The 72,089-nt window shown below is 35.5% G+C and overlaps 1 protein-coding gene and 1 non-coding gene across 4 annotated transcripts; both read left to right on the top strand.

Annotated features, from left to right (window-relative positions):
* Positions 1-233: 233 nt before the first annotated feature.
* On the top strand, positions 234-45,419 carry LOC149775779 (uncharacterized). 3 transcript variants are annotated; one of them, XM_089943748.1, is made up of 7 exons: positions 234-976; positions 35,700-35,838; positions 37,607-37,719; positions 40,164-40,295; positions 42,591-43,393; positions 43,886-43,907; positions 44,449-44,589. In XM_089943748.1, exons 1-6 carry the CDS (start codon positions 842-844, stop codon positions 43,890-43,892), a joined length of 1,329 nt encoding a protein of 442 aa, XP_089799874.1. In that variant the 5' UTR covers positions 234-841; the 3' UTR covers positions 43,893-43,907; positions 44,449-44,589. The 3 variants fall into 3 exon arrangements, with proteins under 3 accessions (XP_089799874.1, XP_089799872.1, XP_089799873.1); XM_089943746.1 differs by lacking the exon at positions 43,886-43,907 and having other exon boundaries at positions 44,449-45,419; XM_089943747.1 differs by lacking the exon at positions 43,886-43,907 and having other exon boundaries at positions 42,591-43,403; positions 44,449-44,587.
* Positions 45,420-58,847: 13,428 nt separating this feature from the next.
* Positions 58,848-58,920, top strand: Trnas-cga (transfer RNA serine (anticodon CGA)). The gene has a single exon. It is a non-coding gene; the product is annotated as a tRNA-Ser (tRNA).
* The last annotated feature ends 13,169 nt before the right edge of the window (positions 58,921-72,089 follow it).

Here is a 72,089-nt window from a genome sequence, read left to right on the forward strand (position 1 = left end):
AAAACACAAAAAGCATAAAAATTAGACTGGTATGTGTCCTCACCTTTGTTAACAAATATTTATGACTTACTCCGACACGTCGTCTTTGGGTCTATAATAAAACCGGCGGTAGGTTACGGTAATTTGGTACAGCTCAGAATAGCGTTTGGGCTTTGTTTACCTACGAATCTTTCTAACTAATCAGCTATTGTTTGAACACGCAATGTTTATTACCGGCTGGTCTTTTGGCGACACTTAAGTAGAATACCTCTAGGGACAAAAGTATAGCTTACGGCCAAGTAATGTTGTACCCTAACTGTACGTAGTATTGGACTCTATGTTAATCGAAGAGGATGGATTTCTCAGTTGAACTGATACAATATATATATATTGCGAGGTGCCACTGAGGAGGAGTACAAGCTGTCATATTTCACAAAGGCAATAAATCTCAAAGCAAGTCGATCGAATCGGTTCGCCCATTAGTCTTCGCGCATTATCAGCGAATACATCAAGCACTTTTAGAAAAGAAAGTTTTGAACGGACAAAAACCCTTGTCAAAACAGCGTCGCCTTTTTGGACTAGCATGATTTCAAGACTGGACTACGCCCACCTCAAAGAAAGGTAGACGGATAAGTGAAGGACATGTAATTATTAATGACAACACATTCGAATTCCCAATAGAGAGGGTCTTTTCACAAATATTAAAAAGAAACAATGAAACAACGCTGCAATCAAACTGAAAATAACGCGTAGCATGAAAACTGAATCAAGTTAGAAAGATATCAATCAATCAAAATATTTTTATTTATGAAAAAAAAAACCATACCAAAAAGAAAATATTTCATGAGTTTAAGTTGTGACCATGGATCAGCACCAGAGACAGATTCTGGAAAGGAACCGCATTCTTATAATTAAGAACTTGATACTGACGGACGAGTTTTATGAGTTATTAAGGACGGAATCGGTTCTTCCAGATACCATGATCAGGGATGTTCAGGTAATAAACTTTTCTCTCTCTCTCTCTCTCTCTCTCTCTCTCTCTCTCTCTCGTCTTATGTAATTGATTGAAAGGAAATCTTTGTAAGAAAAACGTTTAATTGGATTACAGCTGGAACATCTGCATGTGCTTCTATTTTGAATATTCTGACACAGGCTCCACTGTATGTAATTTTATACAATATGTAATCGTTTGACAGAGGCATATGTAAAATCGGCATAAGAAGAAATTTTAGTTGAAAGCCTTTCTTTCCCTAGTGAATGTCAAGCGATTTAGTCAGTCGCATCATGAATGCAGCAACATTATACATTAGCTGCAGGGACTGTATGTGATCAGGGAAAATGCTGGTATAGGGATCGTATACTTTACCCAGCATTATCTTAAATTCAGACGAAAGGAATAAATGGACGATTCGTAAAATTAATCCCCCAATAAAAATACGCCATCAATCGACTCAGATATATACAATGATCACGACAATGCAGTTTGTTTTAACTACGTAGCCACGCGCCTATTAGAATTCAAAGCACACGCACGCACAATTAATATCATATTGATTTTCATTCTATTGATACATGCATTAACATCGGGGTACTCTAAGTTCTTAATTCTGAATTTTAAAACATTTATTTAGTTCTTTGTAAGCGCATCTACTGCCCTATCTCAATCTATTCATTGACCTCCTAAAGTATTTTATCCTATCATTAATTGCATAATACAGCTGCACTTTCCATGCTGAAAACTGAAAGGAATCACTATTTAAGTGGATATGATGAACTATGATTGAGAAATTACAAATATCACTCTTCAGACCAATGAGTTTGCTCAAAGATGGTAGCTCACTTTTTCCCAGGGTAAGTAAATCTGACAGACAAAAATTTTCTTTTCTTCATATACTTAAACCCTTACCAAAAAGAAAACAATAACGTGTGATGTGATTGAAAATAGTACTGAGAGTAAATTGTTGTCATTGCAATATTTCATACTGCAAACATTATGGGGACGTATGGTGGGAGACGTAAAAGGAATAACTATTTTGTAATTACCTCCCCTAAAATTATGTCCGTCATAACTATTTCCGCTGTAATAATGATACTTCTGGCGCCGATATTGGAGGAACTGCTTCAAACAGAAGAGTTGGACACTAGTGACGCATTTGACAAATATTTTATGACTGTATTAATGTTATGGAGTATGAATTTCTAGGACAGATCGATATTCTTACCATAAAAATGACACAAGAAAACATGAATATTTAATTTCACCCAAGTCGAGTTGTCTAGTGTACCTTACACAATGCTCTTCAATACCGTGTGATAAATCAGTTAGTAAATAAATAAATAAATAATAAATACTACATTATAAGTCGGATGTCAAGTATAACGTGAAAACAAACAAGATACAATGTTTTCAGCAGCTGCTCTCCATACGGTATATCGCCTTAACAAATAGCATTATTGTTCGATACGGCAATATATAAATTCAAATAAAGCAACCAAACCCAATGCATCTGGGCTTCGAGTCCAAATCAGGTGTTCTTTTCATCTAAGAAATAGTAATAGTATGCATTTTTCATGGCCAATCTTTATTATATAGTTGGAATGCTTTCTATGAACTATTTATAAAAACGTGCTATGGTACTTGAGCTAAAACGTTTGTCATTGGTAAATTTGCGTAAATTTATCCTTCCTGCCTTTCCCATTACCATAGGATTTAAAGGCTATACACTTTGCTGCATTGCTATCATGACTGATATCTCTCTCTCTCTCTCTCTCTGGGGCCCCGAGTGGCCGAGTGGTCTAAAGCGCTCACCGTTACGGATCACTGCCATCTCACCTCTGTCTGCGTGGGTTCGAGTCTAGGATTCGGCCGATGTGAGTATGTGAGAAAGCTTGCCAGTAGCTTCTCGTGGGTCGGTGGTTCTTCCAGGGTTTTCCCGACTTCATCCTCCACCATTAATACTGGCCGCCATGCATAGCCTATCGTGTGCTGCAAAATGGCGTTAAACCCCACAACAACAACAACAACAAATCTCTCTCTCTCTCTCTCTCTCTCTCTCTCTCTCTCTCTCTCTCTCGTGCAACAAACTCTCTCTCTCTCTCTCTCTCTCTCTCTCTCTCTCTCTCTTTTGCACACACGCGCGCGCATCAAAATAATTCCAGAACCATTTAATGATACGTAATGTTATTTGTCAAGAGACTTGAAGTCGTTGAGTACTTGTTCAGCAAATTTGGAAGTATTGCCATTAGGCAGGGCGTTCTCGCGTTTATGTTCGAGAAAACGGCGTGCCCCCCCCCCCCCGTGAAAATGTACGGCAAAGTTTTTATTACTTAACTGTATGAATACTAATGAGAATAATAACTAAACACAAGCATATTAATGATTAAGCTGTACGTTTTGTATAAGTAAAATTTAGAATAAAAGAAAATGATCTGCGAAATGGCGAATCACCTCCACCTCCGATTTAGGGCCATGGGCGGTCGCAGGTATCGCCCACCCCTTGCGATGGCACTACATAATAAATATTAGTAATGGTGTTTGATAATAACCATATCTAGCTGGAAATTCAAAAGGCCACAGGACAGAGGGTTGTGCCATTCCATGTGGATTTACAAATCGTAAAACACAAGATTTGATCAGAAAATATTACGTACATATCGCAACAAAAAAACAAAAACAAAAAAATTCAACCGACCGTAGCTCAACAGCCACGAGAAATACCAGTAAGTGGATAAAATGTAGACCGATGTGTGTAGATGACAAAACTGTCAGCAAATAATTGCAACTTTTAATCAATAGGTAATATCAACCCTTAAACCTTCAGCCAGTATCAATTCAGGTATGTGCTGATTTATCGACCTACTTCTGTGTCAGCCGGGACAAATATGCGATCGGTAGGATTATGGGATTGTCAAACCCTATAAAATCAAATACCTTATGCATACTGGATTATACAAAACGACCTAAAAGTATTGTAAGGAATTGAAACAAATTATCAACTCGGATATGCATCTGCAGATGCTTCTCAAATTGTTGTTGAATTAAGAGCCGAGTTAAGCGTTTAGGTACTTGGTGTGTGCGCCATTCTATTGCGTTTGGATTAGGCGATGCTGGAGTTTTACTGGCACCGATCTTATCTTGTGCACTCTCTGTAAGAAAATTGTGGGATATATATATATATATATATATATATATATATATATATATATATATATATATATATATATATATATATATATATATATATATATGTTCATTCTATCTGAATGCAATCATTTGTTTTACTTGTCTAGATGGGTATCATCATGGGTGTGGGGTGTGCCTATCAGTCATTGCTAAGACCTTCGATATAGAGATTTAATCCCGAAACAACAGGAAACAAAATCTTACCTCAATGACCGACGGTAACTCGCAATGTCTTGCCAATATTGTGTCTCACAGGGCTTAGCATGGACAAAGAGATGATGATTGCCTTGATAACATATGCCCTCAAATGCTGGAAATACGTGATTGTTTGTGTATGTCGAGAAACTGAACCCTTCTTTTTGAAAATAGTACAAAGTTGTCTTCCTTGCAATCATCAAAAATGAAGCCATCATTGAGATAATAATTAATATACAACATTAAAGCCTTTCTGATTTCTGTAAATTATTAACTGTCGGATAATCTCATTGGATGAAATGAACGTCTCTTAAGGATGATCGCTCGTAAAACACTGGAACATTCAACTTCTTAAAAAGGTAATATTTTTACATAGCATGGGCCGTAGAGAGCGATCGCGGTCCCTGGGGTAAGAAACACCTGGGCCTCTCCTGCTTTTTGTTCAAACAAAATTTTTCTTTTATAAAATTACAAAGTGTTGTTCGGCCAGGGACCCCTTATGGGCCCAGGCCCCGGGGATATATCACCGGTTGCCCCAACCCTTGTCGGCACTGTACATAATCAAGGGTCCAATCAGTTTATAATCACTATAAAACTTTAAAGCCCGGTGTGCATTTTCTTGCGGTACTCTTAGTTTAACATCAATCCCAAAGTAAGTGTCATTACCTAGAAACGCATGTGGTCAATTACTGTAAAATAATAGCTAATCGAGGATGTAATAAGTCCTCTAATCTGCACATGGTGAATATCATGGACTCTTTGCAAATCGGATGAATTTTTACATACATACATACATACATACATACATACATACATACATACATATATATATATATATATATATATATATATATATATATATATATATATATATATATATATATATATATATATATATATATATATATGGGGGCGTGTCTATTCTTCTCTCTTTTTCCTCCAATTCCTTCTCATCCTCCTTCCGATTTCTCCCAATGCCTTCTCCTCCTGGACTTCTTTATATTCATCCTCCTACTGCACTTCCTCCTTCTCGACTCCTTCCCTCTTCCTCCTCGACTCTCCGCCGACTAGACTGGTCGACTCTGGCTGCTCTGCTAGTCTCACTTCTCAGAGACTTGGGACTTAACTGAACCGGAAGTTCCGACCCCCAAAAAGCTTCCTGTGAAAACACAAGGACGGTACAATATTTTCCTTAGTCCTCTCATCGCACACTACACCCAACCTAGTATTATATATTAAATAACTGCTGTGACAAATTAGTTCTGACCGCAAGCTAACAATCTACACAATTCTCGACATAATACTTAAATACGCCTGTAAATGAACACTACAGAGGTAATTATACGTACTAAACGATCATAGTAATTAAGTATACATGCTACATATAATTACAATTACATTACCGTAATATTCTGCAAAAATCGAGCAAACAACTTACTGACTTTTAAGAAGTTTTGTCTTTCCTTAGAAACTCATCTCTATGTTTTTTTACCGCCAAATTACGAGTGGCTTCCTCGTAGTAACCCTATATTGCTCAGAAATCTTCCTAGGCGAGACTATATTTTCGCTCACTAGTTAGAAGTTATCATTCGGATCGAAATTGTTTTCGCTCCCTCTGTCTCAATTTTGATTAGTTGATGCTTTGACCATATCCAATCAAACGTAGCAGACAATGTGCTCTCGCTGTCTGTCCACGTGGGGACGGATTTAGAACACGCCCCGCTCCCTCGCGGGTTCATCTGATCTTAGAACTAAGCTGTAACAAATAGGTGGGAAGTCGCTCGATCTAACACCTGTGCCGATCCAAGATGCCGGGTCTTCTCTCTGGTCACGATAACCTTGCGTAATAGATTAACTCTAGCCTGCGGTAATGTTTAGACATCAAACCATGGCTTGTAATAATACCTTAGTTTATACACGACTTACTAACTGGGGCTGAGAAAACGTCACACACGTATATATACGAGTAATGCGAAACGTTGAATCTCTTTAATCCTTAGTTATGTAAAGATATTAAATTTAGAAGAAAAAGAAAATATCTCAGTATTCCAACATAACTCGGACGATCATTGTTAAGTCTGACTAATCGAATGTCTTCAGTCTAGACCCAAACTCCCAAGGTATGTGTTTGAAAATGTTGTACCTGGCGGAGTCAGAGACTCGGGTTATCTTGTTATAAATGAATCAATATTTTTTAACAAGTTTTTTGCACGTATTCTTTCTGGAAGGTCATCTCCATAGTTAATGCTAGGTCTTTAGGTAATAATGAACTTGGGTAATTGTGATAAAGGGTCTGCACTAGTTGCCGCACGGAACCAGTTACATCACATTAGTTATTTATTCTTGACGCTGTACAGTGCATGTGGAACATGCATCACGCAGTTCGACTTATAGTTTGTAAATGCGACTAACAAAATACTGCATTGAATAAAGAACAATTAACAACTGTTGCAGACCCTCTTCTGAACTCGTAACATTTACTTACTATTTGCTCTCTAATGCGTGGACTTTCTTGCCATACCACCGAAGAAAAGTAGTTGTTCGTGTCTGTAAAGGGAACCAACGCTCTCTCTTTGTTTGTTTGTTACTGTTTCTTTAAGCGAACAAATAATTAGGCGTATTCCTAAACTGACTTGAATGAAACATTGATTTTTGGAATATCACTTTGCAATATTATTATTATAACGCATTCAGGTTTTTGAGCTTGCGTGCACGCGTGTTAGCAATTGCATTCTTTAACACAGTCAAAGATATGAACATGCACAGTTTAAATTCATTATCTTTATTTGTAAGTATACGATATAAGCGATTGCCACCCACGAAAGTATAATTTACACTAATGATTCCGATTGTTCAAAGATATGACAAAACTTACCAAGCAAACCCTAGATAGCGAGTACTTTAATTCACACAAGTTTAACAAATTAAACCATCGTTCTATTCCTTCAGATGGAGAGTAGCAAAGGATCAATGTCAACTCCAAAATGATCTCGCCACGCTCGTTTGTAGCGTATTTGATTTCAGAGACAACATGATTCACGATGCCCCTGTTTGACCCTGGTTAAATCTATATTAGTTGTAGCTACTTATAACAATAACATGCAGCCCGTGTGTGAACTGTTGTTACTGAAGGCAAGCGATGTTTTCTATAGGAAACGTGGAGACAAACGTTACGCCCAGTCAGAAACGATAATAAGCAATAGCCTTTGAAAACATGTCATCTTGCAGTGTTCAAAAGTGAACGAAATAGTTCTAACACTAAATAATTTACTGACTGACTATCTAACAAACTCACTTATTAGTTAAGTAACTGACAGTTTATATATCTAAATAACGTACTATCTAACTTGCTAACACGTTAGTTAAATAATTGACAACCTAACAAGCATTTAAGGTGGATAATAAGTTGTTGTTCTTTTGGGTTTAACGCCATTTTTCAGCGCGTGACAGGCTATACATGGTGGCCAGTACGCATGGTGAAGAAAGAACTCAGGAAAGCCCGGTATAGAACCACCGACCCACCGGAAACTACTTGCAAGCTTTCTCACATACGCCCATTGGCTCAAGACTCGAACCCAGAAATGAGAAGGCAACTTGATCGGCAAAGTCGGTCGCTTTAGACGACTCGGCCACCAAGGGCCCCAGATAAGTAACTAACTGACAATATACACTAGCTAACTAGGTAATTAACTCACTGATTGAATATATAACTAGCTAACTTGCTAGTTAATTGATTGACTATTTAACTAGCCATCTAGATTGTTAATAAATTAAATAAGAAATTAAAAAACGAATAGCGATCAAACAAAAGAAATTGAGAATTGTGCATGTAACTGAGAATCATACACACTGATATTTTAAGAACAGTATATGATGGTATACTGACTTAGAAAATTTAAAGACACACACCACATTTTTTATTTGTATCAAACTCAGGACCTCAGTGGCGCAGTACCATAATTTTAACATGACGATATCCTTAAGCAAATAACATTTCATGATTGTAACCGTCAGAGATTCGAAGTAAACTTGGAAACTACTGGAAATCAGCGTCTTTTCATTTTCTCATGAATGCATTAAGTTAGATATTTCGCGATTTGAAAATGTCTCGAATATTACTCGCTTTGTTTCATACATTTATAAATTTTTTTAAATGGCATTGCTAAACTCTTCTATTTTACGGTATATAAATTAGGTATTTTACGGTATATAAATTAGGTATTTTATGGTATATAAATTAGGTATTTTACGGTATGTAAATAAAGCATTTTACGGTATATAAATTAGATATTTTACAGTATGTAAATAAGGTTATGCATGCATTGGTAATATCACTTACGATTCTCCTACACTACTTCACTGAGTGACTTTAAATACTTGTAAATTTTGGTTTAAAGGTATTTTATTGCCATACGTGTTTACAAAGGAGTTCGAGCTTAAAATGTCTCATAACTTAGAATATGCCCTTCCCCTACAATCAATATAAAATGTTGCATGGATAGCGGCAGTAAATTAATCTGATTTCATACAATTATAATAAAGGTAAGATAGCTGAGAGAGAGAGAGAGAGAGAGAGAGAGAGAGATATTAATATACTTATGATCAATGAACGGTCGTGGCAGAAGCTGAAATTGGATTTGCGCAACAATTTAATAATTTGATACGTTTCTTGGGAGCAGAACTTTATGGTACGTTTGGAACGATGTTTGGATTTTTTAAAAAAAAGAATAACTAGGGAAAACACTCAACAATAATGAAAAATTCTAGTTTGATTCTGTTTTTAAAAATAATGATATCGTTAATGACCATAGTTGGTAGGAACGGCAAATACTGTTTACTTAATGACTTGGATATGATGATTAATAATGTTCTGTATAAAATATATGCTACTAAAATGTTTCTTGAGTTTTATTATTTTCTTCAAGGATTCTTTCTAGAGTGACTCATTGTTTTCTTCAAGTATTCTTTCTAGAGTGACTCATTGTTTTCTTCAAGTATTCTTTCTAGAGTGACTCATTGTTTCGAGCGCTTAATGCCCTACGCAATGAACTGTGATACACTTAATGTAATCATCTAAAAGCAATGAGAATAGATTTTAGATTATAAAAATAATTAAATATCACACGTTCTGTGTAGCACCCGCATCCGCACAGGGGATGTCAGACAGGGGGTGTGGTTGGCGAGAAGTGTTACCTTAAAAAGACAGGGTATTAAGAAAAATTTAAGGAACCTTTGAACCGACACATAGAACAGAATACCAAGAGGCAGACGCTCTAGACCAGGGTTGGGCAAAATACGGCCCGTGGCCAGATCCGGCCCGTGACCTAGTTTTATCCGTTTATTTACATCATAGGGTGTGGCATTAAAAATCACTTATCCGGACAAGCACTGGAGGAAGCTGTCTATGCTTGCTCAAGACCTGTTGGCCATGGACCCACAAACTTACCACACTGCACATAATAAGTGCAGTAAAGAACGATTTTTGGATGGAACAAAATCATGTCGTGTAATTGAAAACTATGAGGAACAGAACGCTATTAAGTTCCAATAGACCTGTGTGATCATATGTGAAAATGAAAACGCCAAAGAAAATTTTAAATGTTTCTATCACTTGACAAATAAAAAAGTAATCACGAAGGCTCTCGGATAAAGTGTATGCCTGCTATTAAATAACAAGCCGTAAATTGCCGTCTTATCATCGGCAAAAATCCTTAAAAAGAAATATTATATGTAGACCTACATGAATTGATATTTAATCATCTGTATGCTTTGTTGACGCGTATTGGAAGGCCTTAAGTATTTTGATTAAGGGAACGTTCGTGTCCTTTTTATTTGAAAAGAAAGATAATCCTGAGCTTGATTTTAAGATTGTACTGAACAATTACTTCTAATACTGGAGCAGTACAGTAACTGTTACCTATCACTTTTGTCCTTGACTATTTATATAGCATGAATGGAAGTGAGAATATAGCTCTGTAATGCCATTATTATTATTATTTAAGTCTTTGATTGCTTAATTAGGTGGAAGAATAAAATGAATTCTTATCAGGAAAAAAAAGTTTGGCTGAAATTGTGCCCCCCAGGTACTGGTACTTGTAAAATGCGGACAAGTGTGGTTTATTAACAATGAAGCGTTTGCCGTCATGAAATGAACATATCATTGGAATGAAACGGAACGATGAATATTGAGATAATACGTAGGTGTCGTGTAAATGTTAAGATTGCAGTCTACAGTCGAAATTTTGTTTATGGTTTACATAAATTTGATGCTAAGTGTCAGCATTGGGATTGGACTCAAGTTTAGCAACTTATGTAGCCATGTCCCTATTAATAACAAACTTATTAAACGACAGCAATGCATAGTAAATTACACATTCGTCTCAAATTATAAACCCGAACCACTGACATGGCTTGCCATAGTAAATCCCGGGGGTATTTATATAACATATCCAGCTTCCGTCCCCCCCCCCCCCACGAACGACTGCACCCCACCATCTCGTGGACAGTGACTATAGGGATTGCGACCCAAAATCCGTTACATATAGTATGTGTTCTTCTACTATTATTGTCTATATAAAGTTTTGTCAAACTATTTTGCGATTTTTGGATAATTTTTAACTTTCACCCCCACCCCTGAGGATAGGTGGTGGTGGAGTGGGAATGTGAGGTACCAATCATATACGATTCTCGCAAATGTTTGCCGCATGGTCAGCTCACGTATCAAGTGTCACTAATTTCCATCCAGCAGTTTAGCAAGAGACCAAGTCCCAGCTAAAATGTGGAAATAATAAAGGCATACATGGAGAGAGAGAGAGAGAGAGAGAGAGAGAGAGAGAGAGAGAGAGAGAGATCTGTTAGGATTTAAATTTCTTAGTTATATTAATTATATTTTCTTTGCTATCGGCAGTCTTGTTGTGAGATAATCCGTGTAGAGTCTACTTGTTCTACTAATAGGGACATAAACGCTATAAACGTATCATGTAAGTTGAGTTCTGAACAAAATGTGAGCAAGTTTAAAATACATTGTAACAAACAAAACAAAACTTCATTTATCCGGACAATCAGAGAACATAAATACAAACAATAACGTATCGCAAAAATGCGTAACGCCCAATGAAAGGAAAAACAAGACACAGAAGCAATTATATATTGAACTAGTTTTAGTTTTTAAAAGAACAGCTACATGGAACTATTCGAAAAAGCTACACTGTGCGAATCTGCTTTCATTAGACATAAAATTTCAGACACAACAACAAAAACGGCTCGATTTTATGGTTCGTGAACTATACCCTGCTTATTTTGTATTTCGTGTTACTGTCTTCAGCAATACTGGTAGTGACACTGCTTCGTTTCGGTATTACATGAAAACATCAAAGATTCTGAGTCCAGTTTAAAGTCAATTTGCACAGTCTTCGAACAAAACTGTGTGCGTCCTAAACAGTCGGGTTAACTATACATTTTCTCGTGCGTCATCAAAAAATAAGATTAGACTGGCACAAGCCTATTTTTTATATTATTCATTACTACTTCAAAACTGATAAATACTTGCAAACGAAGTCTATCCGTGTTGTACAATATTTATTCTGGTAATGGCCACATATCATGTTGCGTGAATCAATCCAATAATAGCGCTTACTTTGTTTTACTTTCTTCCAGCAAAGATATATTGCATGTTAAAGGTTTCATGGAATTTTCCGCTCATAGAACGTTTCATTCTAATCAGTGCCATGACAAGGTTTATGGTAACTGACCAAACTCCAAATATAATAATGTAATCAACAGTTTAAAACAAAAGATAATGTGTATTGTACAGATGAAACCAAAATGTAATGTGTATTGTACATTCTAGAAATAGTATTTCAGTGTAATAGTGTACGATCAGTGCTGATACAATTCGATAAATTATGAATAATGCAATCTAATTAAAATCAGATATCCACTGTTCGGATTATACTTAGAGTACCACGATCAGAGCACACCTCCCCGCTGCTCTGTACCCTACACTGGCTATCCATTCGATCCAGAATCAAACACAAAATATGTTCTCTGTGCTACGTTTCACTGTCGGACTCTAGTCCAACATACCTATCCGACCTCACCCATGTGTACACACTAGCAAGATACTTACGCTCCTCTTCTGACAATCGTATACTCATTATTCCCGCTATGAAAACAAAGTCATATGGACAGCGTTTTTTGCAAACCAAGGCCCAACAACGTGGAATGAATTGCCCACTGAATTTAGACACAAAGACAGTGATCACATTCAAAAGTGCTCTCAATTCTCACTTATTTCGGCTGCAAGAACAAACTTAAAGACCATATAATGTTTCCTACCTTAAATATTCTCAGCATGTTTTTTTTTTTATAATGTTTTCTAATTTCATGGTGTTTGTTTTTGTAATCATATCATTATAGGTGTTGTCTAATATTGTAAAGCGCTTAGAGTTTCTAAAGATTAGGCGCTATACAAAGTCCTCATTGTTATTATTATTATTATTATTATTATTATGTGAAGGACAGTGGAGATCTCATCTTAATCGGATTGTGAATGATGGACATTCACATAGAAATTGCGGACAAATAATACAGGGTACTTAGACATGGGAGACCGCAGATTTTTTTGCAGTGGGGTGGGGGTAGTCAGTCACGGCCGGGAGAGTTAGTTGTGTAGTTCCGTGCGTAAACGCGGGAAATTTTATTTTTGATATGATTTGGGGGGGGGGGGGTCACGTGACTGTGGGCGCTCATGTTCTTAGATATTTCATCCATTGGAATGATTCGATTTCTTTTACGATTTCATATTCATTCATGTCCAAAATGTATGTAGGTGTATGACTCTTGATATTGACCTTGAAACATGGCAACACAAGGACGTACAATATATCGGACGAATTTGTCATTCTTGAGGGAAATTATGCATTTTTGTAGTATGAAAAACATGTCATGTATCGGATTCTACCCCAGTGGAAAATAATTGTTTTTGTTCCTAACATATTAGAAGTTCTACAAGAAAAGTCAAAGCACATTGTTTCCTTAAATGCTAAGGTCACTAAAAGGGCAGATACCCTGAATCTGAAGTGTGTGTGTGTGTGTGTGTGTGTGTGTGTGTGTGTGTGTGTTACAAATCTCACGCCAAATAACATTCTTTTCAAAGGCACTGTGTTAGTCAGGGAAATAATCGATATGACAAAAAAAAACGACAAACATTAGTGCCAAAACGGATGCGAAACCACCCCAAGCGCTTAAAAAAGTTATCAATTCCTTTTTCAAGGGCACAAATCCACAAAAGAACAATTACACAAACAAAAACAAAGCAAAACACACAAAAACACAAATACTCAAGTACTTTACAAAGTCTACATTGTGTTTGCTGTAAATAGGTTTTATAAATTATAAACCAAAGGTTGAACGATGTTGAGTAATGTTACTTTTTAATATTACAAAGGCAAGAGAGGCAGGAACAACTAGTAGGTCAGCAATTAATTGTTTGCACAATCTACAAAATTTTACATAAAAAATGTAAACTAACGGCGTGCACAATTATCAAAAAAACTATTACTACCCAATCCTTATGTATTGCCAAATATAAAAACATTTCTTAGTGCTGGTAGCTGAGTTATCACTACCCTATAAAACTTTGAAGCTAACGTTGACTTTATTGTCGACAGCTTTATCTTCCATTGCTTTCTCCAACCAATAGGTGGAGATAAACACTCCAATGTGTCTAGATAATTCTACATTGTATAGTCGTTTAACTCTGTATGTAACATGTTTGATAGCTTCTTGGTGTAAACATATCCTTCTGTTAAATCTTCAGGTTTGTGTGATAGTTTTTCCATATGTATATTCTGTTCGCTGTAGCTGAATACTCGCTGTGCATTTCCATCCTAATGTTGTACGTACGTATGTTAGAACTATGGCTTTATTCAGCTCATCCTAATGTTGTATGTACGTATGTTCGAACTGTGACTTTATTCAGCTCATCCTAATGGTGTACGTACGTATGTTAGAACTGTGGCTTTATTCAGCTCATCCTAATGTTGTATGTACGTATGTTCGAACTGTGGCTTTATTCAGCTCATCCTAATGTTGTATGTACGTATGTTCGAACTGTGGCTTTATTCAGCTCATCCTAATGTTGTATGTACGTATGTTCGAACTGTGGCTTTATTCAGCTCATCCTAATGTTGTATGTACGTATGTTCGAACTGTGGCTTTATTCAGCTCATCCTAATGTTGTATGTACGTATGTTCAAACTGTGGCTTTATTCAGCTCATCCTAATGTTGTACGTACGTATATTAGAACTATAGCTTTATTCCTGTTAAGATTTTGCTCTGTAAACTCCTTAATGTTTTGAACTGAATACCTTAATCCACTCGTGTCTCTCATTTGTAAGAGTCTATAAATGCTATGTTTGGACGGTTATTTTCTCCAAATCGAGTAAGTTTTATCTTTTTGAATACTGGGATGCTAATTTTACATAGTCCATACAGAATCCATGAAGTTTTTTCGTTAGGAATAACAGTTTTCAAACAGAATTGATACTTCAATTTGGCGTTACAACTGTTTGATTTATCATGCGGAATACTCTCTTTGTTAAGTGTAATGGTCTGCTGGTCTGGCAACTTATGAGTTTTTCTAGCAACGAGTTAAAGCTGAAATCAGATTAAGAGAAAGCCAACCATTTTATTTTATTTGAAATCTTCCAAAAATTATATCCGATGCCTGATATTTTCTATGTTCTATTTCCCAATAGACAATTTGTGTAACATTATGGGTTTTCTCCTTAACAAAGCAAGAGTCAGATATAGGTTAAGGAACTTTCTCCAATGTTCGACTGATTCAACTTTGTAAAATGGTCCATTGTTAAGTATTACCCTGTAAGCACTTTGAAATGATTATGTATTATATAATTTGCTTGCTGTCCCTTTATTTGCAATCATGTTAAACCAGTTTTTTTTTTTTTTTTTTTTTTTTTTTTTTCACAAACGACTACCAAACACATACGTGCCAGTCTTGTACCCGAACAATCCCCAAAAATCTAACATATGCATAATAGGATCCTTATAAACCCAACTAAGGCAGTGTATACCGGCTTTGTTTTTCTCTGTCGTGCAACCCTTAGAGGTATTTACGTTAGTTTAATTCGTCGTAAAATTAGATGTGTTAATTCAATACCGTACTACCTCTGATATGTAACCTTTTCAGGTGTTTACGTTAGTTTAATTCGTAGTCAAATTACACGCGTTAATTCAATACCGTACCATCTCTGATATGTAACCTTTTCAGGTGTTTACGTTAGCTTAATTCGTAGTCAAATCACATGTGTTAATTCAATACCATACTATCTTTGTTATGTAGACTTTAGAAGTGCTAACACTGGCTTAATTCATAGTAAATTTTATGTGTATTTTAAATGCCGTACTATCTCTGCTTTGTTAACAGTACCTAACAATTCCTGCGCTCTATTTAAATCCAGAATATAAACATTATCAATGGTTAACTTTTCTAGAATTCCTTCTAGCTTATGCACAAAAAACATTTTTTTTTTTTGCATTCGCCAAATCAACCTTATAGGGAGTCATACCAATGTTTTATCCCAATGTCTTCTGTTACCCCAAGGACTTATATAATCCCAACGTCTTATGTTACCCCAATATAATTCTTTTCATAACGTCTCCGATACTTTTTCGTGTGTAGGATTGTGGGCTATTTGAAATTAATGGTTTATTAATATATACACCAAGCCGCTGAAATCTTCATTTATTTAACGAAAACGGATAAGAGTTATTTGCCGCAAAGCTTTGCAGTTTTTGTTCTTTTGGCTTTCTGTGATTGTTACAGACTGTCATCTAATATCGCATCATTCCTTCCTCAATAACTTAATGACCATGGTGCTATCACAAAAGATACTACTAGATTCCAGGCTGTAATTTTCTCCTCGCGATGTGTAATTTACGCTAACTGTATTTGATTTATAAGAGGGTCGAATCCAAATGATTTTCTATTAGCAACCAGAAACCGTATCTTGAAGATGTCGTTCTGTATTTACCTTGCAAAATGTGCTTTGCATTGACCTTACTATTTCCATTATTTCTATCTCCATTTTGAAGCTTATATTTATTTTAATTAAAAATGCTATTTAAAAAAGATTAAAATTTGATGCGAATTTAGGTAAGTACCTCATGGCATTTAAAAAAAACAAAATACGCGTATGAAACCTGGGCAGAGGAAATCCATCAGGTGTTGTATATGACATAGTCTTACTGCGCCAATATATACTAATTTTATTTTATTTTTGTTTTAAATATTGTCGTATTACTATATGGATGGGTTGGGGTAAAATATACTGCATCAATGAGCCAGATATTTTTTCCTCCTCCTCTTCTTCTTTCTTCTTCTTCTTCTTCTTCTTCTTATTATTATTATTAATCTAAGTGTTGTCGTATTCTAATACAGAAATATTTTGTGTAATACTCGACAGAACCCCCGTGTCTATGCTACCCTATTCGTAATGTATACTGTCTCGATCCCTTGTACAAACTCTAAGAGGTGACACTATTATTTGGTTATATATTTTCAGAAAACATCCTTGTAGACATAGGCAAATATTTGGTTATAAATTCATTTTGTATGACAGTAAACCACTGAAGTGTCTTAAAACTGGATTTACATTCTTCACGATCATATGGATGACGTCTATGCCACGATCCGCTTATGCTACCCAATAAAAGGGCAGGGAACTGGGAAATTATACAAAACTGTCTGTATATATAACAGAGCCTATTCGTTGATGTTGACCATGGATTACTACAAACTGGTACTATTTTGGACTGTTCAGGCTTTTTTTCAGTTATTTATCCGTCGGCACTGTCAACCAGTTATCATCCCTAAATTCAAGGACCGTCCCAGTTCCACCCCACACCGGGGTTGCAGTAGTCTTCAAAATGATATTATGCAGGTTAAGTCTATGCTATGAATAATGTATGAGGATTTGTATGTCATTTCATACAAACAATGTCAAATTTACCTCATAACAACGATATGTATGAAAAGCAAGGAGAGCAATGCATTTTATGCATGCAAATATGACATTGACATGCACCCTATTACAAATAAGTCCAGACATTATACAGTTTGTTGAAAATAAATTGTGTGTGTATCTGTGTGGGATTTATAACCTAGCATTAACAATGTTTCAGTCCTTTCGCTACGATATCTGTAGTGTGACAGTTTGTAATGATATCTAGCACTGGGGCATCATGCTGCAGACATGTAGCATGATGTCCCACACAGTCACATGGTCCTGACACCAGGCCGACCAGTCCTAACACTAACCTCTTAACGCTGAGCGCCAAACAAGGCAGCTGCTAGTATCTATTTTTTGTTCAGTCTTTGGTATGACTCGGCCGGGGTTCAAAGCCACGACCTCACGCATCCGAGGTAGACGCTGTAACCACTAAGCCACCTGAGCGGTCCGTGAAAATAACAAATATTTTGTGTACAAGATAGCTCAATTCATTGGATACTGACATTGTATTTTTAACCAGAAGAATCTCTCTCTCTCTCGCTCGCGCGCACACACACACACACATACACATACACATACACACACAAGCACAATAATAAAACAAAACTTGAATATAATAAGCAGATAATCGGTGTTTTACATTTTATGTACAATAGAGTACACTTGAAACAGTTCATCACATCCTTTGAAAATAATAAAACTTATTATTTTATGTGTCATATAGATGCAATATAGGACAGTAAACAAATACAAAGTTACACTTTCCTGGGAATATGTGTTTGTGATGTAAATATATATTGATCAACCAAAGCTTCTGTGTGTGTGTGTGAGAGAGAGAGAGAGAGAGAGCTGTTCGCATAGTACAGACTGTAAAACGGAAAATGGATTATTATTATTACTATTATATATATATATATATATATATATATATATATATATATATATATATATATATATATATATATATATATATCAAAGATGAGAAATTCAAGTGAACTTGTAATTTACACGTACAACACTTAACCTTAGAAACGAGCAGAATTGGCTTGTCATTGTTCATAAATAATGCTACAGTGTCTTCATATATATGTACGTATTATATTTATTTATTTGCGTATGAGAAAATCCCTTGACATTTTAATGACAGTAAAAGATAAATTACAGAGGTGAAAAGGTGAGCGCTCGAATATTCAACTGTTTTATAAATATGAACAAGACAAATAGCAAACTTTGGATTAGTTAAATCCTTGGAAGGCAAGGCAATTTTTGCTTACTACTGAAGCATGGACTGGAGTTCTAAAAAATATTATCTCGTAGCCACGAGATGACTTTTCGTTAGCTCGAGATGAACATTTCGTCCGCACGAGATAAAATCTAGTAGTCACGACACAGCTTCCCGTTGCCAGTATGTATTAGCTCACGACCACAATACACATATACTGTTAATGTTTTTTGTTTTATCTGTGTCCCTTCCATGCTTCTGTAATTGATAGGTTAAGTGGCCCGATTTATTTTCTAATGAAGGTATTGACCCTACCACTTTTACATCACATGGCATGTTTGCGGCTCTGTTATTTAATTCAGTGGATACGTGTGTACATATGAGCATTGACTATCTTATAATACATGTACCGAAAAAGGTCAAATTAATTTCAAATATTGGGAGAACAATTAAAATGATCGGTGGATTGATGATTACACACGTATTTGTTATAAGCTGCTGTCAAGAACGATTTTTGGCCGGTAACTGATTGTAAATTATTGGTATTGAACAATTAATTTAAATCGTTTCAGTGACTAGCCTAAATGTACTACATTGTGATTCGTTCTTTGTAGTTAAAATATAGAACCACCGCAATAAGACTTTATTGAAATGGAGTCTGATTCTTCACCAGTGGTGTCTTTGGTGAGTATGACCAGAAACATGTTAGAAATTTTGTCTGTTGTTCACATTTTGGTGAGATTTGTTAATAAAACAGTATCGTCGTTCCGCCAAGTTGAAATTAACATATGGGCTGGCAGAGGTATATGTCAATTATCGCATTGCCAGCATTTCAATGGCTTTTTTGCCCAATTTTTCCACCAGAGTAGGTGTACATATCTACCCAATTTCAACCTGTCAGGTATGGCGTGTTTGTGAGACAAGAATTTGTTCAACCGAGAGCATTTTCCCTCCAACATATTGTAACCTCAAGATATACTTTCCCCAAGAATTAAAACTCCTGATAGCCCGAACAAGTGTCATATCCCGTTGATCAGAGCCGATGCTGCTATTAGTAAATTTCATTTTAGACTTTAGTCAATTAGTGAATATGATCGATATGCAAACATGTTATCGTTACTATGCTATAATTTCATTAATCTGTCGTTTTGTAAACTCTTCTCATAAACAGTCATACGTGCATTATCACTTTATAAAGTCACACAAAGTGCTTGAATAACTTCAAAGGCGTTCAGTGAACTCCAACGCTTATGACGGTACAGTACTATACACACAAAATGTCATATTCGTGTTAATTTGACTTTAAACTAAAAGACTGACCAAACTCGGTTAACAAGCTAAATATTTTGATCAATATAATGTACAACACGACAGCTTGTATCAACCCTTAGATGCTTAGTGACATACGAGTTTATACTTGTATTATTATTATTATTATTAACCCTTTTGTTACTTTTTTCATGGCCAAATAAACAGAAATTCACTATGCAAGGTATTGAAATATTTCGAACAGTAAACTCAGAAAAACAGAAAATCCATATTTCAAAGAAGAAAATGAAAAGAAATATTCAACCAAATGTCTATTTTGCATGAAATAAGCATGCGCGTGAACGCCTCAACTTTTGTTTTGCATGGTACACTAACCCATATGAGGACTATGGGGATTAACCCGTATGGGGACTTTGGAGACTAATCCGTATGGTACACAAAACCGTATGGGGTCTATGGGGACTAACGCGTAAGGTACACTAACCCGTATCGGGACTAACCCGAATAGGTACTATGAGGACTTAACCGTAAGGTACGCTAACCCGTATGGCGACTAACCCGTGTGGTATTATGGGGACTAACCCGTAAGTGGACTAATCAGTATGGTACACTAACCCGTATTGTGACTAACCCGTATCGGGACTAATCCGTATCGGGACTAATAGGACTAACCCGTATGGTACACTAACCCGTATGGGGAATACAAATGATTACTTTTCACAAGTCTGCTTACTACCAGGAATAAAGCTTGAAGGTTGTCATGAAAACAAAGACATTGAGAAAAACTTGGAGTCCATAAACAGTGTTCTGGTTACCCACCAGTATAGATAATTTTCAGATACTATTTTTAGCTGGACAAACCTATCCCAGTGCCGTATCAGGTACGGTCATGCGCATTTGACGTAGGGCAATTCGAGTGACCTACATTTCTTACATGAATAAAACATTTGTCATTTTATTCGCCACATATACTAGTAAACAATAATATGCCAGCACACAAGTATAAGAGTTGAACTGTACATTTTCACCAAGTATTTTTAACAATAAATGAATATATATTGCTTTGTTACTGCATCGTGACTCTCATTATAACTCCGCTCCCCCACCCCCTCATATGACTGCATGGTAATGAATAATCCGAAAATAAACAAGTTAACTTGTCTAATTAGCAGCAAACAATGAATACCGAAGGTGGCACATCACATATTAAGCAGATTCCTCAAAGATTTGCCATTTAGTTAATAAATTAAATGGGAATGAATGTGAATCCCAAAACTGCTTATGATACATTGGATTGGCTAAAACATTTATTCTCTCTCTCTCTCCTTAGTTTGCTAACTTTTTGAACAAATATGGATAATAATGATGAATTAACTCGTCCTGCAATACATTTGCAACGGCCAGTTGCTTCAGCACTATCAGCTATGTGTAACTCGTGTGGCTTCTCGGATTGTGCTTACGTTGGCATTGATAATGCTGTGTTTACCTGTGTGCATCAATCCACTATGAAATTAATTATATGCAGCAAAGGGATTTGTGAGTCTTCATGTTTTCGCGAGTATATAGTCTTGAAGAGTCATCTAAACACAGGTAGATTTGTACAATTTGTAATTCTGGTCACATAGGAAAATCGTCCACCCACTCCTTTCCTTTCAGAAATGGATCATCCAATTTTGTAAGTCTTATCCAGAACAGCGGACAGGGTAGGACAAATTCCGGGGACCACAACGGTCAGGGTGTCCACCGTTGTTTCAATTTGTGATTCATTAGGGCCTACTGGATAGTGTTTCCTAGGGCCCACAAATCCTGTCCGCTGTTCTGGTCCTCTCTGATGCTTTATGTGCTCATATCTACTTTTCTGTTTTTGGCATATTACTGAACTATTCACTCATAATTTTTAAACACACTATTTCTGTGAAGGGTATATAGATGTCAGACCTTTACAAATTCGTTTGAAACTTTCTTCACGAACATACACTATGTTGATGACAATCGCTTAAGAGTTGCCTGTCGTTGATTGCGCATGAGTTAAATATTGGCGTGGAAAACCCCAAATTCGACTTCCTGAAAAAGATCTATACAAAAGAAAATAGCATGGAATGCATGTACTTTAAATAATAATAATAATAATAATAATAATAATAATATATTGACAACGATAATTTTTTACAGAGACAAAATGCAAGAATAGGCCAGCATAATAGTATAGGACGGCAGTGATCAGGAATCAACTTGTTTTAATCGCGAGGACTAAGATAAGAAAGATCACGCAGAGGTCATATGCTTTTTCATATCAGTTTAATATTTGGATTCATTCCAATAACTATGAGTTTTATTCATTTGAACGCAAAACTCCAATATATAACGCGTAAATTATGACATAGGTTTAGTTATGACCACTTGTATGAAATGTCTCTCTTTGAGAGGAAACATAATTATACTTTTATGTGTGTGTGCGTTTGTGTTTGGGTGGATAGTTATATATATACCTACAGGCATTTGTGCCATATCCAAAAGCAATGTGACACAGTACATTAAGTGCATTTTATCTGTTGCAATATTTTCTTCATTTGTGTTTAATATTCGAGTCTGGCAGAAGTACAGTGGTATATGAAATTAAGTGCAGTGAAATCAAACATTTACAAAAATTGCAATCTTCCACTAAACACTGTTAAATGTTAGTAGAACACATGTAGCGAATACTAGCACACTACTAGATTATTAAAGTAACACTATTAATTACAATATAGTCTTTACCTATTTATTGTATGAAATTAATATTAATTTAATTAATAACTTACTACAATATATATATATATATATATATATATATATATATATATATATATATATATATATATATATATATATATATATATATACTCTAATACCTTATATATAACTACTCTCAATCACTAATACAGAGTAAGCTATACATATAGTGTAAAAGAGTCTCGAGCGAGCGCAGGCGCTTTACAGCCAAACGGCAGAGCGAAGAAAACATGGTTTGACATTTTTGACACAACATAAATAATGGCACAAAGCTGCATTGCATTGAACTAAACAGCTTTCGTATAGGTGTGTGTGTGTGTGTGTGTGTTTTGTATTTATAACGTAGCTTTAACAATTTTAGTCACATCGCTACGATGTGTGCGGCAGTTTATAGTGATCTCTAGCACTGGGACATCGTGCCGCAGATATGTAGCATCATGTCCCACCCAGTCACATTATTCTGACACCAGGGCGACTAGTCATAACACTAACCTTTTCATGCTAAGCGCCTATATTGGCAGCTGTTAGTACTAGTTTTTATAAGTCTCTAGTATGACTCGACATGTTTCTAACCCGCTTCCTTCCGCATCCGTAGCCACTTACCACTAGGCCACCGGAGCGGTTTATAGGTGGTAGTAATATTTCACCAGTTCAATGTGAACACAGTCACGTCATTTTCTAGAGATAATACATATTTCTTCAAAAGTTTACACCCGGTAAAAGTTGGCCAAAGCAAGTCGTGTTACAAAGAATGCCCATAAGAGAATAAAAATGACGTTTGCTTATTTCAAGCACAAAATTGATATCCTGCAACTTTTCAGAAAAATATGCTGATTTACAGGTTGTATTTAATGAAGTTAGCATTGAAAGGTGAATTTTCAACCGTGACAGCAATATGGCTAAACCAGTGCAATACAACGACGGAATGCAGTACGCATTTGATTAGTGTACGGATAAATTTAGAGTAACACTTGGTTATCTCAAGAACTTTACAACATCAGTTTACAAGGACTCTGCAAAAACAATAAAATAAAAAAAAACTAAAAGTTATGGAAAACAGAGCTCGATTGTAAGCAGCAAATGGTGATTCAGGTTATAAATTATATTTTTTTTTTATTCAGTCACAGGAAGGGACAAATTTCATATAAATCTGAAATCATTCACACATGTGAAAGGATTGCACGTAAATGTCATATGACTTGCTGATATCCAAAAATAAATCATCAGACATAAAGTTTCCTCTTGAATTTTTTTTATACCATTTATATGATTGACTTCGAGGACCTTACAAAGACAAAGGTCGGTGTTCAAAACATATTTTTACACGATCCCTTAAGTTCATTCGCTTAAACGAATATCAGTTAATTTTGCAGTATATTAAACGGGACTGAACTGAATAACTAGTTAATTGAACAGTCTACATTCACATTCCAAAGCAAGCGATGCAAATTCCATTAAGTAGGCGACATGTTGGTCATGCGGATGACCAGTTGTATGCAGAAATAGTTGATATGGAAGCATATGAAGAATATAAAAATACATATAAGTACAGTTTAACAGTAATATATTTGTTTTGAAATACATTTAGGCTGAAGAAAGGAAAACGACGAATAGAAAATTTAAAGGTAAATGACATACACGATGCTTTAAAGGAAAACTTCAATTAGCGAAAGTCTGAAAACATACAGTTTGATGAACAAAAAATTGTACAATAAAAGAGTTGAAACTTTGTGGAAAAGGAAAGCGTTAAATGCAATTCAACTTACGCAGTCAAAAGAGCATATTTAGTGGAAAGATTTAACAGAATTTTAAGGTAACGTAGGAGCCGGAATTTCAAAATACAATACAATGATTGAAGGTTCTTACTTGATACCTTTAGTGATGAAGTTTTAAAATCAGGTAAGAAATTTTAGGCGATCGTGTAGTTTCTAAACTGGAAAACCCAAAGGGAGATAGTATAGAGGGCATGTTTACTGACTAAGAGTTGACTCAGTTTAGCAAACAGGATGACGTATACAAAGTTGAACAGATTTTCAGGACGAGAAGACTGAATGATAAAAGCATTTATTTGTAAAATGGAAAGGGTAGGACGAGAAATCTCACAGTTGATAACCAGCAATAAACTAAAACGACTGATGTACTTATACATAATGATGGACTGAAATTATACATCCCTTTCTGAGACAATGTACGAAAAGCGCACTTCTCCTGCAGAGACAACACTTCCATCAGAGACAACTGAAGAAGGGTGCATATACAGCTGTACCAAAGAACACGAATACTTAGAGGAGTTTTGCAAATAACAAACCCTCTGATGCTAAAACAAGTACAATAGCATGTACAGACTAAAAAAAGAAAAGAAAAAAAGAGAAAAATAATAAACTTGTTTTTAAAAGTCAGCCTTTTCCACTGCTAATATTTCTAGGCAACGCTGCTGCTGCGTTTTATTGGCTCAGTAAACACAAGCACTCAAAATACAAAACAAACAAACACAGGCAATTTTGGGGGACTTTTTAATTTTGTTCATTGAACTAATCAGCACATTTTTCCTCTTACACTTCCGTCCCACCTCAATTAAAATGTTTTCACAAAGCTTGCTAAGGACAGAACAACAGACTGTTAATAGAGAATATCACGTTAGACTTTTTCCAATTTTTCAGATTGAAATAAAAAATCGAGGTTGTAAAGTTGTCCCCAAAAATTATGCACACTTTAACAATGAATGGATTTAATAAACTTAAGTAAATGTATTTCGATATATATAATGATGCGTGTGTCTTTTTGTTAGATAAAGAATAAAAATGAATCTCTTCAGTACACACTGGAATATCAATTAATATAACATCAAGAGCACTGCAGGTGTCACTATCCGCATTGGTTTATTAATTAATGTCAAGTCGATTACACTGGACAACAAATTTTTACAAAAGTCATGTTACTGAAATAAAATTAGTCAATTCTTATCAATTTTTATGTGCTGAACACGAATATGACAGTAAAATTGCAAAATTGGCTCTAGTTTTTTTGTAATCTGCAAGAAATTAATGTTTACATAACGAAATGCATTCCAATAGTAAAAGGTCAACTGTAATAGCCTACCTATAAAAAATCAAGTCATTGACTACATCTTAGATTTCTTCGCCTGTCTCTTGTACAGCTGTTCGGGAGCATCTCTGAGGAGTGTCCAGCAGTAGTCAGCCAGCATTGTAGTGGACCATTTTCCCTGGTATCTTTGTTCCATTGTTGCGATATCTTGATGAAAACGTTCGCCGTGTTCATCACTAACAATACCACAGTTGCTAGGAAAGAAATCCAAATGGGAATGAAGGAAGTGAATCTTTAGAGACATATTGCAGCCAAGTTTCTTATACTTCATCAACATGTCTTCTACTAGTTCCTTATAGTTTTCTGCCCTAACATTTCCGAGGAAGTTTGTAGAAACTAGGCGAAAAGCATTCCATGCTTGTTTCGCGTCACCTTCCAGCAAGTTGTTGAACCGGTCATCTTTGAAAAGCTCTCGAATCTGAGGACCCACAAAAACTCCCTCTTTAATCTTTGCTTCGCTGAGTCGAGGGAATTTTTCATGCAGGTATCGGAATGCTGGCAAAGTCCGGTCAATGGCTTTCACGAAGTTCTTCATCAAACCTAGTTTGATGTGAAGGGGTGGTAGCAAGATTTTCTGAGCCTCAACCAGAGCTGGGTGTTGGATATTCTTCTCTCCAATGGCTACATTCTGCCTGTGAGTCCATTCCTTCCTCATGTAGTGCATTTCCCTTGCTCGGCTATCCCACTCGCATAAGAAACACACGTATTTTGTATATCCTTGCTGCAGTCCCATTAAAAGGGCAACTACCTTCAAATCACCACAGAGGTGCCAGCTGTACTTGTTATACTCAATGGAATTCAGTAGCTGCCTTAAGTTATCGTATGTCTCTTTCATGTGGACAGCATACGCTACTGGAATAGATGGAAGAATGTTTCCATTGTGCAAAAGCACAGCCTTGAGACTCAGTTTCGAAGAGTCCACAAATAGTCTCCATTCTTGTGGGTCATGAGTGATTTTTAAAGCATTCATGAGGCCCTCAATATCGGAACAGAATATCAGATTACTTTCCTTTCTGAAGAAAGGCTCCAATTGCTGGTGGCGCTTTCAATATGCAGTAATTGTGACATCTTCTTCTAGAAGATTCCATTGTTGGAGTCTTGATCCTAGCAATTCTGCCTTGTTCTTTGATAAGTCCAAATCACGAATCAGGTCATTTAGTTCTTCCTGTGTTATTCTGTGTGGGGTTGATGATGCACCACAGTGAAAATCTGGATCACTGCATGCTGATGGACCAGGAGAAGAACAGGTCGACTCACCTTTGTCTTCGTCAGATGAATCAAGAGAATATTCTGCTGGAGGTTCTGGAATAGGAAGTCCCTCACCATGTGGAACTGGTCTCAATGCAGACGGAATGTTTGGGTAGACTATTCTCGACTTCTTTCGCTTCGTTATTCCGCCGGAAAGAGGAGGAACCAAGCAGAAGTAACAGTCATTTAGGTGGTTGCTTGGCTCTCTCCACACCATTGGGACTGCAAACGGCATTGATGACCTTTTGCAATTCAACCACTGTGAAAGCTGTGTTGTACATGTAGCACAGCATATATGCGGAGCCCAAGGCTTGTCTTGGTCACCAACCTTGCATCCGAAGTAAAGATGATATGCCTTCTTCACTTGAGAATTGATACTTTTCTTCTGGTTGGCAAATGTCACTTCCCCACAAATATAGCAAAAATTGTCCGCGGTATTAACACACTTTCGAGGCATTACTGTTCTTTATTGTACGTAAATGGATAAAATAATAAGTTTTATGTAACAGTAGCTTGAACTGTCTCGCACAACGTCTAAAATATTTTAAATGCTGAACCTATCTGATTGGGCTTTATATAGTACACTGCTTACGTCAGCTTCAGCAGCCGCCTGGCATTAGTATAATAGGCCTACACATGTATAGTACACTGCTGACGTCAACTTACTTCAGCAGCCGCATGGCATTAGTATTGCATTGCATCAGAAAATGATGCAATCAACTGTGGATGATGTGAGCATGATGGTATTATGCAATGTTACATCATTATTCCGGATGTTGCTGCAGTCCTACTGGAGAAATTTACACAGTGAAACATAGAAAATGAGGTATATGAATATCTTCAAAACGAGAGCCAATACAAATTTTTCACGGTTATATTCGTGTTCGGCACACCAAAATACTACAGATTAGGGCCTTTTCAAGTCAGTAATGATTTCACTGTTGACCAGTGTTATTCTTGTAAAACAGCGTTTTTGTCTGGATCTGTTTTGTTCATTAATTACTCTTCTTAAATGTTCAACCTGTTCTTTTTTAACACATACGAATATCAGATTTTATTTTGAAATTAATACCTTCTGCACCTTTTACGTACCTTCATGTGCAGTAATTAATTTTTTTTCCCAATGCAGATGGAAGCCCGTAACTTTGAATTCTTCTGAGATAATCATCCTGTAAAATTTCTTTTTCTCCTACTTATTGCGGAAACGACATATTTGAGTCTATTATTTGCATCTGCGTTTTCTAAGGTACTGTCAGTTGTTGTCTTTGAACAACGGGCGGTTCCCGCAGATACTTCGATTGTGTATCCTCATCAAGAAGTTTACCTCGTGGTTTTGTCGCTTTCTTGTATCCAACATAATATGTGTACAGTATGGTATGCCATAGTTCTGGGTGTTAGCCTTGTGTTGATGTTGCCTTTTCATAAATTTGAACTGTCTTGATCCTATATTCAGAATCCATTTCTTCAAAATTATTTTTTAAAATATTTAAAATTCATCTTTTGTTAGTTTGTATAATCGTATTGTGCTTCATTTATATCATCTCCTGTGTTGTAGACACATTAAACTTGTCAATAAATTCTAGAGAAACGTTTTTCAGACCTCATGATGTTTCAGAAATTTTAACTTCTGCATCACTTACATCAGAGTGATTGAACATATTAAACACCGTGTGCCAAACAAACAAATATGTAAAGATCATGGGTCATACATACATATATTATAGTAGTCATACTAGAATTATAGAATTGACTTTCTGAATGACCACTGGGCCTGTATTTGGACCACTCTGACTTAACATCGTTATGGTCAACAAGATTCTCGGTAGAGTAAAAATAGAGAATGAATGGAATTATTGCAAAAGGAACATTCAAAGAGTTTACCGGTACAATTTAAACTGAACAGCTTTGGAAACATTTTGATGGAAAGAAAAAAAGACGAAATATGAAGTCTTTGAAAATACTGCAGAAGCTTCCAAATCATTGTCCGATGATTTCTTTATAATGACAGTTTTTAAACAGTTTATTGAAAAACTGAAAGACGATTCGATAACTTCAAAGGGATTTAGATAATTGGACTTCTGTCATTTAAGTTAGGATTTTCCTATATATGCATTGGGTCTTATTTGAACAACTTTCCAAGATATTGGTTTTGAAAAGTTAATATAAAATGGCAGAAAGAGAAGATGCTGAACAAATGAGTACCTAGTAAAGGTGTACATTGTTATTGTTGCACTTTGTACAAGCCTTGTTAAGACAACTCCAATTTTAATAGTAGTTACCTGTTATGTTGTTAGGGTGATCATAAAAACAAACTGGAGAAACAAGAGATAAAACAATGAATGTTATTCAAAATCTCATCTGTGATAAGTTTATAATCTTTTAGGATTAACGTTTCCATTATGCTCTACTATCCCTTTATTCAGTGGCACCGACTAACTTTTTGATTGGTTTGTATTGGTTATCTATAATCCAGAATTTGTCGTGTTAAAAGTGCAACATTTCCACTGCTGCCATTCAAGCTGGATAGGTCCAACGAAGCACAAGAAATCAAGGAACAATGTCTGCATGTTCATCACTGGCAAGATCAGATGCAGTGAAGTTTAGCCATCTGTGTTAGACGTCAATATATGAAACACAAAATAAGTTCAAAGTCTTGTTTGAAATAAAGTTTATCCTCACTGCTAATGAAATAGACATTTATGCGATTTATATTTTGGGTTGAATGTTTTCTGACAAAGTTTTAAACAACGGCGGTTATTGAACTCTGTTATGTTTTCTTCACATTTTGGACAGAACTTTTTATCTATCTCTCTTACTTATGATTTCATACTAGTTTTCACTGTTCAATGTCAATTTGTGATTCATCTTGTAAGTATTTATTTATAATTTTTAATCCATGTTTAGTTGCCTTTCCAAACTTCATTATATTTTAAAATGGAAAACAGTGAAAACGAAAGGGAAGAGGAATCTAAAGTTGACAAAGAACTTGGAAAGGTTAGTTCATAAAACTAAACGATGAACCAAGATCTAAACTTTTTGGGTCACTTGAAAATTTTACAATAATCAAAGACGATCAAAGTTGAACGCTTGAAAAAGAGCATCAAGACTCTAAAACATCATACGTTGCACCTTCGGTGCACGGCACACTTCATGAAGGAAATGACACGACGTTCAAACAATACAATCTACTGAATGATAGGAGATGGTATGGCGTTTTTTTTATATCCAGTTAAATTGGTTAACAAGTATGTAATTGTATTTCTAAATGTTGTTGTAGTTACAAACGAACAATCAGCCAAAACACAAGAACAAAATAAATTCCTGTTTGTATCTTACAGACAATACAAGAAATGCTTTAAGTTTTCAGGCAACTAAATAAAATATCATTCACGTACACGTTTTAATATCAAGCGAATCTATCCAAAAGGCCAGTAGTAACTCGTTTTCAATACACCCCTCAGATCAACTGTGAAAGTCGAATAGTTCGTGCTTTTGAAGGATATTAAACATTTTTTAAGCTAATTATTCTATTTTTACTTAATCGGTTCACAATTGAGTACCTGTTAGCTCATTGGCCTTTACTGAACAAAATTGTTAACACTGTAACCACAAACGTAAAATTCAAACTTACATTGCTATATTTTTTAACTTTTCAGGTACTAATTAGTATAGTCTTTACGTGTTGGTTTAGAAGAAATAGTATCACCTCATCGAAAATTTTATGTTTTTCATACAATTAAAGCATAATGTTGACTGTTGAAACCCAAATATATAATCGTTATCTTTTACAAAATCAAAAATTACAATATCTTTTCAAAGACTATTAAAAGTTACAATCTTCTACCCTATAACAGTCATTGCCTGTTTAAAATATTTGTACTCTGTTTCTTACTTTGTTAAAGGTTATTGTAAGGAACTACAGAGGGTACGATTAGCATTAGAGTTGAAAATGGAAAATGAATAGATTTTCAAGGCATGCCTGTAACATATGATCCCATTCTATTTGTACTTCGTCGACGTGCAATCAATACTTTACTGGAAAATGTTAAACTGGTTTGATTATACCGGATACATCGCGTCCAACTTTGATGACGCCCCGCGCCTGGCATGAAGAAGGCACTTTTCTGGTATACATTACTGTGTCGTCGGCAAATATGTCTCCGCGCACCCCTGGCATGATTATCCATAACATGGCGTACTATTGCATAGAAGCATTATAGATTTATGTGTATTGTATCATGATACTTACAAAGCCACATTATAAAATACATGTAACGTTTAACTGGCGCTGACAGGTTTTACAATTTTGCAACTGAACATTATACCAGCAGTATATACATGAGTTGTCAAAATTATAAGTATTTTTTTTGTTGCTCAGGAAATTATTCTGATAGATAATAAGAAATCAAGACTTTTCTGCGTGATATTTCCTTTTATATGTGATGACACCAATTTCTTCCAGCATTGTAGTCATCGTGTAATAAGGCAACCTGTATCTGTCTTTGAATTTTAGTAAGTGTTGTTCTAACTAGTGTTGTGTAAGACTAATAAGTATCTAATATGAATTTACATTATATTTAATTAATATTTTTTATTTCCTTGTGTTTGGTATTTTCACCGGCTATGCTTAACCGGGTCCTGTATATCTCCATATTATATCTTGACGATGCATGAGGATATCTCCAAATTATATTGTGATGGTCCGTGCTGATCTTTTTTGGGAGCAGTAAAACCTTATTCCACAACATATAACACACGCGTAATAGGTGTCGCATTTACGACGATACAAGCTTATTTGTTCTTCATCAGTTCATGCAAATCTGTGCATTAGTATCCTTTGAGCGTTGGTTGGCACGAGTATCCTTTGAGTGTTGGTGTGCATGAGTATCCTTTGAGCGTTGGTGTGCATGAGTATCCTTTGAGCTTTATTGTGCATGAGTATCCTTTGAGCGTTGGTGTACATGAGTATCCTTTGAGCCTTGGTGTGCATGAGTATCCTTTGAGCGTTATTGTGCATGAGTATCCTTTGAGAGTTGGTGTGCAATGTTAAATATTCAGTCTTATCTAAAATCGTCTCGTATATTCGTTTATTTCCTTTCCATATTTGTTTCGTAAAATGTGTACTTATTCAAAGATTTTCTCTGTCTTTTTGCTATGATTATAAATGCTGTCTATTTCTAGGTTTTAATTCTGTTCTAGTTTGAAGACGTACTAACGGGGGTTATTATCTTTTTGGTATTGGTGCATCGATTATAGAAGTCTTTATATTGCTTTATTTAACTATAAATATTTTAATACATATTCAACTATGTGTATGTTTAGGTGTATATATTTATTTAACCATTGACCTTTTCTCTTGTAAACAGATGGGGGACAGCTATCTTCGGAGTTTTAAGTGCGCCTGATAGTATCTGGGGATATGTTTCCTCGCTTTTTTTACGGTGAAAAGAAATATTATTGTATTGGTTTTTCACGTCAAATCAGCCGGGATCTCGCTGAATCACTTCAATTAGACGGTTCAATTTAATGCCCATTAGAACCCTTGGTCGAAATGAGACAAGCACTGGAAGTAATTCAAACCGTGGGAACTGCGACAGGATGAAGGTTAAATCTTGTGTGCGTGTGTGTGATTTGGATTTCTAACGTAGCTTAAACAATTTTACAGTCATATCGCTGCTATGTCTGTAGTGTGGCAGTTTATAGTGATGTCTAGTACTGGGGCAGCATGACGCATGCATGTAGCATCAGGTTCCACCCAGTGACATTATCCTGACGCCAGGCCGACCAGTCCTAACACTAACCTCTTAATGCTGAGCGCCAAGCAAGGCAGCTGCTAGCACCATTTTATAAATCTTTGATATGACTCGGCCAGGGTTCAAACCAGCGACCTCGCGCATCCGAATCGGGGTTAAATCTAACGAAGACACACAAGTCAATGAGAATTATATATTTTTTATGACATAGAGGTTAATAAACATGCAATTTCTGACATTATAACTACCCCCTTATATCAGTCTAACACAAACTAATTAAACCAAGAGCCTGTAAAAACTTGACGTACGCAAGCGCACCAACATTATGATTTTATTGACGCGTTGAATCCTACAAAACATTATAAAAGGCTCTTCCTATTTTCTTTTGACTAAACTGACCTTTGACCCCTCACGGTGGGTGAGTCATCCTTATCTGTCTGCCATCGCCTCCGAAGTTATCAACAGCGATATATTCTGGTCGTACAACCTACAAAAGTCATGAACTACTCTGGAAGAGCTAACTATACAACAGAACTCTGTAAATGCATAGCCATACACCCTGTTTAAATACCAGCATAGCGATATATATATATATATATATATATATATATATATATATATATATATATATATATGCATGTGTACATATAAACTGACTTGGCTACAAAGTAAACGTTAACACGTGCGTCTTTTAATGTCTGCAACCAGAATAATTGTTCAGGTTTATGAAGTTTGAACGCTCTCCGTTGTTTGCTTTATATAAGATTAAATTTAACTTGTCTATTCAGATAACAATATAATACACCAGAAACAGACGATATTCTATCCAATAGCATTACGTGGCTTAGGTCTGATGTTCTATAAAATCTGGAATTAATTGAGAAACATTTAATGTATTAAACCATTTTGTCACACACAGAGGATAGCCAAACAAATAATGTCTAACGATTTCACGCACCCTTACAACTGAAGACTGCGTCCGTACAGTGGACGCAATGAAACTCACGGCTGGAGAACACATGCGCGCTGTAGTAGGCGAATAAAATCCTCAAGACTAAAACCATACATCATGCGTATTGTTGTACGCGGCCAAGAAACACAACTCTATACTGATATTCATATACAATACAAAGGTATCTTCGTTCACACAATTCCGTGACATTCATAGTACGTTGTTTTTATAGACATTAAAGGTGCAAAGTAGCTTCACATATGCTGTATTCTTAAGTGATGTCAACTCATACCTTTGACACCGATGTTCATCCCATACTCCCCTTGTCTCGAGTCATCCAACCCAATTATTTTAATGAGAGAGAGAGAGAGAGAGAGAGAGAGGTAAGTATGTTCAAGTTATAAATAAAATGTTAATACTTCAGGTAAAACGGAACTGTAGACTTTTCGTTCTGATATCTGACACTATATGCTACAAAACTTGCTTGCTAACACTGTCAAATTACATGCATTCCATCATGCTAGTTGTCAATATTTGGTACTGGCTACACTACGCTTGTGTTATTGATAGTGTGCAGACTCTGATCAAACCTTTAAATCAGTCACATCGTAAACTATGATACATTTATTGAGCTCTACATACACGTCGTTGACATGCTCTCTGTGTCTGGCTTCGTCTTTTTATTTTCTGGTCAACATACAAGTATTATTTCTCTCCGTTTCAGCTACCATTCTTGATTTATCGATATTTATAGTTGGGTATGCTGCATATCTTAACCTGTTTGAAACATTGATTTAAAAGTAGATAGATATAGAACATACAGTGTCATTTTTGCAAGAAATTATCAACCGAGTTTATATTAGGATAATACAATAAAAGAGATTAGGCCTGTTATGATTAAAGAATTAATTTAATAACTTACTAATACGCTACAGTACCTTATATCTATTTATTAATGGTATTTACAATGGACAGCAAATCGTCCCCTGTTGAAATATTACTAATACGCTACAGTACCCTATATCTATTTATTAATGGTATTTATAATGGACAGCAACTCGTCCCCTGTTGAAATATTTTGAGAGTTCCATGTACATATAAAGTAAATATTAGTCATCATAAATCGAGAAGTTTTCTTGACCGAGAGATAGCCACTTAAGGTTAGACAACTTTCATTTTTGTATACCACGGTATCTATTATAGGTTATCGTTTCAAAAAGCTCAAAACAGAATAGGAATCCACTAAGCTTCAACATTTGTATATAAATGGTCTCTCCTGAACATATAACACAAAATAAAATCGATAAAAACAATACAGAATATATCGATATCGCTTTTGGAGATTTGTTAACCAGCAAGCGATAATAGATCCTGGAATTTCATCTCAGTCTAAGATCAAGAAACATATATTGATGCAAGCAATGAAAAGGTTGATTTTAAAAAAAGAGGAAACTTAGTCTAAAGATGAGACTCATTGGACCAGCACATGATAATCCCAGTCTGCCGTTGTAAATGATCATTTTTCATACGTTTATAATTTTGCACATTTCAATTAAATTCCAATGCGATTATTATCATGTTATAGAAAATTTAAATCAGATTTGAAAAGTGAATATTTGTTTAATATAAATTATACCATTTTAAGAGGACCATTAAAGATGTGCAACATAAAGAACAACCTGCTTGAAATAGGGAGTATTGTGACGTAAGGTTTAGTCAGATCCCACAAAATATATCATGTCTGTAGCATTTTGTAAAATTATAAAATATATTTTGAGTTAATATAGAGTATGGAGGGAATGGCGTACCATCGCCTTTATAAATCAAGTAATATTTGGTTTAAATTAGTCGCTAACATTATCTAAAGACGGAGAAAATGTAAAGAATTTCGAATATTTCCAAAATCATTTATGACTGATTTTCAATCACAAAGGCTGCTGTCTTACTTCCCTTGTTATTTATCTTCCTTCCCAAAATATCTTTTAGAGCCGTAAGACGCGAGAAGACCGGAACAGCAGGCTCCTGGAAACACTTATGCTACGGGGATGTGATTCATTCCGGAAGTTTCGCCATGTTCTTTACCTGACAGGACACCTCTTCATCGCAGACCAACTCTTTGAAGATGGTGAGAAATTGGTTCAAATAAATAAAAACTAGTCATCTAATGCTATAACAGACGTTATGTCGTGATTTCTTTTTACTTTTTATAAATTTATTCACATATATCATGTCACAACATACATCGTTTATCATATTTTTATTTTACGAAGTACTGAAATTGTAATGTTAATTTGTTAATTCTGATTTGGAATACTTCAGATATCATTTTTGTCCCCCAACCCTTATGTATAAAACTTAGCACATATAGTGGAAGAATTGTAAAATCTGCCCCCCTTTTCGGTTTGCCAAACGAGGAAGTATTCTATCGCGACAATTATCTGCAACAGTTAAGCAATTACAGTAAACACTGTAGAAACTTCTGACTCATGGCATTGTTGCCTTGATGACCTATGTAAAGTTTGGAGGTCACAGATACAAACACTAAAATTGATTTATTTAAACGTTTGCCCTACATCGCCTTAGATGGTTCTGACAGATGTTTTGTAAATGGATTACTAAAATATGCCTTGAACAGATAGGAGACATCCCTTCTCCCTTCTTTCACATCAGGCCATTGTAACTTTGTGTTTGTTTCAATATCCTCGAGATCTGAATTAAAAAATGAACATGGCTTGAACGCGTGATATGTGGAAGCTTCCTTCGTAATCAAGACAAATGGAATTCATAAAATGTGCGTACGTGCTTCGCTAACTCCTGATAACTGGTATTTTGTCCCAAGATGATAGATAATTGCATGCTTAACGATTATCCCAGGTGTTATTCAACTGGCATATGGCTAAATGGCCCTTTGCATTATTTGATATCGATCCACGATTGATTGTTAAACCAGGTTCGATATTTAGATCCTCTAAAATAAATATATATTATCATGCAGTAGATCTTGATGAGGCATCTATCAATTCATTCACATCATAAGATGACGTTTCATAAAGGACATTACTGGTGGGTATTAGTAATTTTGTCTATACGGTTCTTAGGAGAAGGAATCGTGATAATCGTTAATCCGGTGATACGATTAGCAGGTGGAGAAGCGTCATATGTCATCGCACAATGACAAGAGCAGCATTCTATCCATGTAGTTTATGACTTAATCAATACTGGTGAAACGCGTCTGAGAAAAAACGTGTACGATCTGCATACAATTTATCTAAGTACCATTCAAAAAAGGTGAGGTGGGATTGTTTGTATCAAAATTTTCAAACACGGTAATCTATGGTAGATTTGTACACTCTACGTTTTAGTCACTCAAAACTATAGCAATTATTGATCCATTGCCTTGCCTAAAAAATACTGATCCTAAATTCCGATTTAGATTATTTGACAAATGTTATATTTGCTAGTCAAGAGTTCTGAGAAACCAACCACCTTCATACCTTGAACATTGATGGGAGGTTCATCCACCTCTATACCTTAAATGTTGATGGCAGGCTCAACCACTAATACCGTAGATTGTAGATTGTGACACTTGATGATATCTTATGCAGCACGAGTCATCTCACAAATCCTCTAAACTTTCATCAAGCATCAAATAAAGACAGATCGATTTGATTGGCAGCAGAAAGGATGCGATTTCTTTGTTTCAAGATAAATTACATGGTGCATTCCTAATAAATATATTTCTACTTGATTCATTTATATCTCATAGATGAAGAGAACGATCCAAACAATATAAGTTTGGTAAATAGCCTGCTGCCCACATAACTGTCTTCGGCACATGAAATACTCGAATACTTGCATGAAAAATATATTTCTGTTTTATATTTTAACTTCAGAATCTGAGGGCAAAGCACTGACATCCGAGGAAATATTCACTCAGTTTCCAAACATCTTTAAGCGCGTCAGTGACCAAACAAAAGCGAAACTTCTACGTTTCCTTGATGCAAAGGTAACGTGGGTAGTGGGTTAAAACACAACACAACAAAACATAACAAAATGTATGTTAATCTATATTTGTTACACGAGGCCCGCTTGAGGCAACATCTGATAAAAGGGAGCAAAATACGGTTCCATGATTCTCGCATCATGACATATAGTATATGGAAATATTAAGGAAATCAAGGGTATAATGATGTAGCTAAATGCACGTGAATATGTATTATCTAATGACACCTGACTAAATGCATAGAACTGTGCATTATCTTATGATGCCTGGCTAAATGCACGTGATTGTGTATTACCTCACGGTACATGGCTAAATGAATATGAATATGTATTATCTAATGACACCTGACTAAATGCATAGAACTGTGCATTATCTTATGATGCCTGGCTAAATGCACGTGATTGTGTATTACCTCACGGTACATGGCTAAATGAATATGAATATGTATTATCTAATGACACCTGACTAAATGCATAGAACTGTGCATTATCTTATGATGCCTGGCTAAATGCACGTGATTGTGTATTACCTCACGGTACATGGCTAAATGAATATGAATATGTATTATCTAATGACACCTGACTAAATGCATAGAACTGTGCATTATCTTATGATGCCTGGCTAAATGCACGTGATTGTGTATTACCTCACGGTACATGGCTAAATGAATATGAATATGCATTATCTAATGACACCTGACTAAATGCATAGAACTGTGCATTATCTTATGATGCCTGGCTAAATGCACGTGATTGTGTATTACCTCACGGTACATGGCTAAATGAATATGAATATGTATTATCTAATGACACCTGACTAAATGCATAGAACTGTGCATTATCTTATGATGCCTGGCTAAATGCACGTGATTGTGTATTACCTCACGGTACATGGCTAAATGAATATGAATATGCATTATCTAATGACACCTGACTAAATGCATAGAACTGTGCATTATCTAACCTGGCTAAATGCACGTGATTGTGTATTACCTCACGGTACATGGCTAAATGAATATGAATATGCATTATCTAATGACACCTGACTAAATGCATAGAACTGTGCATTATCTTATGATGCCTGGCTAAATGCACGTGATTGTGTATTACCTCACGGTACATGGCTAAATGAATATGAATATGCATTATCTAATGACACCTGACTAAATGCATAGAACTGTGCATTATCTTATGATGCCTGGCTAAATGCACGTGATTGTGTATTACCTCACGGTACATGGCTAAATGAATATGAATATGTATTATCTAATGACACCTGACTAAATGCATAGAACTGTGCATTATCTTATGATGCCTGGCTAAATGCACGTGATTGTGTATTACCTCACGGTACATGGCTAAATGAATATGAATATGTATTATCTAATGACACCTGAATAAATGCATAGAACTGTGCATTATAATATCTTATGATGCCTGGCTAAATGCACGTGATTGTGTATTATCTCACGGTACATGGCTAAATGAATATGATTCTATATTATCTCCCAATATCTGGCTAAATGTAAATAGTTACATATTATCTCACAATATGTGGCTAAATGAATATGAATATATATTATCTCACGATATCTGGCTAAATGAATATAATTATTTATTGTTTCATGATACCTGACTAAAAGAATGTGATTATATATTTTCTTACGATATCTGGCTAAATGAATATGAGTTTGTATTATCTCGTGATACCTAACCAAGTCCCTATTTTCTGACTATATACTGAAGCAATCAATCGAGTTGAACTGTCTTACTCTTGTGCATGTGAAAAATTGATTTTAAAGTTCTCAGTGCTCTAATAGTACTAGTGTCTGTATACTGTGGTAATACTGCTGTTTGTGTACTGTGATAGTACTGCTGTTTGTTTGTATACTGTGATAGTACTGCTGTTTGTTTGTATACTGTTTTAATACTGCTGTTTGTGTACTGTTATAATACTGCTGTTTGCATAGTTTGATAGTACTGCTGTTTATATATTGTGATAGTACTGTTGTCTCTATGCTGTGATAGTACTGCTGTTTGTATACTGTGATAGTACTTTTGTTTGCATATTGTAATAGTACTGTTGATTGCATATTGTGATAATACTGTTGTTTGCATATTGTGATAGTACTGTTGATTGCATATTGTGATAATACTGTTGTTTGCATATTGTGATAGTACTGTTGTTTGCATAGAGTGATAGTACTGATGTTTGTATACTGTGATAGAACTGAATAATAACAGTACAAGGTTAAAGTACATTAAACTAGAATATGCTATAGTCTGTCTCCTTTTTATTCATTACAGTCTATACAACGAATTATAATCCACGAAATTGCCAACTTGTATTACTATTTATAATTTTGCTACAGTGCTGCATCGTTGTCAGTAAACAGTTCGCATCAAATGGCTCGTTTTATTTTTACCGTTATTGAAATGTCTCAATAGGTAAGGCAAAAGTCTTTGGAACATGCATGGAACGGTGATGCTAAAGAACGGATCGACAATCTGGAATCTAGGAAAAGCAACTTTGAATGTGAAAGAGAATTCAAACAACAGTTTGAAGAGAAGAAGAAGAAGGTTAGGAATCTCAGTCATTATATTTAGGGCTGTAACTGCTGCTGCTGAAAGTAAACATCAGAACACGCTTTTAACTAATTATGTATTATTTTACATATTTTGATTTCTACTGGTATAATTTCACACACACACACACACACACACACACACACACACGCACACACACACACGCACACACACACACACACACACACATATATATATATATATATATATATATATATATAGAGAGAGAGAGAGAGAGAGAGAGAGAGAGAGAGAGAGAGAGTTTTATCTTGTCATATTTATGAAACATTTCATACAGTACTGTAACCTGCGAAAAAATAATTATAAAAAGAACACGAACACAATGTTTTCCTATCAATTTTAGAAAGAGTCATATAATTTACCGATGTGAATTTTAAGTCCCTTATTATTTTCTGTGAGATGTATTATGACTAACCTGTACAGTTTTGTGGTTAAAATCAATGTACATGTTAATCATCATAAGTAAGCTTTCGTTTTGTCGCTCTATAATTACGTCAGAGTTGATTTACAATACAGTCATTCATAATTTGTTTTCGTTTATATTGAACACTTGGGTTACGGGCAAAAATCATCAGTCACCAAATAACTGCCATGTAGAATAAAAGTTAAACAAGGAGAGAAGCAAACGTTAAAGTATTAACGAAACTTGTACATGAGCTATATTTGAACATGATTGAACCCATTTATTCCTTTTGAAAGTTGCTTGATGGTTTCAGCGTATTATGGAATTCTTGACTGGCTTTCTATTCAGAGATTTTTCTCATGAGTAAAATTTTTGAAAGAGGGATATAATAAACATACGCCATATGGGCGAGTTCTATTGGTCCCTTAAATGAACTTTAACAGTAAATTAGCAAAAAGATATAAACGTTGTCATAGCGGAATAGAAAAACAAAACAGAACATTTTGTAAATCGTACTCCGGATGGCAAACGAGTCAAATGCACTCAAAACTATGTTACGTAAGAAGTCATGCCTACTGTAATGAAGGGTCCTGTAATCACCATACAAGATTAGATCCGTATAAGATCTAACCTGGAACTTAAACTGAACCAAGTTTATGTTACTCGACATTGGGCATAATAATGATGCAAATATAATATTTTATGCTTGTAGACCAGAGGATCTCTCACATAAGAAACCAACAATCATTTCAGTTATATGGCAGACAAACCCCCATTTCCAACCAACAGTGGCGCCACTAGGGTTGGTGTCACCAAGTGCGGTAACTCATGGTGTCACCCCCACGGATCCCCTTCCTGCACAAAAATTCAAAAATGTTATAGACAGTGATATACGGTAACTCATGGTGTCACCCTCACGGACCTCCTTCCTGTACTAAAATTCAAACAGTTTATAGACAGTCATTTTGGTGTCACTCCCTCTAATGGTGTCACCCGGTGCGGTACGCACCCCCGCACCCCCACCCCACATAATGACGCCACTGCCATCCAAACACATCTAACATGCTACATTGTTACGTTTATAGCTAATCACATACTTATCACGTGAAACAGATGACTTAATACTAATTTCAGGTAGATAGCAAACCAACTAAAATTTCCCGCCTAAATAGATGGTGACAATGTTATACCCAGTCTCATACTGAGAAAAAGTGTGATCCAGTATTTAAACAATAACTCTCCCAATAAATTTCAAGATGACGGTTTAATGTTAAATTCCCATTAGATGCAATAAACCCACCAAGATGGCGGTCTAATGTTAATTGTCTCCAGAGTGTCATAATAATGGCGGCCGTAATGGTAATTCCATTTATTCCCAGTGTCGTTAAAAATGGTGGCCCTAATGTTATTATATCCTTATTCTCCCATGTGCCGTTTCCATGTTAAATTCCCCGTATGCCCCACTCCCGTGTCATATTTTGCCCCCATCTATCAGACTATACCACTGACGTATCGAATATTGAGGTGTTGGGCCACTTCTCGCATAATCTACATGGTCCATGTTTTCCTACCGTGGTATAATTCGTATAAATGAAAGGTTTAATTGGAGAACAAACTCTTAAAGAGACGTTTCTACGGGGAAAATAGACTTGTGTAGTTTGTCCCGGGGAAAAATTACTCTTGAATATAATTTCCGGATTTGGGGCGGGGGAGTGAGGGTGGAGTCTCATAATTTGTATTAACATATTTATACCGATTGCATGGGTGATTTTAAATGCAGCATTGCTTACGCGTTTCGTTGCAGTTAAGCTTGATTGCGTGAAAATTTAAATATTGTAAACATAACTGCATGTCATTTATTTCAGGAAAAAGAACTGACAAAAGAGGTAGAACGTTTGCATGATGAGCTGAAGAAGAGGGATATAGAGTCGGAAACACTTGCGAGAGAGATTAACGAAATGAGAAAGGGGTACAAAATGGAGCTAGATAAACAAGCTAGATTTAACGCAGCGAACAACAATTCCGTACTGAAACTTCAGGAGCGATTGTTTGCTTTTAACGATAAAATAAAATTCATGAACCATTCCATCCGTCAGTTTTTGAAAGACACGGACATTTTTCCAAATTCCGACTTGGACGATATCAGAATATCAATGTTAGAAGAAAACGTTCAGGCTTTATTGCAGGTTGCCAAAGCAAACATGGAGACGACATCATCTAGTGCCGCGGAGAGAAACGATGTTTTGAGCATGCTAAAACTGTCGGAGCAAAAGAACTATAAATCTGTGTCGGATATTGTGAAGAAATTCTTAGAGAAAGAAGAGAAAGCGAAACTGAGCATTCTGAGAGAAATCGAAGAGCTTCAACGGATTCTGAAGGGGAAGGACAGACAATCAAAGACGTTTCACAATCACGCTTCCACAGATTTTAAATCTTTGAAGATGCAAATAGCCACTATTCGAGTAGAAGTTGAACATTTGAAGAAGAAACTTGAATGGAAGGACGCTCAAATCACAGATCTAATTCAACAAAATAGCACTCTGAGGGGAGTTGATCCACCTGCAGAAAAACAACAGACGGACATAGAAGAAGATATCCGGGATAACGTTATCATTAAGTCGCCTGAAACTGTTTACGAGATGAACATGGCGTACGGCCAGTATGAAAGGTACACGTAGGTATGCCATGTATACCTATACGCATTTAATTTTGTATTCCTGCACTGAAGAATGCTTAATACATAATCCCATGGAAAAGTCCGTGATACGTAGAATTCCATATAGTGTTCGTGTTGCGCTACGTTATAAATAATATCAAGAATTAAAGACATCTTCTTCCTAGTTTCAATCTGCATTTACGAAACCATCTAACATTATTAAGAACTGTTGTATGTGTTATTATAACCGTGTAGCTTTCATGTTAAAATTTCACTGTGACTATTTATCCAATAGTCCACTGGGTCAAGGAACACCTCATGGTTTAATACTAGTCCCACAAATGATTTTATGGTTTGATACCTAGCAATTCCAATACTATCCTTAAAGATTAACAAGAATGTAGACTTTCCAAGCCGTTTCACAGAGGTTAAGACCCTAGAGTGTGCTAACGCCACATTATCAAATATTAGTCTCACCAATGAACTACAATATTTCAATTTCAGCAACTGACTGTACGTGAATAGAGTAAGTATATGGGCAGTTTGTAAAATTAGACCCTGGTGATAAGTTTCGAGTGTTTTTTCCTTAGACAAATATTTTTTTACGGGTGGGAATCCGCCATTTTGCGCCTTCAAACAGGTATAGTTATATGACAGAAATGTTAATTTCATCCATTATTATTATTATCAAGATACCCTGCCACCAAGAATTGAAGTGTTGGCATAAACTATTATCACAAACTGACAGATGTTTCAGATTATAGCTATAGTAGTGTAAAATAAAGTTTAGAGACATTCCAAGTGTTCATTCGTACTATGGATGCAGTGTTGTGGTGTGAAATACAGTTAGAAGCATTCCAAATGTACATTCGCACTGAATTGTGGTTATAGTGCATAACAATATTCCAACGCTTTGTGTCAAACGAAGGGATAAAACGAAGGATAGTTTACACGTTTATCACTGTCATTAATTTATCCAAAGATAATAAAGTACTTTCAGTCATTGGTTTTGTGAGTGTTTCTAAAGGACACTTACAAAACATATATCTTGCAACTGTTATTTTCAGATATCTGAGAGACTTTAACCAAGTAAAGCACGTGTCGGCTGTGCGGAGGGGATCTTTAGCTGAGGTCAATCTGGAGAGAACCGTGTCCCCGACTTTGGCCGTTACCAGGAAAGGAACGCGCGTTACCTTGGAAAGTGTAAACCCTGTGTACGTCGGTGAAACTTTTGAGGAAAACAAACAATACGCAAGACGCAACAATTTCGCTGGATATCCAAAGAAAGAAACAGAAGACGGAACGCACAGTCGGTCTACAGTTGATCTAGCACCAATATATGAAACTTCAAGTAGAGAGAACGTTAGGCTGCCATCAATATTCAGGGAATCAGCTTTTCTGAAAGACTTTTCCTAAAGAACTTTACATAATTTTTCCAACTAATTTACTCTGAAACAAGAAATACCTATTTTTATTAAATATTTTTATTAGCTTTAACAAGGTTATTATTTATCTCGACATCTTTTACTATCAGTTTGTCATTTGCAGTTGAACAGTAACCACTTGGTTTATCTTTAGCATGGAAAATTGTATTTACAGCCAATATAAACTGATAATATTTCACCGTTATAAACGCAAGTAGTTTTTAAAGCTTTACTGTAACATTTAAATTATTCGCTCAGTCAATCAGTCCAAATGATAAAGTGGTGCACATATTTTCTTAATTCTTGCATGTGTATATATATATATATATATATATATATATATATATATATATATATATATATATATATATATATATATATATATATATATATATATATATATATATATACATATATATATATATATATAAAGAATACAAATCATATGGCGAATAACAATTCTTTCAAGTGCACCGGATCCAGTAAGAGATCACGTGTGTTAGGGATTGATTAAGATAGATGCAATAAACTGACAACGAACAGTGCGAAACTAGCATCTAACTAGCCTGAGCGCTTTCACCCTTTAATGAGTCTTTTTCAAAGGCAAATACAAAACATAGACAAGACAAACACATAAAACAGAAAAACTGTTATGTTTGCAAAACTTTAAATGTTTATGGCTCATCGATTTCTAGGTCAATACAAATAATTTCCAGTATCAGCATCAAGTTGAAATAAACTAGTTGAAACATAACAAAGTTAAAGGTTTAATTCCTGTAGAAACAGCCATGTGAAGTTTTGAAAACATAACCATTTTTCTGTTTTATTTGTTCGTCTTGTCTATGTTTTATATTGGCCTATGAAAAAGACTCATTAAAGAGTCGAACAGGCGTATAACTATTTGGAGGGGGTGTTTTATTCATAGCATGTAGAAATCATTATACCCACAAAAATTATTCGTCGCGAAAAATAATGAATTAGCAGTCTATTGTGAGTATTAGATTTGTGTGGAGGAAATTTAGATTAATGTTAACTTCTTAACTGCTTTCTGAAATTAATGCAATTGCATTTCGATGAAATTCGTAAGTTTAGAATTTTACTTGGGAAGCAAGGGGAGAAAACCTGTCCTTATTTGAAGATTATATTCATTGCTCGAGTTGCCTCCCTTCTGTAACATTATCGTTGCCGAAAGTAGCATAGAGTTATTACTTGTTTTAATTCTTTGATATTGACTGAAAACCAGAAAAAGAGAAACAGATACGAGTAGAAAAGAAAAGAAAAAATAAAAGGTTAAAGAAAAGCAGAAAACAGATTTTCAGTATAGTTGTGAACTTTGTTTGAAACAGTCGATCTGCATAAGAAATGGAGCCTTCTAAGAAAAAGAACTGTAATCAATGTGGAGAGAGAGAGAGAGAGAGAGAGAGAGAGAGAGCATTAAATTAAATAAACCATTTACCATTAATTTACTTGCTTATTTCCGTTTGTTTCATTTTTGCATACGACATAATCCATTAACACAATGAGCAACACCGACTAAGCTATTAATTTAAAATTGTATTAAATTTGCCGACATTTTATGTAGCTTGTCAAACTTGGGTGGTTCTCCTAGTGATCACGCGCTCTGCCGGTGACCGGAATCAAAGTATCCTCCTCATGGCCTGTGTGATGATCTACACCGGACTATAGATTGTCCTTGTGAGCACGGCATACAAGATAAAGTTCAAGATCCAGACTGTCTTTCGGATAGTTGCACAAAGAGCAGAGATGGATGAGCACTCGCTTATGTGAGTAAAGAGTGGAAAACAACTGATGGCGTCCACTCTCCTTTACCCAATCAGTACAAGGTGACTAAGGCACCTACCAATCATTTCTCGGAGAGGGGTGTGTGCTGGAATTTTGAAATGTTGTTTCAAACCAGGGCATTTTTCTTCAAAAATAAAATCGTGTCTCCCTCTCCTGGACCCATGTGCTCCTAAACACTCAATGTTAGGCTCCTAACAATGCACGGTTAGGAATCTGACCCCTCGCCTTTTCCGTGCTAATTTTGGGGCAGGGCTGAGCCAGGATATTTTGTTTTATCTTTTACCTCAAGATAATATTTACTCAACTAATATAACAGGTGTAGCAGGTTAACTTTTTTCTATGGACCAGGAAAAGACCCAACCCCAGAAAACTAAATGATCGGTTTCTTATGCCGTCAACACTTTAAAGCTGTCTTAACTTATAACAGCGTAATGTTTCCCCGTTGATAATGTTAATAATTTTACTGAACAATTAATTGCCATTTTTCAGTAAGTTTCTCAGTTGAAGTGTGTCTTGTCTACTTGGATTCAGTTTTGAGGGTATACACTACGCATTGAATGTACTACGTTAATAAAAAACAAAGAACTAGCAATGCTTCCAACTCTTTTTTACTGACAGAAAAATGTGTATTTGACCGTGTCAATGCAGTATTAGTCCAAATTAATGATTGAAAAAATTGGGTGTGGGTGTCATTGTATGTAATGAAATACCTTGATGTGCATGCGAGCCTTTCGACGACCATTAAAAAACAGTCACGTGGTCCCTCGGAAGGGGATTCTCTGACTGACTTATGAACACTGTCTCCTTACTAACCTCAGCTATCATGCTAGATTCCTGTCTGGACCAAATTGTAACAATGTTCCCATGCCTGATTCAATAGCTGTATACATCTGGATCCCGTCTTCCCTAGAACGCTATATACATGACTGCATGTATTAAGACTGGAGACGAATTTAGCGAGGATGTGTAGACTTCGGCCGATGATGATATTGACTGGCGGTTTAGGGGCTGATATCGCCTGTTCATTGAAACCTGCAAATCTGCAGCCACTTATGTCTGCATACATCAGTGTACATCTCATGCACTTAACGGTATTTCTCGCGTTTGTTGAGTCACCGTCGGCTGAAGGGGTCTTTTGACGATATGTTCATAACATTTCCGGACCCAATCTTATATTTAGCGACCTGTAATTCCACATTGAACAGCACTACTCTCTGTCATGTGGCCATTTTGAATTTCGCGATCGATATGGCTATTACCAAATACCGGTAAGCATCTAAACCGTACGCAGGTGTGTTCCGGAAACAACTGCATGGAGCAAAATTGCACATTATAATAAACACGTGACATCATACCAACATATCGTCCATCATAATCAATACAGATTTGGTTGGGGGGTGATTTATCGGACTAGTGTAAACCGTGTGCAATTGCGCTATTAAACATCTACTTTTGCAAGTATATAATGGAATTTTAAATATGAGATGACATGAACAAAGGTTTGTTTTCATTGTCATTTTGTGTTTTATGGTACAGTAAAGCATGAAAGTTGTTTAGTGTCAAATTAATAGGAGTAAAGTGCCTCTCGCAAGGACAAAATATGGATATTGCAAACGGAAAACATCGGCATGTTACATAAAACACATATCCTTGCTTTCCTCTGGTGTTCAGAATACTAGGCCGATAAATCAGCCCTCCACCCGTGATGATATTGACTGGAGGTTTAGGGACTGATATCGCCTATTCATTAAAACCTCCAAAAATCTGCAGCATATCTTGTCTGCAATCATCGGTGTACATTTTATACACTTACTGGTATTTTTCGTTGTTGTGGAGCTACCATCGGCTGAAAGGTTTAAATCCTATATTTGGCGACTTGTAAATCCACGTGGAACAACACAACTTATGTCCTGTGGCCATTTTGAATTTTGCGCTAGATATGGCTGTTACCAAATATACGTGTCTAAATTGTACCGGAAAGATTTGCATGGAGCAAAATTGCACATTTTAATGAACAAGTGACATTAGACCCATATTTTGTCCATCAGTATTAACACATAACTGAGGTGTTGATTTATCGGACTAATAGAATAAATGTATTTATTTAAGAATTGCCTTACCTTTTACTACATTTTGTTTTCTTAAAGCACATAAAACCCATCCAAGATGTATGCTACATGAATGAAATCACTCCCTTGTCAAATTTTCTTGTTGTACGATGACAAACATAGAGGTTGGTTTTTCTGTGTGTTCAGAATATCCAAAAAGGAACTTTTACGTTCTAAACCTGTGATTGGACAGTGAGAATGCTTTTCGCCATTATTCATCCAATCAAACGCGAGAGAAAGGAACATTACTAACCTTGACTTTGCACGTTATCCTCTCCCTTTGTCTGGCGGACAGTAGGTATTCACAGGAGCTTTCTTTTTGCCTTTTCAAAACTTTAAATTATTCCTGTCATACTCAGTCCCCTTAAATTGTTATATCATTCTAATCTCAGTCCTTCTTTCTCAAGTGGGCATCCATGTGTACGGTGAGCTTGATAGGCCGTGCATGACAATAAAGGCACTAAGCACGCCCTGCTCCGTCTTGAGCTCCGAATGAACAAACATTTACCATGATGGAGAGGTGGTAGCTTGACAAATTTTTGCTAACAAAATCTTTCGCCATCTAGACTGGAGTCATAGTCTTTCAGTCCTTTTACGCACCAGATATGAAATTCTCTGTCTAAATAGTGGCCTCTACCAGGTTCATCTGAATTCAACACTGCTGCTGCTTTGTTTTAACGCAAGGTGGAATGCCATCACTTTCCAGCAATCTGTATTATCATTCTGGAATTGCGTGATGCGTAACCAAAAATTAACCACGAATGCAAGAGAAGAAACTCAGAAGCTAGTGACAAAAGTCACAGTGACCAGTCTGCTCTTTGAACTTCACAACCTGATTCCTGCTTTACGTGAACAATAAAAATTACGGCATTGATAGCTTGGGGAGGGGAGATTCATTCACCTATGTGGTGCATGTTCCCAACTGCAGGAGTACATCCGAGCCTGCAAAACCAAAGGCGTTTTCTGTTGAAATATTTTCAAGATTGAACCTCTTCCGGTCGCGGCACTATATTAATTGGTGTAACTGACGGTATTCGTTTATTCTTCATAAATTTTGATTTTTTAAAATAAATATCGCAATCTTAAAATCATAAATCATTCAAGGAAGAAAGAAGACTCGGCGTAGTCATGATTTACACCATCTCATTCAGCATGCAAATTCATCATCACTACGTTGTAACTTGAAATGGCTTTATATCTATCAAAATATTTTCTGGAGCAACGAACTTCTTCTGATGCAGGCACCGCAATAAAGAAGCTTTATTAATCTTAAAAAAAATGACAAAATGGAATTATTATCAATATCGCAATAGTAAATATCACTTTTGTGAAAGACAAAGAAGGATTCAGCGAAACTTTTAAGTCCAGGAGGTCCATAAGTTTGCGAGTTACCAGGGACGGACCCAGGAATGTAGATGTGTGGTGGGTGGGTGCTTAAACATGTAGGAAAGGGGTTTATGGGACGGAACCCCTGGTAGAAGCCCATAAGCTCGTGCATTTTAAGCGTGTTCTGGTCATAATTTGAACAATATAAATGTAATGGAAACTTACTCTAGTAAATGTTCTGGTTGTTTCTCACCCATTTTTAGAAAGGGGTGGGTGGGTCGGTACAGTTGGCTGCTCCTCCTTCTCATTGTATATGTTCATGCATTCATTATCGATGTGTCACAATGGCTCTTCATTCATTGTATGGCGTAAATGCGTGTACTTCTGCGAAAGCAACCTGGCATTATGTGGACACAAAATACTTGCCTGCTCGTTGTTGAGAAGTCGCGAGAAATAAGCACATGGTTTCAAAACTGGAATCCAATCAAACATACAGAAGAGTGAGTTGTATACAAGACACTGTAAAACTGAGTTTATAAATTCGTTATATGCATGTAAGAAATATAAAAACTTAAGCGCAGAATCCGTTTGCTTATTTTACCTAAAACAGAAAAACACATTTATCTGGCAGTTTGTTGTGGCTTTCTTGTCGGTGGGAGGGTAATGAAAATGTTACTTCTGAAAACAAGAAGTTACGAACTCAGCAGAAACAGGCTACTTCTTTAAGTATAAAATAATGAAAATACGTTCCAAAGATGGCGACAATCACGATAGTTAACTGGAAATGCTAATGCGATAACGTCTCAAATATATATTACCAAAATGTATGTTTTTGTACCTGTACTTGGTTTAGAACAATTTAACCAGATCAATCGCTTCCCAGTTAAATATTCGCCCATGAAAGAAGCAGTTTAACACGCTGTTATTTATTCTGCTTTTCATTGTTTCTATTAAAACTTGCTCGAGATTATGTTTTGTTACTGTTCATTTGTACCTACAGTAATCGGCTCATGGTCATCATCTCACCAGAGACAATGGTGTTGATCGTAATGCTTTAAATGAAGTCATTTCATTGTATATCGTGTGCATACGTGACTAAGATGTAACTGCGCAAAATTACGTATAGATATTGCGTATTTAACCCTGGGAGTACAATTTTTCTGTCTTTATATTTGTTATGTCAAATATTCTTTAGCATCTGCACACAAAATATGTCAGATATGACAGAGGTAGACTGAAAGTCTCGACTGAATTCTCGGCGTCAAATCATTATCCAAGGTTCACGGATACGATAGCAATCCAGGCCGGCTCGGATCGACTGCCATGGTGTGTCTTTGGAAAAGGCACTTAGGCCCCATTTCCTCGGCATCATAGAGCCAATAAAATGTTCAGAGTACCGTTCAAACCAACAAAAACTCAAACATTTGTTTACAGTTCCTTCCAAAGAGTGCACTTGGACCAGCTTAGCGGAAGTAATCATAAAAGAGCACAACCAACGTAAAGAAGCTGGGTTATTCTTGATGTCTTCTAATGTCTGAAATACTGATTATTTCTATGTTTAAAATAATCCCGTATTCACTCTATACCTGAATGGATCGTTATCCTGCGCTGATCGTAGTAATCCAACATTCTGAACAACAAAGTCTTCGCAGAGAGTTTCAATACAAAACAGTTTTGTTTTGTTTTTTAATTATGATCCCCCGAATTTAGCAGGACGTATGCTGTTACCTTCGTTCGTCAGTATGTATGTTCAGTTACATTTCGTTTCTAAGTCCGATTTCAGGCACTTTGGTGGAGAAACTGTGTTCTCTGAATAATGTTTTATTTGATGTTGCTTATAAATTATCCTACATAACTGATTAAGTTCACTGGCAATCTGATTTTGGAACGTTGAGCTTAATGATCAATAGATACAATTAATGGACTAATAGTATTTAGAGATACAAGATAAAGTAATCGAGAATTAGACAATATGTAAAGAAATCATACAGTGCCCTATAAACGTAATTTATGATAGCAGATGCTAATAACTGTACGTAGGTCACAGATGAAGCTTTCATTATCAGGAATACAATTTAAAAGTCAAATACTTCTTTTAAATTTATGTTGGAGAGAAAATGAATATTTAAATATTTCAGAGCAATGCTTTACTAATATGTCAACTCAACTGATTTTTTTATTTCATATAGTCCGTCTTTTTATGTGCTTTCAAAGGTGTTTAAGTTTAATTTTTTGTACATTGGGGGTCAATTTTCAAATCATTCTTTGAATATTTCTGCTCTACCAACATTTTTAACTCATTACGTTTACATGTATGGTGAACTTAAAGTAAAATCAAAATGAAACTTACAAAGTCAAAGAAATAATTGTACTCTTCGCTCTGAGGAGATTGTAATCATGTTTGATCTGAACAAACTTTTATGAGGAGATGAAGCTTCGATCTGAGAAATCATCTATCAAAGTGTCATAAGAGGGAGGCGAAAAGAACTAGAGCTGGGTAAAAACAGTTGAAAGACGAATCGTGTAGCTTGGAGCCCAAGTCATCCATTTTAAGCATGGTTTTTTTTGAATATATAATCATGATCTTTGGATTTGTATTCATGGTCTTTGGATTTGTAAGCATGATCTTGTAATATGTAAGCACGATCTTTGGATATGTTAGCATGGTCTTTGGAAATGTAAGCAGAAAAAATATAAATATGCGGCATGATGCCCCTGTGCTAGACATCACTATAAACTGACACACTGCAGACATCGTAGTGATATGACTGAAAAATGTTTGAATTACGTTAAAAACGTAACACACACACACATACTTTTCGAATGCCTTTAACGCTGAAAATCAGATTCGTTCTATCTTCCGAATAAGAGCGAAGCACATGTAGTTTTGTGCATTTTACATATGACGTCGTAAACTCGCTTGATTTATTCATGCGCGTCATGACTGTAATTTGTAAATAAACCTGAGCACAGAATGCAATGAAAATATTTATTTCAGCATTGTTTTATCATAGTAACATTAAGACATCAGGTTGCTGACTTAAAAAATAAGTTAAAGTATATATGGAGTAGACGCATTTTTCGGAGTAGCCAACGCGCAAGAGAAATTAGATAAGTTTCAGAATTTTTCACTTAGATTTGGTAATAAAACAAGCATAACATTTTATGAATATTAACCTTCATGAACCAGTGCACTTTCACATTTCTGTAGAGACCGTAGTACCATGAGAAGTTTATTGGTTCATAAAGCTTTATATTAACTTAAACAAAAGTCAACTAATGCGTATATAAGTCTTATGGTACCACCAATAGGAACATGAAAATAGTCTCTGAAAACAGGTGGTTCCCGTAATGTTGTTTTTAGCTTCTCAAGTATCAAATGTAGGATCAAATTTCTTGATCGCCTAGAATAGGTAGTTTCTTAAAAAAAGGTGTTCTGTAGAACAGGTTTCGACTGTGTACAGTGGGTTATAACTTCTTCCAACCTAGGACTGAGACAAGGGAATTTTTACTTTTACAGTAGGAAACTTTGTGGAGCAATAGGTCCTAAAATGAATTTCTGGACTACTTCCCCGTACAAATGAGTTTCAAGATGGCAGTCGAATAGAAGTGTATGCGTGCGTGCGTGTGTGTCTGTGTGTGCATGCGTGTTCATGCGTGTGCGTGCGTGTGTTTGTAAACTGATTCTTTATTTCAATATGAACAGATGAAGCTGAATGCGTGTGTGTGTGTGTGTGCGTGCGTGCGTACATGTGTGTGTGTGTAAACTAATTCTTTACTTCAACGTGAATAGAAGAAGCTGAATACAATGTACTACGCCCAGGAATTGCAATGTCATGGTGACTGATTCAAATCGCTTTCCTAAGTTATGACAGCAATTTACACAAAATGTTTTTACTGTACTGTTGTACTTGAAGTTTTTGCTAAGATTTGTCTGTCAGAAACAACTCTATAACTGTCACGAAAAATCGTTTAACTCTAATCCTGAATTTTAATGCCATATGGACTGTTTCGAATGCAAGGTACAAGACCAATCCGAATATTGCGGCCTTGGAACACCTTAGCCCATTTCTCTTCGCCCGTAAGCTCTTGTTTATTCAATGGCACTCTCCAGTGCGAACCTTTATCACAAGAAAGTGGCCTACAATACGTGTAAGTATCGATATTGCTCGAAGAGAAGTGTTACTTAAACACACACTTCTGATTTCATCGCGTTCTCCTTATATTGGAATCTCTCTCGGTAACGATCTTTCACGTAGGGAGCCTAAGCCGCTGTACACTCTTTCAGATTTGATATGATTTTTTTTATTATTTTTATAACTATCTGACCAAAAGAATCTGTTTTGCCCTAGAATCTTGTTTGGTGAAGTTATTTTTTTTTAATAATCATCAATTAATATCATTTATAATTTTAAATCTGTATTTTTACCTATCACAAGAAATAAATATATTTAATAATTTGATTAAATGATTTCATGGTCAATTTTACTTTTTAGCGGCGTGTTTCGTGCTTATTTTGGGGGACTTTCCATTTTCTATAGTTTTGCCGCCTTTTCATACTCGAGGGTTGGGCTCGATAAAATTGTTATTGTAGCAATGGTCACATTCACCAAAGACGCTGAAAATGGCGTTAAACCCACAACAACTACAAATAATAATAATAATAATAATAATAATAATAATAATAATAATAATAATTAAAAATAATATACGGCATTGACCAAAGCGGGGTTCTTGTGGAGTCAAACTACATGGGTGAAAAGGAAAAATTATTTCGCTCCATGCTTTATCAACGTAGTCATCATATACTTTATTATCATGCATTATCTTCGATAATGACTACATAAATTATGTTGACTAAACACATACGAAAAAAGTTGGTTAGCAGAATCATCTGTTTCTGCTCGGTAGTTAAATGAACTAACATTAATTGATCGAATATGTATAGATAGCAAGGCTGGTCACCAGAATCAGCTGTTCTTGCCATTGAGTTAAATGAACTGTGTAACATTAATTGATTGAATATGTATAGATAACACAGCTGGTCACCAGAATCAGCTGTTCTTGCCACTGAGTTAAATGAACTGTGTAACATTAATTGATTGAATATGTATAGATAGCAAGGCTGGTCACCAGAATCAGCTGTTCTTGCCACTGAGTTAAATGAACTATGGAACATTAATTGATCGAATATGTATAGATAACACAGCTGGTCACCAGAATCAGCTGTTCTTGCCAATGAGTTAAATGAACTGTGTAACATTAATTGATTGAATATGTATAGATAACACAGCTGGTCACCAGAATCAGCTGTTCTTGCCATTGAGTTAAATGAACTATGTAACATTAATTGATTGAATATGTATAGATAACACAGCTGGTCACCAGAATCAGCTGTTCTTGCCATTGAGTTAAATGAACTTTGTAACATTAATTGATTGAATATGTATAGATAGCAATGCTGGTCACCAGAATCAGCTGTTCTTGCCACTGAGTTAAATGAACTATGGAACTTTAATTGATCGAATATGTATAGATAACACAGCTGGTCACCAGAATCAGCTGTTCTTGCCATTGAGTTAAATGAACTATGTAACATTAATTGATTGAATATGTATAGATAACACAGCTGGTCACCAGAATCAGCTGTTCTTGCCATTGAGTTAAATGAACTTTGTAACATTAATTGATTGAATATGTATAGATAGCAAGGCTGGTCACCAGAATCAGCTGTTCTTGCCACTGAGTTAAATGAACTATGGAACATTAATTGATCGAATATGTATAGATAACACAGCTGGTCACCAGAATCAGCTGTTCTTGCCAATGAGTTAAATGAACTGTGTAACATTAATTGATTGAATATGTATAGATAACACAGCTGGTCACCAGAATCAGCTGTTCTTGCCATTGAGTTAAATGAACTATGTAACATTAATTGATTGAATATGTATAGATAACACAGCTGGTCACCAGAATCAGCTGTTCTTGCCACTGAGTTAAATGAACTTTGTAACATTAATTGATTGAATATGTATAGATAGCAATGCTGGTCACCAGAATCAGCTGTTCTTGCCACTGAGTTAAATGAACTATGGAACTTTAATTGATCGAATATGTATAGATAACACAGCTGGTCACCAGAATCAGCTGTTCTTGCCATTGAGTTAAATGAACTATGTAACATTAATTGATTGAATATGTATAGATAACACAGCTGGTCACCAGAATCAGCTGTTCTTGCCATTGAGTTAAATGAACTTTGTAACATTAATTGATTGAATATGTATAGATAGCAAGGCTGGTCACCAGAATCAGCTGTTCTTGCCACTGAGTTAAATGAACTATGGAACATTAATTGATCGAATATGTATAGATAACACAGCTGGTCACCAGAATCAGCTGTTCTTGCCAATGAGTTAAATGAACTGTGTAACATTAATTGATTGAATATGTATAGATAACACAGTTGGTCACCAGAATCAGCTGTTCTTGCCATTGAGTTAAATGAACTATGTAAAATTAATTGATCGAATATGTATGGATAGCACAGCTGGTCACCAGAATCAGCTGTTCTTGCCATTGAGTTAAATGAACTTTATAACATTAATTGATTGAATATGTATAGATAACACAGCTGGTCACCAGAATCAGCTGTTCTTGCCACTGAGTTAAATGAACTTTGTAACATTAATTGATTGAATATGTATGGATAGCACAGCTGGCAGCTGGTCACCAGAATCAGCTGTTCTTGCCATTGAGTTGGAAACAAAAATACAGAAAAATGGAAAACAGCTAGATAACTACACTTGTGTATAGTCGCTTAACTGTTTTACAAAACAACGTGTTTATCAGTAATTTTGGTCATAAATTGAACAGAGCTTGGTTGAATTACGGAGGAGTTGAAACCAGCTTGTAATCCACGGATAAATGAAGGACCAGTAAGGCTTGCAAAAAATGTTTGCATGTGATCTTACTGAAAAGGGTTAACTGAGCTCTGCAGAGTTTAATCGTAGACTGTGCAGTGTCAGTTATAAAGCTTTTAATTGCCGAAATAGCTACTAAATGAGAGTGTTAAACGTTCTGCAAAATCTTGTCTAAAAATGCCGAGAAATCTGCTAAAAGCATGTGCTCAGCGACACGTGGTATCTTTTCTGAACATGTCGAAATTACAAAATGAGTGTTCAACGTCACGAGATATCATGTCCGAAAATTCCGAATAATTATTAACGGAGAGTATTCAGCGACACGCAATATCTTGTCTGAACATGCAACGTGTAGAGGCAGCTACACAAAAATTTCAGAATTTGGGGTAAATGCAAAACACGACACGAGACTCCTACTGAGGAAGAAATTCTTATATGTCTAAGTTGTTTACTTCATCAATACAGTAGGAAATGATGCATGCTCTAAAGTTATACGTTTTTATTATTTTATAATTTATTTATTTATTTGCAAACTTCCATGCGAGTCTTTATGTACAACATAACGTTTATTTGTCTGACACAACACAGAATCGTGTCAGCGTAAATGAGTAACGTATGTTACAAATACTTTCTGGAAATAAGTAGAATTCTTAGTAACTTACCCTTCGACTATTTATTTGATAATGGGCCATTTGAATGGCAGCACGTATCTTATTTCTTATTGATTGGTTAATTAATTTAACATGCACATTTTTGTGGAATACTTTGAAATTAGTTGCCTCTGTGAGTTTCATTACATGTATATAGCGTTATTATAACGATCGAATCAACAAGGTTTTATTTGTTATCCTTTGTGTAATTTCATAATCAAAAATGGATTTTTTAAATTCGTGTTAATATGACTTACGTCACGATAGTACTGCACATATTTAATGACTTAATATAATTAATTTCAGTCAGAATTAGGAAAGAAGAAGAACGTTTTATTCGCATTCAAAATCAATGACGATTAATGATGAAATTACTCATCAGGATGAACGTTACTGTCATTCAAATCAAAGACGAATAATGAAGAAAAAGACAGCTTGGTAGATTTTTAAGTCACAATCGTTTAACCATTTTAAAAAATGTTCACATTCAACAAACACGTCACAAATTTGTTTGCTGTAAATAAATGTATCAATTAAAAGAGAGTGCCGAAATAACTACTAAACGAGAGTGTTCAAAGATACGCGATATCTTGTCTGAAAATGCAACGTCTACAGGCAGTTACGCAAGAAGATCTGAATTTGTGGTAAATGATAAAATACGTCTTATTTTAAAAACAAATTACCCTCTGAAGCTCATTTCCACAGCCGAGGTTAAGACACTAATCAATCACAGCTGCTACATTAGTCACGGACGTTGCTGTCCATAACAACGTGAATGGACCTCTGGAGATAAGGTAGCTTCGTTTATTTTAGCTCCTCCCGTCAGCCATTTTAGAACACCCCCCCCCCCCGCTGCTTTCTCTGTCTTAAGCATCCAATTAAAAATATCATTCTGTATTTATTTCATTCATTGTATGCTTATTTCGTGATGAATAAATAAATGAATCTGCTTTTATCTATTTCTATATCCAAAAGATAACATTCAGACTTTTATCGGCTGTATTGCCTTTTTATTGCAACAAATTAACCTTTCGTTCCAAAATATGCAGCTTCATTCAACATAAAGTGACTCTGTTTGGAATGAGGCTCCTCTTGCGCCCTTCGCCGCAATAAATTTCTAGCTTAACTACAAATATAGTCTGTAATGATACAAATATTTCATCGTTATTTTAGATTTTTGTCCGTGCTTTCTGTTAAAAACATAATTCAGGCTATATCTGCTTCTCACTGCTCCGGTGGCCTAGTGGTTAGAGCGTCCGCCTCGAATGCGGAAGGTCGTGGGTTCGATCCCCGGCCGAGTCATACCAAAGACTTATAAAAATGGTACTAACAGCTGCCTCGCTTGGCGCTCAGCATTAAGAGGTTAGTGTTAGGACTGGTCGGGCCTGGTGTCAGGATAATGTGACTGAGTGGGACATCATGCTATATGTCTGCGGCATGATGCCCCAGTGCTAGACATCACCATAAACTGCCACACTGCAGACATCGTAGCCAAATAACTGAAAAATTGTTAAAGCTATAATAAAAATCCAAATCACACACACACACACATCTCTGCTTCTCCAAACGGAAGTTTCGATACGTCGTCGTCGTTTCATAACTAATCGCGTTGACGTATCTAATGACGTCTAATTCTACTGCAACCTTGCTTCCTGGTGGACTAGTCCAAATATTTTAACATTTTGCAGGCATTGTTTCAAACTTTGAAAATTAATCTTTAGTATAACTTCTTATAAAGTGATTCCTAACAAAACGTCACTCAATGTGGATTTTTTTAAATCTAGTTAGAATGACCCAGAAAATACCAGGAATGTTAAATGCAATGAAACAAAGTCATATCTTAACTAGGTACTTCAGAACCGTGCGTAACAGAGACTATCTTCGTGAACTCCATGTAATTTAATTGAATTGGCTTTTCTCCTCTCTTTTTTTATACAAATAGACACGGATGTTTCCAGCTGTAATTTAAGATTCTCATGTGATTTATTAATACAATCATCATAACACGGTATTCATTAGGTTTACGTTCCTAGAATCAACAATTGGGGCCGAAACATATTTGTATTGAGATTTTTCAGTTCCAGTCAGATTCAGCTCCGTTACCAACTGTGCCTGCCATCAGGAATTTAATAAATAGTCTAATAGTTAGTTGCAAATACAAGTTATGTCCCATATATTTTTGATCATATGGTACTAATAATTGTTATTTTTCCGGAGATATGGGAAGCCTTACATGCAATCTAGATCTATCGACATTTCTGATTGAAGGATGACCAATAATGCGACAGACATTGAATTTAGAAGAACAAGTTATTTAAACCTATGACATCAAATTAATTCTTTCTAGCATTAGATTTATATTAATCAAGCCCCTGTACAAAAGCCGAAGAAAGACATCTACATGTATTACAACTCACCATCTTGATCTACGGTTCGACCTTTCAGTTTCTAGAATAGATGTTAGGCACAAGTTCAACCGAAAAATAGAGGATATTTGCTTGTATCTACTGAAAAACGAATACATTTTTATTGAGTGATTGAAAAACGTAGTATTTCCACATATTGTTAAGCCATCAATAAAAAAATCCAGAGATTCTCGGTCACGAGATAAAATATATTCGTTATGGACTTCGAATATAGTAACTTTTTCTTGTATGTTGAAACGTATAGGATAGATAAAGTATATCATGGACTGAAGTATCATATTGGTATTTCTTACGATGATGTCAGCTGTTTACCGTTTATGTTCTGCTGGTTTGTGCATACTTGCACAGAAAATATAAGTAGTAACATAATTCTTTTTTCCCCAAATCAAGGTAAGTTGTTGTTGTTGTTGTTGTTGTAGGGTTTAACGCCATTTTTCAGCACACGATAGGCTATACATGGCGGCCAGTATTATTGGTGGAGGAAGAACCCGGGAAAAGCCCGGAAAGAACCACCGACCCTCGAGAAGCTACTGGCAAATCAAGGTAAGAAAGCACATTGAAAAAAAGAAAGATTAAAATAAGTACATTATGGGTTTTGAAACGCGTATTTCTACGTTACAGGTCATTGATCTTACCACTTGACCAGTCAATTGACACTACAGCGGATGAATTTCTTTGGTCATAATGTTATCCATGTATGTTGACTTGAGTGAAAAACAAATAATTTGGATATTTCACTCCAGTAAATTAGCAAAATTATTTCTCCTAGATACATCCACAAAATCAAGGACTAACATAAAACAATTAGGTATAGCAGAGTGCGTGCATTATGCTAGGATGACATGAAATGTAACTATTCACTTCGCTGTTAAGGTAAGATGAGTGCTGTTTTCAACGCAGTACGTATCTTGCAATTGGTCTACGACATTTTGCATATTCTGCTAAAAGGTGAAAATGGTCCTTGGCCATATTAGCCGATTTCATTCTCAGATACAAAATATATATGTCTTTATAAAATGTATATCGTGAATTAAACTAAGATAGGTGCTAAATGTGTGTCTATAATATTCCCTTGCTGAAGCTAAAGTTGACAAGCTTGGCACATAAGCACACGAAATATATTACGTGTCCAAGAAATGCATTGATACTATCTACAAGTCCCATCTACGTATATTACTTGTACAGAAAGGTAGGATTATCCACAAGTCCCATTTATTTCAATCACTTGTACAGGAAGGTGCGAGGCTTTTTGCATGTACAGTTCAAATGATTTTATTCACTTGACATGTTTCAAGACTAAATTGTTTTTATTATATTTCGTTCTTTTGGGAAGTGGTAAGCAATTTTAACAGACATTTGATGTATCCATCCCAAAATTACGTGTACATATTTTGCAATTCTTGGTGGCTCGCATTATATATTTTAGTATTTTGGAAGATTTATTTTTTAAATATTACTTTTATTTCTTTGAAGAAAAGTTAGTTTTATTCTATTTTTGACTCCTTTACTCGCGGCATATTGTCCCAAGTCAAGGAACTATTAGTTGTAATTGGCATTAGCGCCGTCGGAATTCTAACCAATAAAATATGTCGCCCTTATATTTCAACGTGTATCATAAAAGTACACACATAGCTGAAAAAAGTAAAAGCAAGACACAAAAAACCAAACAAAATAAAAACCAAAAACCAAAAACAACAATTAACATAATTTAAGATTTTCAAACTTTTAGATGTAGCATGTCACTACATGTGAAAACATTGACTAAAAATACTTACTGCATGAAACCATGAACCACTCTGCGCCATAATCGCTAAATAAGCGACTCTGCTATCTGGCGATTTACTATCCAGTTTTAGGTATTATCCATACGCAGAGCAACTCTGAGGTCACATCTGTATGTTAAGAGCAACAAATTGGTTCCAAACATGTGGCCCCATTATTTTGTTAATTTGAATGACTTACTGAAGTTAATCTAATACACCTGTTGGAAATAATTATAAACTAATCACAATTCTTTAAAAGAAAGTGTGTTAATATGTTTCCTTTCCGATGCTTGTTGGAACACTTCCGTTGTCAAATCTTCATTTTAGGAGGTTGTAAAACTCTTCAGTTTTGGAGGTAAAATTAAATCATCCTTGTAGTTTGTACTCCCATAACGACTAAATAGAAGTGTTTTTTTTTATATAAATTATATTAAAAGAGCCCAAAGGAACTTTTGAATTTTGACCATCAACGGTACAGTCTAAATGCACCTGCTGCTTCAAACTATTAACGACAGAGTCCAAATATACATGCAGTGGTATTTTAATACTTGAATTTAAATGAACATGGCGACTATATCATAGCCCACCGAAACGTAATCAGAGAAAAGAAATGTTCCTAGTATACAGAGGTGATCCAAACGTTCGTGGACACTGCATCAAGTTTATAAACCATATTAAATACCTTATAATCTAACGAAAACATCTGTAAACATTTTAATGAACAGCTGTAAACATTTTAAATCGTGCCATGTGGCGTCATACGATGAAACTGTAAAATGGTCATTTAGATTATTCTTCCAATTCTCGTAATTTTCATCGGCTCCTTTAAGATTCGCTGGATTGTTATAGGCTGACATATTCATAAATCCAAGGACTTCATCTGTCTTTACTAACGCCTTGTCATTCTTGTCATTAGTTTCTCTTAGCCTTCCTTTTTACTTTATCCTCGAGTGCTTATTGTCCATGCCAAGTAGATTAACAGCACACTTTTACGACAAACCTTTGCAGAGTTATCCTTCCGACGTCATATTTTGTACAGGTTTGGGTTAGCATGGGATTCTTCATATTCTTAGAAAGATATCCGTCAGAACAAATTACGCCATACTTAAACGGAACGGGTTCACAGATCAACTGCGTCATTTTGTAACCAGATATTACTGTTTCGCAGGAATCTTTATTCTCCAGAAAATTGCGAATGAACAACTATTAGCATTCAAATTTCATACTGAGTCACCCTGAGCATACCTGGTCACTCAGTTTGACATGGAAGTAGATGTACAATTTATTAAACGAGTCATAACATTGCCACAAATGTTCAGGTCCTTATTTTAAAACTGGTTATTAAACAGAGCGACATTTTTTCAGGTAGTTAGGTTATGTTTTTATTTATATACTGTGCCTTAGACATTTTGGAACAAGTCTCGAATTCTTCCTGGAATTTACGTGTGCAAAGGAATTTTTAAAAATCGTTCTCAGACAGATCCAGACAGAACTCAAAAGTATGACATCTCGTTCCGTATATATAAATCTACTCAACCAGAGTGATAATGGAAACTTAAAGTTTGATTATTTCGGTTTCATTTTATTTGTTTTATTTTCATTCAATTGATTTACATATTTACCAACCTTATTCAACATAATAAATTAAAACCATAGCAACAAACTATCCACTAATGTGCGTACTAAATTTGATAAACTTTGACGAATGCGAAGCCGAATCTCTGAAAACGTTGACTTTAATCCATCAAACGACATAATTTTGACACTGAGCATGAAAATAATTTGTATGACTTCCAGGCCTATTTGTATTTTAAGCGATCGCTATAGTATTAAATTCAGTTCACAGTAACCTAATTTAGTTATGATCAAACCTACAGACGATGTTCAGTGCAAAATCCCGTAGTTGCCGCCAACGTGATTTCATGCTCTTTGAGGACATAAGCAACAAATGAGCTCACGTCTTCATAATCTAAACTGGCGAAACACTTTATAAATATAGGCGTACACTCCAGCATTGTCGCGGATGCATGATGTGGACGGTAGTAACCCACCTCACTTTGGTGGTTTCACCGAACTTCCCTGTAAAGAAGTATACAAATATCGTGTTATCTCATCTTACATTAATTACCAAAGAAACAATTATTGCCCGAATTAGGACAATAAACCTACTCAGAAACCATTAAATGATCAATCTGACACGAGACCATTTTCCGCAGGTCTTTATACTTTAGAGTATAAAATCATACTGTTATGTTTTTAAATCCACTGTGTTGAAATATCGACTTAACTTGAATATGGATGTTCTTGGAACCCTAACTTCAAATTGAAAGCAAGCAGAGGAGGAAATTTTGTCAAAAAGAGATAAACACCGGACACACCTGTGATTAAATACTTTACAATTTCCTGTGGATCTCAGTCTTGTATATTACTTGTTAATGAATATCAACCTAATAAAATGAAATATAGTTGGATCTACTCTAAACCATATCTTCAAATAGGAAGTAAGCAGCGGAGGGAAATTAATTAAAAAAAAAGGGACAAACATTGGCCACTCCAATGATTAAACAGTTTACAATTTCCTGTGGAACTCGATTTTCGATGACGTCATTAAAATCGGCATGTTAAATGGATTAACAGCGTATCGAGGTAACGGAAAGATAGGTTTGAACTTAAAAACAATTTCATTTTTTAAATAATTAAATCGTAAGGATTCTATAAAATATCGACATAGGCTAAATCATTAAGACGAAATAGGGATCAGTAAGTGTGTATAAACTTTGGGAAGTTTATTTAATACAATCGTAGTCCACCGATAATTTGCAAACAAATTTTAAGTTCAAGATTCTCAATAATCTATAGTTTTAATCACTTGGAATGCAAAATATAAACAATGGCACGCGAAGAGGGTATGCTGACGTCACCACTGTCATTGACTCTCCTTGAATTATAATATGACAAGCGATTTTACATATACATCACTTATGATAAAGTATTTCTGGCGTGGCGACAAACATTACGCTCACGATCAATTGATTAAACTCTGCACGCATCAAAAGCGGGGGGAACATTTTTTCAGAATTTTTTTAATTAATTTCCTGTGCTTTTTTGGATTATATAAGTCAGACAAAGATGCACACCATCCATGATCAAAATATAGTTCTTGCATGCGGACTATTTTTTCCGTAAACAAAATACGATATCAGGCGCAAAAACAGTTTCGACTGTGATGGATTTTGCATTCTTCACACAACTGGTAAGTATTGATTTTAAGAAAAATTTGTTTTAGAGAATAACGTTTCATAACGTGGACATTTTGATTGCGATAATTACATTTTCATTATTATCAACATAGACATTATTTTGTTATGGTAATTGTATGTTCATTATTATCATATTAACATCGTATTGTTAATTTACATCTCTACTGCTAATGCTACATTGGCAGTCAGGATTTATCTACGTTTTTTCGACTAGCCATCGCCTATAATACTGGTTCTCGTCGCCGAATTTCTTTTCTTTTTTCCCCTTTTTGTAGGGTCATTCTTTATGTATACTGGTGGGACAGGTGGAAACGTTTCCATAGTAAACCAGCTAGTCCAGCCACTTTGTATATTAGGATCTTTCGCTTGTGAGTTATTTCAAGGTGTTATGCTTTAAAAGTGGAAAAAAAAAATTAAATGCATTTTTGTACACGGGCATTTCTGATCCTATATTTGGTACGACAAGGACCATATCGGCGGTGCCTACTGCGATTGCATTGTTGTGATTACTTTTAGTTACTAATTGCGCGGTTTTAATATTGGCATGAATCTCAAAATCAAGCATCAAAACAAAAGGCGTGGAATTAAGTCCAGCACGCTACCAATATCGAAAATATTTGCGAGCAGACCATTATCACTGCTAAACTACCCAACTATTTTCTTTTTCTCTATGTCTTTTGAGCTTTATTGTCTTTTCGCATAGTAACTGTCATCAAGTTTTGCAACGTTACCTTTTGTTCTGTTCCTAATTTTGCATATCATTTTTGTTGGGAGACGGTAAAAAAGAAGCTGTATTTTGAATATTATATTGAAGATTTTACAAATTATAGTTTATGTTCGTTAATTAATTCCATGATTCGCATTTTGGTTTACCTTGATGACTTTTAAACCAAAGATACCAACCTAAAAATACATAATCTTTAACTTATATATATGTATAAGGTCCAATTTAGAAATAAAAAGAAATAATAATAATGATCGATTCTGATTATTACCTCTAAGCTGCAATAAGAAACAATAAAAGTATTTTAAGAAATTACGTCCTCCAGTTGGCTTCCAGCTATACAATGTCACTGTTTATACCAGTGTCTCGAAGCACTACGAACTCTACGATGCGTTGGAAGAAACTTTACGTTATTGTGACTTCGTTTAGTATTGAATAATAAATAAATAAACATATTTATCCAAATTTATAATCGCAAGAGTAGTAAAATACGTAGTTAACCAAATATATACGACACCTTGGGAAATCAATAACAATTTACAACCTGCCGTAAATCGTTCTAGTATGCTTTCAGAATTCCGATGTGAGCTCAAAAACCATGTAAACATTCATTCACCAACACACACTGCTCTACTCGTCGTACCCCATCAGATGACTATACGATCTTCATATTATGTAGATTTTATGCCTATTTAAATGCTTACTCAACAATTATTTTATTTACTTTTGGTTACATGGTACTATTTGCTATACATTTTCTAACTAGTGTTATAAGTAGGACATATAACAGTCTAATAAATTGCATTAAAAATAAGAAGAATATGCTTCTCAAGTACATGCGTGCAATAATCTTTGAACTGTGGGGCAGATTATTTTCATGAATTGTAACTATTTGGTGAACATTATGCGTTATTCACTCTTAGTACAAATTACTTCTGACTCGGACAGAATATTAAACAGGTTTGAAAATGTCTCTCGTATCTTATGGATGGCAAGCCCATACAAACAAGAACTTATCAGAAATGAGAATATTAATTATTTGGCTGGGTCGAAATGAGTCTGTCATTGAAGACCATGCCCGACTAATGAAATATGCAGAAAATTCAAGCACTGAATTAAATCACTGTTATCTGTTGATTAGCCTGTTCATTGCTGATGCCAACTTATTGTACCATGATGTCTCGGAAGTGGGGGTGTAGGATGGGGACGGGGTGCTCCAATAAGCGGCTGTAATTATTCTTTGATTTGCCGGTCAATGTTACAAATAACAATCCTTAAATATAATATGCTACTTTATTAGGGCCATTTCAGATAATGAACTCTCTTGCGTCATAAAGTGCCGATTAATCTAGTTAAAAGATAACCTGTCTTTACGGGCACTCCATATATAGTACGTACACTCGCAAAGAACAACCTGTATATACAGGTCACATGTCAAAACACGCACACACACATACATTGCAAACAAAATCGCTAGGTACAGGTATATTTTCTTCTCTTTCAGCCTGACCTCTTAAAATATTTTTCCTCAATAGTTGGTAAATTCTTAAATGCTTCTTTTTCAGTCCATAGAACCTCGCATTAAAGACAAGTCTGCATTAACACACCCCTTGTACATCCATGTCAAATAAAGTGAAGATTTTATTACACACAAATGACATTACTGATCGATCATATATATATATATATATATATATATATATATATATATATATATATATATATATATATCTGTGTGTGTCTGTGTGTGTGTGTATCTATCTATGTATGAACATACGTACGTACGTACGCACGTATGTATGTATGAACATACGCACGCACGCACGCACGTACATATGTATGTATGTATGAATGTGCACACACAGACTTTAAAGACAAGTCTGCATTATTCACACACACACACACACACTCTTTTACAACAGTACCTCATGAAATCACGGTCAAAAGAACGTGAAGATCGTATTATAAACTGTTGATATTTACTGATCGATCCTTACTCGAAGGAGATCCCTGGTTTTGATAGCACTATAACTCAACGTTGTTTTTCTTTCTTTCTTCTTCCATTTTGTCAATTTCTCACTGTTCGTCTGTCCGCTTTCCTAAAACTCGGTTTCTCAATATATATTTAATTACGTGGATGATGTAATTATACCGCAAGCTCCGTGAAAATAGAACGAGTAAATATGTTTACAACATCTCTGCAAAACTAGTAAATTCTCTACCTTTAATATCTAGGTCTGCAGGAAGAACAACAACCGTTCCATCAGAACTTATCATAACGTTCTATTTTGTGTGTCCTTCAGATAGGTTCTTAAGTTTAATCCCAGTGTTTCTACGGACAAGCTTTCGTGGCGCGTTCTCTAAGCATAAATAGAGAGAGTATGCTATTTTAAGAATCATTGAGACCAAATAAGCGCACTTGATTGACAAGGGCAATGTCATTACAAGCAACTTGTTAAATGGGAGACGGTATCAGTTTAGAAAGCTGAAAGGTGTATAAACTTGATAAATGATTAGAATTATTTTACTATAGATATATCAACTATACAAAAGTGACACGGAGAGTATCGTTTCATTCATGTTTCATTCAGCAAATTTGCTCAGATGACCGTAAGGCTGCCAACGTAAATATGAATGTGAAAATAATACGAAGTAAACGACACCACCACCCATGTTAATCTATATTTCATCATAATAAATAGAGAAAAAATAATAAAAAATTTGTAGACTGCCGGTACATCGAGTTGTTGCATTCTAGTTCATCTCTTCTTTTGGCCATATATGATATTAACTGGAGGTAAAAGAGTAAACTAAAACTTAATGGTATATTTTTTTTTAAAGTGTTCGGCCCCTAACAATCCACGCAAAGGAAGAATGGAGAGAAAGAATGAATAGTTGATGATTTTTATAACAAATGCATCAACTCTCACATTTCGACATATTAAAATATTAAATGCTACGTTTTCTCATGAAAGAAATGCATTGAAAAGATGTCTGTTCAGTCGTTTATTTGTCGTTTTCTTTATGTCTGCCTATCTCTCTTTATAACATCTTAGACCGAAAATTTGAGCCGGACATTTTTAGGCCAGCAGGTGGCAGCAGCTTATCTTCGCTAGCTAAGGTTCCGATATGATAACCTATCTACACCTTAGCGGATCGGTCCAATATTTCAAAGGGTCCCGAGTGGCCTAGTGGTCTAAAGCGCTCGCCGAAAATGGTGGAGGTAGCCACTGGTCGACATGTTGTTGACAGTAAAAACGACAAAAGTAAGAGCGATTTCGACTGAATGTCACTGCATCCAATGAAATTCACAAACCCGAAGCACCAGAATATCAGTCCTATCCACCAAGGTCAGACATTTTAACATAACGGAACCTTGACTAGCGATGATGGTAGAAGAGTGAACGAAAACTGCATTTCATGCTAACTACACGTGATACAAGAAATCATTTACTAAACTATTTTACAGTCACACAGACTCATCCTAAATCTTCTAGGTTTTAAGCTATTATATTATCAGCCTTCCTGTGTTGACTAGAGGGTATATTTGAAACTGAAAAATCCGGACACACATACCGTAATGTAGACAAATTGAAGAATGTATAAACTTCATTGTAACATCGGTTTTGTGTGTGTGTGTTATACAAGCTAGAAGACTCGTGTCTCAGTGGTATATGATCCCGCTGCCATTTATATATGCCATTCGAAAATTATTTTGAACATTTTGTCATATTTGTAGGTCTCTACATTACTTCTGGTGATGCCCTTAGGTTGGGTGGATTGTATATCCGGATATAGAAGTCATTTACTCGACAGAGTTAAGCGATCCCAACACGGCAAAATCCGCATCGGACGCTATCTAGAATGTGCTGCTCCTAGCGTTGCACGTAATCTTGGGATTAACGAACGGTCAAGCTGTCCCTGGGACATAGTGGATACAGGAAAACTATTTCAAGAGGCCAGACTGAAAGAGTGTGTAGTGCGACATTCGCATCGATGTATTAGTCTGCAGCACAGTTCAGACGACAGAATTGTATTTTCGTCAGGGAGATGTGAGCCAGTGATAACGCACGTGTTTGACCTGCCACTAACTGTTGGATTCACATGTGTGTACGGTGATTACGGAATTCAGAAGCGCTCAGTAAACAATACACTCGACTTGACACATGAAAGAGATCATCCAGCAACCGGAAGCGGAAGTAGACTTTCGTTACTGAATATAATTCAGCGTCAAATTTTATCTCGAATTTGACTTTTAAAATACTCATGAAAATGTATATTTGTACATACTATGTTTAATTTATTTTTCTTTTCGAATTAAAAGATTAATTAATGTATATATTTTCTTAGGACTTCTTATATTTTAAAGAGGAGAACCAACACTATCGTCCATAGTTATACAAGAACCAATGAGTAAAACACCATACATGTCGTGTTGATCATTCTTCTTCGTCACTAAACGCAGTTGGATCGGCAGGGCTGCATGTGAGCTCACGGTAGCAGTCTCCGAGAACATTTTGTAGAGATAAAACATACGTTTTTACAATTTATTTAATCACTCCGATGATCCTGGTTGTATTGGTTCAGTGAGGAGTAGGTCTGCTGCTGGGGCCAGGCTTAAACAATTCAAGTGTGTCAGCAAATACGTCGTCACAAAACGACTTATTTCAATATCCCTCTGTCCCCTGGGATAATTAAGAATTGACTCCGTGGATAAAATACAACAAAATATATAAACTCATCGATGTCTTACTTATTAAGTAATATTGATATCAACAATTCTGTTCTGATTTTACACAAATATTTCAATTCTCAAAAGTCACAAATATTAGTGCCAGTACAGATAGTAAGGTAATCACAAGTTCATAATTTTGTTTAAAGTCATGATTACAAGAGATATTTTAAATTCTCTAAAATTTCTAACGTATTTTCCCCGGTAGAGATAGCAAGATTATGAGAAGTTAATGATTTTGTTGACTGTGTGTAAATCAAGTTAAATGATATCGAATAAAAGTGACTTTAACAATTAAATAAAGCGTGATTTATTTACTCCGTTTAGTTTAAAATGCATGGATCTTTTCTTTTTAGATAAAAAAAGTTTTCTAAAGGCTTTTCATTATTACGATTAAACATAAGGATACTTGATAACAAATAAAATAAATTATCGATTAAAAAAAAACCATTTAAGATGGCATTTGAATCAAAATAAGCCAAGAGTACACTGCAAAACACCCATAAAAGATATAATTTCGATAACTCTGCATAAAGTGTATCATTAAATGCTTATATGTTAAGTAGTGTTCATATAAATAAAAAGAAAAACACAGGTAAGCATCTGTTTTCTCTCCAAAAACACGTTCATTAAGAGAAATGTTCAGTACTTCAATTTTATTTGGTAAAGTGGCATCGAAAGTAAAGATAAGAAAGCCCCACCCCCAATGAATATTGTTATGCGTTTACCTAAAGCTACCCGTGTCTGTTGAATGTGAATTCGCGTGTAAACCTGAATTTACATGTGCCGGTTGAGTGTGAATTCGCGTGTAGACCTTAAGCTACATGTGTCGGTTGAATGTGAATTCGCGTGTAGACCTTAAGCTACATGTGTCGGTTGAATGTGAATTCGGGTGTAAACCTAAAGCTAAACGTGTCGGTTGAAAGTGAATTCGGGTGTAAACCTAAAGCTATATGTGTTCGTTGAATGTGAATTCGGGTGTAAACCTAAATCAACATGTGACGGTTCAATGTGTTTGGCGTGTAAAAATGAGATGAAACATAACATGAAATAGAAATGTACCAAGAACGTTTACTAACATGTCAACAGTGCTGTGTTTTTCTAAGTTCACAAGCATGGATGGGTTCTTTTTATTTGAATTTGAGACATTCATCCGATATAATTAAAAAAATACAATTCATCAGTGTAACAAAAGTGGAATTTTAATATTGTAAACCACACAAACATATTTACATGTGTAAGGTGATTAAAATTACAGTTGGCGTGAACGAAACCTTACACCCTCGTTCACTAGCAGTATACAATTAGTTCACATGTATTGCACTCATTTTCACCGGGAAGTGCACTTTGGTGAAATAGGCAGTGCATTGTAGTGAACAGTATAATTTACTAGAATTAACCAGTAGTGCACACTTATCAGTAATGAATGACCTCACTGCAATCATGTGATCAGAGTTAAGACAGCGAATATCATAGTACGGTGAATCAATACTGAATAAAATGATATTCTGATGGCATGCAGCATTTTGTTGTATATCTAAGAAATGATGACGACGGTAATGATGC

The sequence above is a fragment of the Sinohyriopsis cumingii genome, chromosome 19 (assembly GCF_028554795.1).
Source record: "Sinohyriopsis cumingii isolate HCF-2022 chromosome 19, ASM2855479v2, whole genome shotgun sequence".
Lineage (NCBI taxonomy): Eukaryota > Metazoa > Mollusca > Bivalvia > Unionida > Unionidae > Sinohyriopsis > Sinohyriopsis cumingii.

Coding starts and splice junctions, on each gene's coding strand:
- LOC149775779 (XM_089943746.1), top strand. CDS start 842: ATGGATCAGCACCAGAGACAGATTCTGGAAAGGAACCGCATTCTTATA. Junction 35,839..37,606: donor AGACCAACTCTTTGAAGATG/GTGAGAAATTGG, acceptor TTTTAACTTCAG/AATCTGAGGGCAAAGCACTG. Junction 37,720..40,163: donor TACGTTTCCTTGATGCAAAG/GTAACGTGGGTA, acceptor ATGTCTCAATAG/GTAAGGCAAAAGTCTTTGGA.